General features: G+C 47.0%; 1 protein-coding gene across 2 annotated transcripts; it reads right to left on the minus strand.

Moving 5' to 3' along the window:
- Nucleotides 1-2,885: 2,885 nt before the first annotated feature.
- Nucleotides 2,886-43,667, minus strand: UBAP1L (ubiquitin associated protein 1 like). 2 transcript variants are annotated; one of them, XM_063930394.1, is made up of 6 exons: nt 43,434-43,667; nt 23,873-24,025; nt 20,204-20,935; nt 17,950-18,132; nt 10,313-10,414; nt 2,886-3,131 (listed from the first exon to the last, which is right to left on the minus strand). In XM_063930394.1, exons 2-6 carry the CDS (start codon nt 23,996-23,998, stop codon nt 2,997-2,999), a joined length of 1,278 nt encoding a protein of 425 aa, XP_063786464.1. In that variant the 5' UTR covers nt 23,999-24,025; nt 43,434-43,667; the 3' UTR covers nt 2,886-2,996. The 2 variants fall into 2 exon arrangements, with proteins under 2 accessions (XP_063786464.1, XP_063786463.1); XM_063930393.1 differs by having other exon boundaries at nt 23,846-24,025.
- Between the last annotated feature and the right edge of the window lie 20,309 nt (nt 43,668-63,976).

Below are 63,976 nucleotides of genomic sequence, written 5' to 3' on the forward strand. Positions count from 1 at the left end.
CTTTATCAGGAGATCGTCCAAGTACGGGATAATAAAAACTTCCTTCTTGTGAAGGAGTATCATCACTTCGGCCATTACCTAGGTAAAGACCTTCGGTGCCGTGGACAACTCCAACGGCCGCGTCTGGAACTGATAGTGACAGTCCTGTACCACATACCTGAGGTACTCCTGGTGAGGGGGGGGGGGAATGGGGACATGCAGGTACGCATCCTTGAAGGTACGCATCCTTGATGTCCAGGGAGACCCTGTAATCCCCCTCGTCCAGGCTCGTAATAAGCGCCCTGAGCGATTCCATCTTGAACTTGAATCTTCTGATATAAAAGTTCAAGTATTTTAATTTCAAGATGGGTCTCACCGAACCGTTGCGGTACCACAACCACTGTGGAATAGTAACCCCTTCCTTGCTGAAGGAGGGGCACCTTGACAATCACTTGTTGTGATTATAGTGTTGAATATCCACCAACACCGTCTCCCTGGCAGAGGGAGGTGCCGGTAAGGCAGATTTTAGGAAACGGCGGGGGGAAGAACGTCTCGAACTCCAGCCTGTACCCCTGAGATACTACTTGAAGGACCCAGGGATCTATGTGAGAGAGCCCACTGTCCGCTGAAATATCTGAGACGGGCCCCCACCGTACCCGGGTCCGCCTGAGCAGCCCCAGCACCATGCTGTGGACCTACCGGACGCAGGGAGGACTTCTGCTCTTGGGAACTAGCTGTGTGTTGCAGCTTTTTTCCTCTACCTTTGCCTCTCGGCAGAAAGGATGAGCCTCTAGCCCACTTGTTTTTCTGGGGCCGAAAGGACTGTACTTGATGATACGGTGCTTTCTTTTGTTGTGGGGTAGCTTGTGGCAAAAAAATTAATTTCCCAGCAGTAGCTGTGGAAACGAGGTCTGAAAAACTATCCCCAAACAGTTTTACCCCCTTATAGGGCAACTTCCATGTGCCGATTCGAGTCGGCATCGCCTGACCATTGCCAAGTCCATAACCCCCGTCTGGCGGCAATGGACCTAGCGCTTATTTTTGATGCCAGCCGGCAAATATCCCTCTGTGCATCACGCATGTATAAGACCACGTCTTTTATATGCTCTATTTTCAGCAAAATATTGTCCCTATCCATAGTTATTTTCCGACAGGGAATCTGACCACGCAGCGGGAGCACTGCCCATCCATGCCGAAGCAACGGCTGGTCGCAATATAATGCCCTAGTGTGTGACCATATCTTATAGGGTAACCTCCTGCTTTCTATCAGCAGGTTCCTTCAGGGCGGCCGTACCCGAAGACGGTAGTGCCACCTTTTCTGATAAGCGTGTAAGCGCTGTATCTACCCTATGGGGTGTTTCCCCGCGTGACCTATCCTCTGGCGGGAAAGGGTACGCTGCCAATAACCGTTGTAGAAATTATCAATTTCTTACCGGGGGAAGACCACTCTTCCTCACACACCTCATTTAATTTCTCAGATGCAGGAAAAACTACTAATAGTTTTCTCTCACCAAACACAATACCCTTTTATGTGGTACCTGGGGTATAATCATAAACGTGTAATACATTTTTCATTGTCTCAATCCTGTAATGGGTGGACCTATTTGGAGGGTACACCAGTCTCATCGATGTCGACACTGGAGTCAGTATCCGTGTCGACATCTGTGTCTGTTATCTGAGGTAGCGGGCGATTTTAGAGCCCCCCATGACATTTGAGACGCTGGAACAGGCACAAGCTGAGTAGCCGGCTGTTCCGTGTCGTCGGCCTTTTATGTAAGGAGTTGACACTTTCACGTAATCCTTCCATAAGTTCAACCACACCGGTGTCGACCCCGCAGGGGGTGACAACATATTTACAGGCATTCGCTCCGCCTCCACCTCATTATCCTCCACATACCTGTCGACACAGCCGTACCGACACACAGCACACACACAGGGAATGCTCTGATAGAGGACAGGACCCCACAAAGCCCTTTGGGGAGACAGAGGGAGAGTATGCCAGCACACACCAGGGCGCTATATATCACAGGGATAGCACCTATAAAAAAGTGTTTTCCCTTATAGCTGCCTATATGTTGTATACTGCGCCTAAATTGTGCCCCCCCCTCTCTTTTTAACCCTTTCTGTAGTGTATTAACTGCAGGGGAGAGCCAGGGAGCTTCCCTCCAACGGAGCTGTGAGGGAAAAATGGCGCCAGTGTGCTGAGGAGATAGGCTCCGCCCCTTTTTCGCGGACTTTTCTCCCGCATTTTTATGGAATCTGGCAGGGGTTAATATACATCCATATAGCCCTGGGGGTTATATGTGATGTATTTTTGCCAGCCAAGGTGTTTATATTGCTGCTCAGGGTGCCCCCCCAGCGCCCTGCACCCTCAGTGACCGGAGTGTGTGGTGTGCATGAGGAGCAATGGCGCACAGCTGCAGTGCTGTGCGCTACCTTGGTGAAGACTGATGTCTTCTGCCGCCGATTTTCCGGACCTCTTCTTGCTTCTGGCTCTGTAAGGGGGCCGGCGGCGCGGCTCTGGGACCGGACTCCGAGGCTGGGCCTGTGTTCGGTCCCTCTGGAGCTAATGGTGTCCAGTAGCCTAAGAAGCCCAAGCTGGCTGCAAGCAGGCAGGTTCGCTTCTTCTCCCCTTAGTCCCTCGATGCAGTGAGCCTGTTGCCAGCAGGTCTCACTGAAAATAAAAAACCTAAAACTAACTTTTTCTAAGAAGCTCAGGAGAGCTCCTAGATTGCACCCTGCTCGGTCGGGCACAAAAATCTAACTGAGGCTTGGAGGAGGGTCATAGGGGGAGGAGCCAGTGCACACCAGATAGTCCTAAAGCTTTCTTTAGATGTGCCCAGTCTCCTGCGGAGCCGCTATTCCCCATGGTCCTTACGGAGTTCCCAGCATCCACTAGGACGTCAGAGAAAAAAGCATAACCCCTATGCAGAGCTAGTGATTCAGAACAGATGCAGCTGGATTGAGCAGTCAGTGCGCTGTTGTCAGCTTGGTGCTGTGCTGCCAGTGGGATGTTCTCACTGAGCTCTCATCATGAGCTCCTCCAGAGAGCGATCCCGGTGATTGTCGTAAATCAGGAGCACTTCCTTGATGTCATCCTGTTGGAAGCCCATGTCATTGAACTGAAGTAATAGGCGGAGGTATTCTGCGGCCTGTATGAGACACAGAGTATGGACACTTGTGAAGTAACTACAGTCCATTCACACAGCCATCACTTTAACTCATTTTGTATCACTGCCTGCATGGCATAGCCCATATCCCACAACACTGCTTACACCCGCTGGCGTGTTCAATTGCAAAGCAATTTGTCCCTTTTTAGAGCCTAGTACATTGGAACGTATTGGGGCCCTACGCTGAACTGTAAAATGTAATGGGAATGTTTATGGGACCTTATCCCAAATACACGCTGTCACATAGCAAGGATGGCCATCAGCTGTTTCAACACAATATCCTGAGCATTACAATAGTGCCTTTCATTATAGCAAATTTCATGTGCTGTCATTATGGTCAAGTACTCACAAAGACACTGTTCAGCAAATTGTAATTTCATTAACACAAAATATTTACACTATACATATTGGTGTTGAGTGTGTGTATATATGTAAGAGCCTGCTCCTGTTCTAAGGGTCTCCACCGCAGGTGCTTGGTAATAGAACCTGATGCTGTTCTGCCTGTGGGCACTATTGGTTCTACTCACTACAGATCTAGGTAGAGGTGATTTGTGTGAGTGGATAGGGAAGAATATAGTGTGCCCTGTGGATGGGGAAATGAGACTAGCGCTTTGGTGTTATGGGAAGTGATCTCCAGAGGGCACGGCATATGTTCACCTGGTCCCACATATTGGGGAGAGAAACGCGTGGACATTATTGCTATACATTACCTATGCTTACTACATACGAGCAGCCAACTGATTCCTTTGAGATCAAGTGCACTAACCCTGTCATATCACTTTAATAATGTTCTTATTTAAACCCATCAATAGCATAAGTCCTTTGGACATACATGTTCCAGGTTACGGACTTCATGTGGCAAAACAGTGGGACTGCATGGGAAGTTGGGTAACAAACTAGAGGCCAGCTAATGATGGAATCCTCACAGCATTGAAGGAGGTCCTGGTATTAACCGTATTACATCTGTCAAGCAGAAAGTACAGGTACTGTACATACAGCAAACTGTGCGCTCCAGGAACCCCGCTGCTCAATATTCTTCCTTATTTCCATTTTAAGACATTAAAAACTTTCAGATTGAAGCTGTCGCTCATATTTGAGCATGGTCCAACTAACCCCCACCATCCCCTATCCCTGCACACTATTTTAAGGCACCCTGCTAAGAGTTTGGTCTGGAAGGATTTCACTTCAGAGAGATTATCCGCCTTATTGTGTAACTTATTAAATCAAGATGAGGAAAGAGGACCGAGTATTAACTCTTTCCATACAAGGGTACAAAATACCCATCTAAGGCTTTTATGAATGTATGTAACCTTCTAAAGAGAACAAGTGGAGGTGTTGCCCCTAGCAACCTATCAGATTCCAGCTATCATTTATCCAGTACATTCTTACAGTAATAGCTAGAATCTGCTTGGTTGCTATGGGCAACACTTCCAGCTGTCCTCTTTAGAAGGTTTGCTATAGCTTTCCCTTTGTTATCGGATTTGGAAATACAAGCGTTAATTATATTTGTCATGGCTTAAGGCCTTAAGAGTTTGAATAAACTATAAGTGGTGCATGTGTTCTATGAGGTGAGGATGAGTGGTTCTGGACCCCTTTAAGTTCCCTCTGCTGATCATTGTCTTCATTCCATAGATGACTATGAAGCAAGTTCCATGTTGGCTAAAGTCTTTGGGTTTTAGCTGTAATGATTTTCTGGATTCATGGTCTTTTATATAATTATCCCACTTATAACAACACCACTGGCCGAAGGATACGTAAATTATGACTAATCCGGTAATGCAGAGGTTCCCAAATTATCTTGAATCACGGGGCCCTAGAGTGTCAGCATTTTTTTTCACGGCACCTCTAGGCCAGCAGTTTCTCATTGAGAAGCTTAGAAAAAAGTATCAAAGGAAGCAAATTGTGCTTACCTATTACCCTTAGGGTCAGTTATGTGGTGGTGGACAGAGTTGTGCTTGTGTTTGCAGTGATTTGCACACATATTTTATGATAGGCAGCCACCAACACAGGTTTTGCCTATCACACTGACCATACAATAAACTGATTTGGTAATGGACTACCAACCTGTGGGACACCTGCAACTGCAAATCAGCACCCCAGGTTGCCAGGCTCACAGTTTGGGAACCACTGCTGTAATGCATTTTAATCGTATTCATTCAAATTCTACAATACCACAATTATCTCAACAACTTTGTTCACAAAGACACAATTAGGGGGAGATTTACTAAGCAGTGATAAAAGTGGAGAAGTGAGCCAGTGGAGAAGTTGCCCATGGCAACCAATCAGCATTGACATAACATTTATAATTTACATACTATCAAAGTATACAGAGCAGCTGATTGGTTGCAATGGGCAACTTCTCTACTTTTATCACTGCTTAGTACATGTCACCCTTAGTCACAGTACATTTTCTAAGATATTAAGCTTCATAGTGTATAATGTCAGAGTGTCAGTCATTAAGGCTAATAACAAATGAAATTGATTAGGCTACACATCACCATGGCAGGGCAAAGCATACAACTTTCATTTGGGACATGATCATCTTAAAATCCCCTCTAATAGCATGATACAGACTTTAAATACTTATTTTTGGGATACTACTTTTGATAAACTACTGCACTAAGAGGTTAATTCAGACCTGATCGTAGCCTGCACGGCTACGATCCACCACCCTGATATGCGGGGGGACGCCCAGCAGAGGGCTAGTCCACCCCGCATGTCTGGCTCTGCACTCCCCCCCCCCCCCCCCCCCCCCCCGCACAGGTACAAAAGCATTGCACGGCGGAGATGCTTTTGTACCTGAAGAGTAGCTCCCTACCAGTGCAGCTCCTGGACGCTGGCAGGGAGCTACCCGTTGCTCTCTGGGTCGCAGTGGCTGCGTGTGATGTCACGCAGCCGCAGCGGCCCGCTCCGGGAATGCCTGCGTTGCCCGGACCGCTCCCCTTAAAGCGGCAGAGGCGATCGCTGGGCTGAGATGCCGATCGCATCTCTGGCATGCGCCTGCGCAGTTCAGACCTGATTGCCCGCTGTGCGAAAATGCACAGCATCGATCAGGTCTAAATTAGCCTCTAAATGAGGCTGATTCAATTGTGTGTTTTTTTGCGGCGGCTACTAGATGGCGCCCGACGGCAGCAATTCAACTGTTCTGCCGTTCAGGCGCCCAGCAGCCGTGGAGGACCCATTTTTAAAATGTGTGCAAACTCAGCACTTTGGGCGTCAAAACGGGAGTTTAGACGGGTTTAGCCATTTCAGGTTGCTAAACCCTGTCTGTTTGGGTGCGATATGCATGTGCGCCCAAACAATTGAATAGTGACAATTGTTTGGGCATCTAAACAGTCCTGTGTAGACGGGATTTTTAGATGCTCAAAACAATTGAATTGGCCACAATATCTTGTAAACGTTTGTGCATTACACGAGGAAAACTATCACCAATGACACAAAAATAAGAACATGTAATAGCCAATTTAATAAGCAGAGTCTATTATAGTTTATTTAGCTTTTGTTGTTTTTTTATAATTAATCTTAAAAAGACAGAAAATACCAGGATTTAATTAGCAAATCTAGTTAAAATGTGTTATGCTGACCAACCAATTAGATTCTGCCAATTTTCAGTTTGTTTGTTTGTTTGGTTGATATGGGCACTAGCTTTCAGGAATGTCCCTTGTCACAGCACAGGCTGAAATGATGACACTCAAATTCCCTGATTGAGATATTATTTATAGGGGTTCATAACGGTTTCTTTGGGGTCTATTTACTAATCCTTGAATTGAGATAAAGTACCAGCCAATCAGCTCCTAACTACCATGTCACATGCTGGGTTTGAAAAATGACAGTTAGGAGCGGATTGGTTGGTACTTGATCCGTCTACTTTATCTCCATCTAAGGCTTAGTAAATAGACCTTTATCACTTGTGTATTATAATAATGTAATGGTGTCAGTGTCAGTCCCAGTTCAAGGGCTCGTTGCTTGGGGCTTCTGCTCGGAGACTGCATAGGGGCTTCCTTTGGGGGACACAAATTGGTATATGTCCAATGGGTGCTGACTGTGTAACAGGATTTATAGAAGACAGGTCACAGAGAGCAAGGTGCTATACTGTCCCCACTAGCTCCCTAGGAGCACATGAAGGCAGCTGGGCAGTGTATGGTGTACACGAGGGATTTTTCAACTCTACCCCCTAGGGCACTCTACAGTGAAAACAGTTGGCATTGGCATAAGGTCTCTCCTGTGTTCTACAAGAAGATGAGCCTGGCACAGACTTTATATTGTACGGTGTTCTTCTGGGGGGCCAATGTGTTTTATTTATTATATTTTTTGTGGGGTACAGTGTGATTGTTGTTGTTTTTTTCACGTAGCGGCCAATGTGTTTTTTTTCTTCCTGTGTAAAATGAAATAAACGGGTGTGGTATGGAAGGTAGATAGTAACTAGGTTGACAGTGTCTAGGTCGCCCACTATTGGTCGACAGTAATTAGGTCGACAGAGTCTTTAGGTCGACAGGTCAAAAGGTCGACATGAGTTTTTAATGTTTTTTTGGTGTCGTTTTCTTCGTAGAGTGACCGGGGACCCCAATTAGTGCACAGTGTCCCCTCGCATGGCTCGCTTCACTCAGATTACAGTTCCAATCGTAGTCCACGTGGATCGTTAAGTATGAAAAGGTTAAAAAAAAGAAACAAAATTGTGAAAAACTCCTGTTGACCTAGAACATGTCGACCTAGATACCCTGTCGACCAATAGTGGTCGACCTAGATAGTGTCGACCTAGAGACCGGATCCCAAATAAACGTACAGCCAGTGAGCATAACTCAAGCCCTGAGATGAAAGGAGATATAAACTGTGGGGAGATGCACATAGTGTCACATCCTCTCCTCTAATACTGAGGTACTCGCTGAGGCCCGCCTGCTACTCGGACCTTGTGATGGGACAGTCTGTGCTCTCAGGAATTGGTTGGAGCCTTTCTCACAGTCTCTGCCTGATCTCTGATTTGGCTTCATACAAACAGGAAACAAATAATTTTCCCAGACAGGCCAGCATGGAGATGTGTGTTATACAGGGCTGAGCCAGCACAGCGCAGGACACCACATGTACTGAAGAGGACCACAATCTCAAATCGCCTGGGAGGCTGGGGGGAGGAGGGGGTCAGGCCCTTTTTACAGTATATACAGCATTTACAACCTCTATTTTCACTCACACATCATTAAGCCAACAGGGACTTCCTAGCCTGGACATTGGGGAAAACATCCACATCATCTAGGAATACAGTCTTAACTCTCACATGACTGTGGGCAAATGCTAAATGTCATTGGGGAAATCTGTAATGACATACCCACATATTCTCAGATTCTAGTTATTATACATGATTGGACCTGGATCCACTAAATACAACAGCATGAGTAAGTGACATGAATTAGAACCATACTTGCTGACATTTTGTAAATCTGCCTAATGGCAGATGAGGAGGGCAGGTTACATGTCGGGATCGGCTGGTTATAGTGACACAATCAATGGCACCATGACCTGCCTTGTCTGCATCATCAAACCCCAACAGGAAGTACTCCCAGATATCTGAGAGTCTTGTCATATATAATTATAGAAAATTACATTCATAAATTAGTGTGATGCAAGTTAATAAGCATAGAAATCATGTCGTGGTGCGGTTTAGAAGTTTGGAATACTTCCTAATTATTATCACCACGTACACAATCCCAGGCATCTGTTCCCATCATTTGTAAAATCACAGCTCAGTTTAATTCAGCGTCTAATCTCAAGATCAGAAGATTTGCTTTTTAATGTTTCTCCAACCCAGTCACAACTATTGAAATCCAGTTTTCCCTTTCAGTGGAAAATAAATGATATTAAATATTAAAAAAAGGTAGGGGGAGGAATCCTGTGACAAATCTGCAACATTAACTCTCTTGGTCTCATACTGCCTGGAGATTGCCATCGCTGACTTTCACCCTATAGCACCCCTCTCTCTCTCTCTCTCTCTCTCTCTCTCTCTCTCTCTAAACAATCCTACTTCAGGTCTTGTTTCTTCCTCACCCTGGGAATAATGGAGTGCAGCTTTATTAGACTTCTGTGTCTATTAATGCTCCATTGTCCTCCTACACTCCAAAAGATACCAGAAGGTTATTTGGTTGCCGCTTATTAGGGAAATTAGGGCCCCATTTATTTTTTTTAGTATTGCAGTCACACTAACAAATATGTCGTTGGTATTTAACATTATTTAACCCTTTGGCGAGTCCTCAGCAGCATCCTCCACTCTGTTGCTGCCAGCCTATGGCTACCAGCATCAACCTGCTGTGTCATGCACATGCGCGATGAGTCTGCACATGAAACTTTCACCCGGCTGGAACTCAGCAATGTCTGGAAGGCTTCACTTCACTTGCCAAGTCTCCATTGCTGGCAATAGGGACCATATCGCACTCGCCATCTATATATGACATAAGAGGTCCAGTGACAAAGAGCTATAAGCTAAGCTTACTACAGTTTGATAAATACTGAAAGGAGGATAAAACCTCTGTAGCGAGTGCCGAAAGGGCTACGTCTCATTGTTAAATGGAGCCTAGTATGTTTATGTATCTCAGCTATAATAATAACTTCTTGATCCACAACCATGATGCTGTCTACCACATATTCTGCACCCATTATAGAAACGCCTATGACTAGAGTACAGTTTAGTGGAGCCCAGGTGCATATTGGTCACCGAGTAACTCTTAGTTACTGTTACATCCATAAATATACAGTATTGGGCATATTCAATTAGCTGCACGTAATTATCAGGGACAGGATTTTTTCTTGCAGCCTCAGGAACTGCATTATAACACATGGAGAAATCCATTCTTTCTGCAGTTTATATGAATCAATGGGTTAGTGCCTATTAACCCCTGGTTTATGGTGCAAGGAAAAGGCAGTTTAATTGAATACCTTTTCCCTGTACAGCACAACCAATTAGCTGCAGGATAAACTGCGGTGCTAATTGTATATGCCCCTATTTGTACTTATGAATATATAAAAGGGGGATTTAATATTATGTCTGTGTGTGTGAATCTGGGCATTCTACTGACAGGTCTGTTACACTGAATAAAAATAAGCCCCTCACATTGATTACACATTGTACTTTTTGCTACAGAATATTACATTTGTATATTTATCTGTCTTCTATTTACCTTTATCTCAGAGTTCTGGAACATTTCCATTGCCTCTTCCACCAGCACCTCCTCATATCCAACTTTACAAAGCCGATCTGTGGCTCCAAGGTAACCTAGGACCTATTGGAAAGCTGTGATGAGTAGGTGTTAAGCGATTGTCCCACTTCTGTATATTACGGCTGTTTGCAGAGATATCGACGACGATGGAAAACTGAACTGGTTGAAACCTGAGCATGTGGCTACAATATAATCACTCCATCTATGGACATGGAGATGATATATACAGTACTATAGGTTATCTGAAATATTACACTTTAAAAATACAAGTGGCTTTATGAAAAAATAGGATTTTGGTACTCACCGTTAAATCCTTTTCTCCTAGTCCGTAGAGGATGTCGGGGACTCCAAAAGGACCATGGGGTATAGACGGGATCCGCAGGAGCTTGGGCACACTAAAAAGACTTAAGACTGGGTGTGAACTGGCTCCTCCCTCTATGCCCCTCCTCCAGACCTCAGTTAAAGGAACTGTGCCCAGGAGAGACGGACATTACAAGGAAAGATTTTTGTCTTAACTAAGGGCTACCAAATTACCAGCCCACACCATAAACATACCGTACAACCGGAATAATGCCAAACCAGATAACAGTATGCATAAAACTCCAGCAACCAGCTGCAACAAACCACTACACAAGTCGTGTATAAACTAACTTAACCAGTAAGAAAATATATAATGCAAGTAATAGTCCGCACTGGGAAGGGCGCCCAGCATCCTCTACGGACTAGGAGAAAAGGATTTAACGGTGAGTACCAAAATCCTATTTTCTCTTACGTCCTAGAGGATGCTGGGGACTCCAAAAGGACCATGGGGATTATACCAAAGCTCCAGAACGGGCGGGAGAGTGCGGACGACTCTGCAGCACCGACTGAGCAAACACCAGGTCCTCATCGGCCAGGGTATCGAACTTATAGAATTTAGCAAAAGTGTTCAAACCCGACCAAGTAGCCGCTCGGCAAAGCTGTAGTGCCGAAACACCTCGGGCAGCCGCCCAAGATGAGCCCACCTTTCTGGTAGAATGGGCTTTAACCGACTTCGGCACCGGCAACCCCACCGAAGAATGAGCTTGCTGGATCGTACTACAAATCCAGCGTGCAATAGTCTGTTTTGACGCGGGATGACCAACCTTGTTGGCCGCATACAAAACAAACAACGCTTCAGTTTTCCTAGTAACAGCTGTCCTAGAAACGTAAACTTTTAACGCTCTTACAACATCCAGAGATTTTGGAATCGCCACTTCTTCCGTAGCTACCGGAACCACAATAGGTTGGTTAATGTGAAATGACGAAACCACCTTCGGTAGAAATTGTTGACGAGTCCTCAATTCCACCCTATCCGCATGAAAAATCAAGTACGGACTCTTATGAGATAAAGCTGCCAATTCCGATACTCGCCTGGCAGATGCCAGCGCCAAAAGCATAACTACCTTCCAAGTGAGAAATTTTAATTCAACCGTCCGCAAAGGTTCAAACCAGGAAGACATGAGGAACCGTAAGACGACATCAAGGTCCCATGGCGCTACAGGCGGTACAAACAGTGGATTGATATGCATTACACCCTTTACAAAAGTCTGAACCTCTGGGAGGGCAGCTAACTCTTTTTGAAAGAAAATAGACAAAGCCGAAATTTGCACTTTGATGGAACCCAATTTCAGGCCTGCATCTACACCCGCCTGTAAAAAGTGGAGAAAACGACCCAAGTGAAAATCCTCCGCAGGAGCCTTTTTAACCTCACACCAGGAAACATATTTCCTCCAGATACGGTGATAGTGTGTCACCGTAACCTCATTCCTAGCCTTAATGAGAGTTGGAATGACCTCCCTGGGAATACCCTTACGAGCTAAGATCTGGCGCTCAACCTCCATGCCGTCAAACGCAGCCGCGGTAAGTCCGGAAACACGCATGGACCCTGTAACAACAAATCCTCTCTTAGAGGAAGCGGCCAAGGATCTTCCACCAGTAAGTCCTGAAGATCCGGGTATCAGGCCCTTCTTGGCCAGTCTGGAACGACGAGAATCGCCTGAACCCTTGCTCGACGAATGATCCCCAGCACCTTTGGAATGAGAGGAAGAGAGGAAGAGGAGGGAACACGTACACCGACTGGAAGACCCACGGAGACACCAGGGCGTCCACCGCCGTGGCTTGTGGGTCCCTTGACCTGGAACAATACCTCGGGAGCTTCTTGTTGAGCCGAGACGCCATCATGTCTATCAACGGAATTCCCCAGCGTCTTGTCACTTCTGCAAATACCTCTTGGTGCAGAGCCCACTCTCCCGGATGGAGGTCGTGTCTGCTGAGGAAATCCGCTTCCCAGTTGTCCACCCCCGGTAGGAAAACTGCTGACAGTGCGCTGACGTGTTGTTCCGCCCAGCGAAGTATCTTTGTGGCCTCCGCCATTGCTGCTCTGCTCCTCGTTCCGCCTTGCCGATTTATATGGGCCACCGCTGTGATGTTGTCTGACTGTACCAGGACCGGTCGACCCTGAAGAAGACTTCTTGCATGGAGCAGGCCGTTGTAAATGGCTATTAACTCTAGAACATTTATGTGGAGACAGGCTTCCTGGAGCGACCATTTCCCTGGAAATTTCTTCCTTGGGTGACTGCGCCCCCGCCCCGGAGACTTGCATCTGTTGTCAGAAGTACCCAATCCTGGATACCGAATCGGCGTCCCCCCAGGAGGTGATGAGCTTGTAGCCACCACAGCAGAGAAATTCTGGCTCTGGGAGATAGACTTATCTTCCGGTGAATGTGTAGGTGAGACCCGGACCATTTGCTCAGCAAGTCCCACTGAAACACGCGGGCGTGAAATCTGCCGTATGGAATGGCTTTGTACGCCGCTACCATCTTCCCCAGAACCCGAGTACAATGATGGATCGACACACTCGTCGGCTTCAGAAGTTCTCTGACCATCGTCTGCAATTCCAGAGCCTTTTCTTCTGGAAGGAATACCTTCTGTAACTCCGTATCCAGAATCATGCCCAGAAAAGGAAGCCGAGTGGTCGGAATCAACTGGGATTTCGGCAAATTGAGGACCCATCCGTGTTGTCGCAGAATCGATAGAGACAACTCTACACTTGTCAGCAATCGTTCCTTGGACCTCGCCTTTATCAGGAGATCGTCCAAGTACGGGATAATTGAAACCCCTTGTTTGCGAAGAAGAACCATCATTTCCGCCATGACCTTGGTGAAAATCCTCGGAGCCGTGGAAAGCCCAAACGGCAACGTCTGAAATTGGTAATGAGAATCCTGTATCGCAAACCTGAGGAAAACCTGATGCGGAGGATATATCGGCACATGTAAGTAGGCATCCTTTATGTCGACTGACGCCATAAAATCCCCCCCCTCCAGGCTGGCAATCACCGCTCGAAGGGATTCCATCTTGAACCTGAAGACTTTCAAGTATGGATTGAGGGATTTTAGATTTAGAATTGGTCTGACCGAACCGTCCGGTTTCGGTACCACAAAGAGGCTCGACTAGAACCCCTCCCCCCACTGGGACGGAGGGACGGGAACAATGACCCTCTGTAGACAGACACAATTTTTGAATGGCCGCCCGGACCACCTCCCTGTCCGGAAGAACCACTGGTAATGCCGAAATGAAGAACCGGTGAGGGGGCATCTCCTGAAACTCCAGTTTGTATCCTTGAGACACTATTTCTAACACCCAAGGATCCAGGTCTGATTGAATCCAGACCTGGCTGAATACCTGAAGACGGCCCCCCACCGGTCCGGACACCCCCAGGGAAGCCCCAGCGTCATGCGGTGGACTTGGTAACAGCCGGGGAGGACTTCTGGTCCTGTGCACCTGAGGTTGCAGGAATTTTTCTTCCCCGTCCTATACCCTTTGAGGCGAGGAAGACGAACCCTTTCCACGCCTGTATTTATTGTGACAAAAGGACTGCATTTGCTGATGTGGTGCCCTCTTTTGTTGTGTGGGAACATGAGGAAGAAAAGAGGACTTACCCGTAGTCGCGGTCGAGACTAGGTCCGCCAGGCCATCCCCAAACAAGACCGTACCTTTAAAGGGTAGAGCTTCCATAGACCTCTTGGAGTCGGCATCAGCATTCCATTGATGGATCCACAAGGCCCTCCTGGCAGATATCGACATGGCATTGGTCCTTGATCCCAAGAGACAGACGTTGGATCCACAAGGCCCTCCTGGCAGATATCGACATGGCATTGGTCCTTGATTCCAAGAGACAGACGTCCCTTGCCGCGTCCTTCAGGTAATCTGCAGCGTCCTTAATATAACCAAGAGTTAGAAGGACATTATCTTTATCAAGAGTATCCATGTCACTAGCTAAATTCTCCGCCCATTTAGCAATAGCACTACTCACCCATACCGACGCCACAGCAGGTCTGAGCAATGCACCCGTATTAGCGAAAATGGACTTCAGACACGTCTCCAACTTGCGATCCGCCGGATCCTTGAGAGCTGCCGTGTCAGGAGACGGAAGCGCCATCTTCTTAGACAAACGGGATAGAGCTTTATCAACGGTTGGAAATGCCTCCCATTTTTCCCTGTCATCAGAGGGAAAATGATACGCCATAAAAATCCTCTTGGGAATCTGCCATTTCTTATCTGGCGATTCCCAAGCCTTTTCACAAAGAGTATTCATTTCATGAGAGGGGGGAAACTTTACCTCAGGTTTCTTCCCCTTGAATAAGCAAATCCTTGTTTCCTGCACCGCAGGTTCATCAGAAATGTGCAACACATCCTTTATAGCCACAATCATATTACTGAATACTCTTAAGCAAACGTGGATGTAACGCCGCCTCAGTGAAATCGACCTCGGAATCAGAGTCCGTGTCGGTATCCGTATCCCCCACCTGAGTAAAAGGCCTCTTATGGGACCCGGATGGGGTCTGTACCTGAGAAAAAGCCTCCTCCATAGATTTCTTCCACACCTGGGTCTGTGACTCAGACTTATCTAACCTCTTAGATAAAGAAGCTACATTGGAATTTATTGTAGTAAGGAGTGCTAGTAAATCAGGAGTCGGCTGCGTCGACAGTGCTAGCTCTAGCCCCACATCCCCACCTCCTATAACCTCCTCTGGTGAATAACATTCAGGTTCCGACATGTCGACACGCAGTACCGACACCCACAACACCCAGAACCGTCCCAGCAAGGTGACAGGCCCACAAGGTACCCAGCGCTGCCTTATAGTTCACAACTGGTACCCCACAGCGGCTCCCCACTGGAGATGCCCCTTATACTTGCAGAAAACGTGGAGGTCCCAGCAGCGTCTCTCCCTCGGTGCTGTGTAGGGAGAAAATGGCGCGCGAGTGAGCCGCGGACCAAAGCTCGGCCCCCTTCCCGGCGGCCTCGGCCCGCCAATTTTCAACATACAAAAAATGCCCGGCGGGGGTCTGTAATAAAGTGCCTCGGCACCTACGATCTTTTGCCGGCTCAGTAACCTCAGTAACATGCGCCCCCCCCCAGCGCCCTGCACCCAGTGACAAGCGTTGGTGATGTGTGTGTGGGAGCATGGAGCACAGCGTTACCGCTGTGCTTTACCTTCCGTAACTGAAGTCTTCTGCCGTCCTGAAGTCTTCTGTTCTTCTCATACTCACCCGGCTTCTGACTTCTGGCTTCTGTGAGGGGGTGATGGCGTGGCTCCGGGAACAAGCAGCTAGGCGCATCAAGTGATCGAACCCTCTGGAGCTAATGGTGTCCAGTAGCCGAGAAGCAGAGCCTTGAAACTCACAGAAGTAGGTCTGCTTCTCTCCCCTCACTCCCACGCTGCAGGGAGCCTGTAGCCAGCAGGGCTCCCTGAAAATAAAAAACCTAACAAAAAGTATTTTCCTATAGAAACTCAGGAGAGCTCCCTTAGTGTGCATCCAGTCACTCCTGGGCACAAAGTCTAACTGAGGTCTGGAGGAGGGGCATAGAGGGAGGAGCCAGTTCACACCCAGTCTTAAGTCTTTTTTGTGTGCCCAAGCTCCTGCGGATCCCGTCTATACCCCATGGTCCTTTTGGAGTCCCCAGCATCCTCTAGGACGTAAGAGAAATAGCTATTAGTTTTTTGGAAGTTGAATAATAGCTAAAAAGAAAGTTACTTCTTCGAAGACATCACAAAAAGCACAAATTAGTTTTTGTATACTTATTTAATGACGTAAACACCTATGAATGCTATAATAATCATGAAATCTAATTGGAAAAGGTTTCCATAATTGCACGTCCCTCAGTATTTGGGGAAGGGAACATTACGTAGCTCAAAGCTACCAATATACATCTCTGACATTGGCACAGAACTCTTGCCGGGATGGTCGTGCAGCCCTAATCTAGTGTTCTTGGTGTCCTCTAATGTTCTTGGTGTGCTGATAGCTGAGCTCCCAGCGGTATCATTTATAAGCCAAACATTTTATTATAGTAGCATTAAACCATCACTCATCTAACAGTTGGGTTGACTAGTAAAGAGCAGGACTGTAGTAAACAGCTGATAGCCAAAGGGTTAATGCAAAACTAGAAACGAGGAAATATTTGAAAGCACATCTTAGGCCTGGAAAGGTGGCCAGGATAACTTACTGGCGCCAGGAGTATAAATCGGATACAGACAGAACAGACTGGGGATGATTAAACAAAATAAAAAGATCCTTAAAGAGACAGTAGCAGAAAATACAGTATATATATATATATATATATATATATAGTAAACATCTTTTTTTTAATGTTCTTAGACTGTCTAATAGGGGTATTCAGCTGGTGTCGGTTTTTCCAACAGTCGGAAAAACTGCACTTTTCGAAAGTTTTTAGGCCGAATATACATTCGACCTATTCAGTGAAAGCGAGGTTTTTTCGACTGTCAAAAAAAAAAAAAAACACGGCACTGTCTTAAAACACGTGAATTGGCGAGTTACTCACCGATCCACGTTTTTGTCGAAAATGCGGCTGTTTTCTACAGTTTATCGCTGATGCAGATTCGTCTTGTTATCAAGTCGAACCAGCATTATCAGAATGCTGTCCGGAAACGTCTTGCATTGAATAGCAGGGTCCGGATTTTTCGTCTAGCCGAATACCAAATACCCAATTTAATACCCCCCTAAACTGCCTTATTTAATGCTTCCTTGTTGCTAATGTTCTCCCCACCAATGACAAAAACAACACTCCTATTTAAAAACACTTTTCCTGTACTACTACTACTAATAATAATGAATAATTATTATTACTAGGCATAGCATAGATTCCAAACAAGGCCCCACCTGTGTGGAGTTTGTGTGTGCTCTCCATGTTTACATGGGTTTCTTCTGAGTATTGATGTATATTAATGTGGATGCCTGCAGGAAACTCTTGTCCACCTCTACCAAGTGAATCTTCCACAGGCCAATAGTACTTCCTTGCCTCACTTATTACTATAGCTCTTGCCAGACAACCTTTGAAATTCAGTTGTCGCACAATGTCAAAAATATTAATGGAAGCCAGTGCACTGTCAGTTCCAGAGAGAAGCAGATCATTTGGATGACTAGGCAGTAAAAAGAAGGGGTCAGACATCTATTTTAGGATTTATTTAGGATATGAGTTAACACTTAACATGCTTTTTTTCTCAGAGGAAATTAATTTGCAAAGTCCAGGGCAAGCTCAGGCAGGAATGGTGAATTACCTGTTCTAGGCTTTGTCCTCCCATTTTCTGCAGTGCAATCATCGCCCTGCGTAGCGGGTATCCCATTGATGTCACAGCTTCAATGACATCACGCTCCTCTTGGCTCAGAGCTAACAAGACGTCTCCAGAGCAGTCCGGATGGGTCTGCCGCGTAGGTGGGAGACAGGAGTATGGGCTCAGAGACTGTAGGAATGGAAGCTGAAAGTTACTTATAATACAAAATGGTATGTGCCAAGGTTCTGGGAGAGACTTGTTTACAAATATTTCTTAACAGAGCCCTTCAGCATATTAGGGTCATTCCCTGCAAGTGGATAATGCAGAAAGTGTGGATAAATTGGTTTTATTGGCTGTTATGGAAAATGGGTGTAGTAGGGTATGCCGGCGGCCGGACTCCCGGCGACCAGCATACCGGCTCCGGAATCCCGACCGCCGGCATACCGACAGCTGGGCAAGTGCAAATAAGCCCCTTGTGCGCTCGCCGCACTACGCGCACCACGCTATCTATTCTCCCCCCAAGAGGGAGAAAAGATGTCGGTATGCCGGCGGCCGGATTCCAGCGTCTGTAAGCTGGTCGTCGGGAGCCCGGCCATCGGCAAACAGAAGACCACCCATGGAGGGTGCAGTAGGGTATGCCGGCGGCTGGGCTCCCGGCGACCAGCATACCAGTGCTGGAATCCCGACCGCCGGCATACCGACAGCTGCGTGAGCGCGAATGGGCCCCTTGCGGGCTCGCTGCACTCGCCACGCTACGCGCACCACGCTATCTATTCTCCCCCCAAGAGGGAGAAAAGATGTCGGTATGCTGGCGGCCGGGATTCCAGCGCCGGTATGCTAGTCGTCGGGAGCCCGGCCGCCGGCAAACAGAAGACCACCCATGGAGGGTGTAGTAGGGTATGCCGGCGGCCGGGCTCCCGGCGACCAGCATACCGGTGCCGGAATCCCGACCGCCGGCATACTGACAGCTGGGCGAGCACAAATGAGCCCCTTGCGGGCTCGTATGCGTCGGGAGCCCGGCCGCCAGCAAACAGAAGATCACCCATGGAAAATACTGCCACTTTCCAGTAATCAAGAAAATAGGTTTGGGCAGATGGAAGTGAAGAGAGAAAGGGGTTTGGAATAAAATTGATAAAATGGTTAATTTACAGTTGAAATAGAAGTTCTTAATATGGGCAATGTCTATGCTATATTTCCATCCTGCACATAGGTAAGCAGAGATGGGCATGTTATATCAGGATGACTGGGAGAAGGCCACTGTAGAGTTAAGAGAGATACAGGTGCAGTTGATCCTGCATTGCATGCAACTAAATGCGTGGATTCACCTATATGCAGCGTTATGTGCATCACTGCGGCTGGACCACCCCACCCCATTATGTACGCTTGGATATGCATCATCATTATCAGTACACAATTGCACTAGCCCCATCTATAGATTGTAAGCTTGCGAGCAGGGCCTTCCTACCTCTGTCTGTCTGTTATTACCCAGTTTTGTTCTATTACTGTTGTTCTAATTGTAAAGCGCAACGGAATATGCTGCGCTATATAAGAAACTGTTAATAAATAATAAATAATCCTTGGTATAAAAGACTCGTCTGAGAGCATATATGTATAACACACAAATCTGCGTCAGCCGTAATTCCATTGACATGCCTTCACTGAACACTGCCTATGTAAGAATGCCCCATTACAGCACATTAATTCCCATTCAGACGCATGGGGAAATACGTTACATGCAGGGCTGCGGAAAGCTGAAAGAGACTGGTTACTGGGGGCGTGGCCATGTCTCCTCCGAAAAAAATAAAGTAAAACAGTGCACGGCGCTGCACTGCAAAGTGAAAAATGTCCCCCTCAGCAGCTGACCCTGGACCAGGCTGGTCACCCCCATCAAACCTGGGCCCATGTAATAATTACCCGCATCCCCCCCTCCTGGTGCCCCTGGTCGCAAGTACGCATGTTCCGCAACATGTGCATTCAACTCTGCACCGGGATGAGAATTTCATAGGCAAGGACTGAACAGATTCCAGATTTGCATATCTATCTCAAAGCAATGAAGAAGTATCTGACCATGTTGTTACATAAAAACAGATCTTCAGTGCACATAGGGTTTCCAGGAAACACATAAAAGATTATGTATGCAACATGCAGCACCTCTCACTCACACATGATTCACTATGCACAGCCTAATAAACCTGTGTGCACTGAATCAGTTATTCATATGCATAAATCAGTAGTTTGTCACCCCAGAAATGTCTGTTACCGGGTTGGTGGGCTTGTGGCAGCGAATCGGTGGAATGGAGCCAGCGCTGTATGGTCTCTTGGAGCAGCAACAATTGGAAGATGGAGGTGGTGTTGGGCTAAAAGTTTGCCTGCAGTAGTTATTCCTTTGGTGCTGGGTTTGGTGGGTGCCCCTGGCTTCAGAACTCCCCTTGTGGTGGTGCACAAGTGTGGCAATTCTTTTATTTGCTGCATCCAGTTCGCTCCGAGAGCTTTGTGAAGGTGTCAATGACTTTCTCTTTTTCATATGTGATGGAGGAGACTTCACATGAGAGCAGCGGCATCTGGATGGTGGACTGGGCACAAGGGGAGATGTACGTGGTCTGTGAGTCCACTGTGGTTGAGGACTCTTGCACAAACGTACCCTGGCTTCTCTCTGACGAGCCTCCATCTCACTTCCTTCTGATGAAGAATACTCATCATCCTCAGAGTATCCATCTTCCTCAAAGAATCTGTCATTTTTATCCATGTTGTCTGTTGTCCCCAAGCTACTTTGTGGCCGAACGGGGTTGGCATCTGATGTGCTAAGGCTTCTACATCTATGTAAGGATATGGAAGGCCTCTGGGGACTACTGCGCCTGGTCTGGGAACCCGCCTTCCTGTCATGAATCATCCAGTATGTAGGTGCTGTAGGCTTGACATCTGAGGTGAAGGTATTTAGACCATACAATCCTTCCACCCAGTCCAGGACCTTCCTCTCCACAGAAAAATCATGCTGCAGAGACAGAGAGAACATTACTTTAGTCATGAATGAAGAAGGCTGTTCCCATACATTGGCAAAGAATTGTTCAAAAGTCAGAAAAGGTTATCAAGTATTCCATCACTGTTATGACCATGTTGACCCTGGAGATATAGGCATCAAACCATTAGTCACCGGGGTAAATTTACTGAAGTGCAGATTTAAAAAAGTGGAGGTGTTGCCTATAGCAACCAATTAAATTATTTTCTAGAATGTGCAAGATAAATAATAGCCAGAACTGATGGGTTGCTGTAGGCAATACCTCCAATTTTGTAAGCCAGCACTACAACTTACACTCCTGGGCCTATTTAGAGTCAGTCTGAAATGGACACTTAAAATTGAATCAAAAATCCATTTGCATCCTTGCTACTGATATAGGGGTTAATTTACTAAGATGGGAGTTCTATTTAAGATGGGATGTTGCCCATATCAACCAATTAGATTCCAGGGGCCAAATGTAATAGTGAGAGAGTTTCAAAAAGTGAGAGATTTGGTAAGGTTTTGCGGGGTTTTTTTTTTAAAGCGGCAATCATTTACACAGCAAGATCAACCTGATTTTGCAGTGTAAATGATTGCCACTTTAAAAAAAAAAAAAAAAAAACCCCTGAAAAATCTTACCGAATCTCTCACTTTCTGAAACTCTCACTCTATTACATTTGGCACCTGGTATTATGTTCTAGAACAGAGGTTCTCAAACTCGGTCCTCAGGACCCCACACAGTGCATGTTTTGCAGGTAACCCAGCAGGTGCACAGGTGTATTAATTACTCACTGACACATTGCAAAAGGTCCACAGGTGGAGCTAATTATTTCACTTATGATTCTGTGAGGAGACCTGCAAAACATGCACTGTGTGGGGTCCTGAGGACCGAGTTTGAGAACCTATGTTCTAGAACAGGGCTGGCCAAACCGGTCCTCGAGATCTACCAACGGTTCATGTTTTCCAGGCCTCCTGGAGATCTGTAGAATTGTCAATTAGGAATGAATGCAGCACATCTTAATTAGTAATGACTACACCTGTGCACCAGCTAGGTAGTCTGGAAAATGTGAACTGTTGGTAGATCTTGAGGACTGGTTTGGCCAGCCCTGTTCTAGAAGGTCCTAGTTAAATGAGAAGTAGAATTTGATTGGTTGCTATGAGCAACATCCCATCTTAAATAGAACTCCCATCTTAGTAAATTTACCCCATAGAGTCAGTTGCATATGCAATTACCAAGCTACGATTACTTCCCTTTGGTTGCGGCTCCGTCACCTTGTCATACCTGGCTGACGTCCTTTTACACCTTTTAAAAGCCTAAAGTGCTTTCCTTATGGTCACTAACAGCCTTCTTTACTGTTGTGATTTCATAGTTGCCAATTTTTGGCGGGTCTAGGACAGTGACGTGTGATCAGGGCAATCAGAGCTTCGCCTGTCATACTCCAGTGTACTCCAGAGTTTTAACTATAACAATGGTGGTCATTCCGAGTTGATCGCTCGTTATTTTTTTTTCGCAACGGAGCGATTAGTCGCTAATGCACATGCGCAATGTCCGCAGTGCGACTGCGCCAAGTAAATTTGCTATTAAGTTAGGTATTTTACTCACGGCATTACAAGGTTTTTTCTTCGTTCTGGTGATCGGAGTGTGATTGACAAGAAGTGGGTGTTTCTGGGCGGAAACTGGCCGTTTTATGGGAGTGTGCGGAAAAACGCTGCCGTTTCTGGGAAAAACGCGGGAGTGGCTGGAGAAACGGGGGAGTGTCTGGGCGAACGCTGGGTGTGTTTGTGACGTCAAACCAGGAACGAAACTGACTGAACTGATCGCAGTGGCAGAGTAAGTGTGGAGCTACTCAGAAACTGCTAAGAAGTGTCTATTCGCAAATCTGCTAATCTTTTGTTCGCAAATCTACTATGCTAAGAATCACTCCCAGTAGGCGGCGGCTTAGCGTATGCAAAGCTGCTAAAAGCAGCTTGCGAGCGAACAACTCGGAATGAGGGCCAATGATCAGAATAATGCAAAGACGACATTTATAACTTCTAAATATCTTTGTATTATTCTAATCATGTTTATAGTCAAATCTCACCACCAAATCACGTGTGCGTAAATCTGGCTCTGATACTAGTCGGTGCCTCCCCAGCCATTGACCTCACTGTCCAGGGCGATTAGAAAAGCTGTGCGACCTCACCACGAGTCCTGGGTAGCGCCATTTCTAATTGAATCTCACATTTTGTTGGTACATGCATTGCAGCGATTTATGTGAGCTTTGTGACACAAGCTTATTATTTAGGATTTAAGGGCCCCATACACTAGGCCGATTATGTCCAATTCGGGCATTCGGCCCGATATATTGGGTGAAATCGGGCATTTTCGGGTTGATTTTCCCCCGATCCTATGAGCATCGGATCGGATCCCTCTAGATCCGACATATCACGAGTGCTGCACTCGTGATATGTCGGATCCCGCAGTAAATAGATAGGATAGTAGAAGATACATCATATGCAAAAAAAACTGCATAAGATATATCTAATACTATCTTACCAACTGGGAGGCTGCCGGGAGGTTGGACGAAATCTTATACGACATGACGGACCATCATGTCGTATAAGTGTATGGGGCCCTTTAGATATTTAGGTTGCTTGCTTTGTCTTAACATTTTACACAGAAGATTATCAGGAGTATCTAGGCTGAGCAAGTTGCATTAGGAAAGGTAACACTGCCCTTGCTCACAAAGCAACAAGGTCATCAAAGACACAAGTGGGCTGAGCTATAAGCTCTTTTTTTTTCCGAAGCTCCATTGCAAAGAAGTATAACAGTGGTCCCAGGGCAATTTACCTCTTTCACCCCTTATAAGACTGGATTGATTCATTCAGCGATGTATTAAAGCACAATTTCCACTTGTAAAAATATACCTGGAGGTATGTGTCTCCTTGACTCACCGCAGGACATGTTAGTAATTCGCTGCAGTCTGGAACAATGGAGGGGCAGGGGGTCCGGTCTCCAGGAGGGGGAAGAGGAATGAATCCGTCATTGAATTTGAATGGGATGTCATCCAGGAAACTCATATCAAAGGGGTCACTGATAGATGATGTCTAGACAATAACATGAAACTCAAAAACAGCTACAAGCTTAGGAAGGGGAAAATAGTAAACAAAACAATATTTGCATAGCATATGTCTAGACCAGGGCTGGCCAAACCGGTCCTCGAGATCTACCAACAGTTCATGTTTTCCAGGCCTCCTGGAGATCTGTAGAATTGTCAGTTAGGAATGAATGCAGCACATCTTAATTTGTAATTACTACACCTGTGCACCAGCTAGGAGGTCTGGAAAATGTGAACTGTTGGTAGATCTCGAGGACTGGTTTGGCCAGCCCTGGTCTAGACCATATAGTAGAGAGATGTGGTGACAATATCAATAAAATCTATACTTAACTTTGTTTTAACTATACAGAGAGCTGTAAAAATGAAAGTTTCCCTAGTTAGAGCACACCGGAGCGAGTATAAGGCTCGGTCGTGAAGAGAATTTTGGACAATAGTTTCAGAGGATGCAATACCATTTATTGTATATATATATATATATATATATATATAAAAAATATCTTTTACGTACATATTTTGTCACCAGTTGGCGATGTGGAGATACAAATTACTAAAGAGTGATCGGATTATTGAATTTGTCCTCTATTGTGGTCAACAACGGAACACACTGTAGCATTTCAGGTGTAATAGCCAGTACAATATGCGTGATGCTGACTTTCACGTCTGAAGGGGTACTGAGCTTTTCTTCGCTTACTCAATAGCCCATAATGTTATCCAAGGCTAATGCTATGTGTTACTTACCAGTCCCATCTTCTTTGTGCATTTACCATGAGATCGTAATTGGATCTCCAGCACTGAGGCAGGTGAGGAGATACTGTAATGCAACACAGCAGCACTAGGCTGATGCAGTACGGGACTTACCCAAATCGCTGGAGGGAGTTTCCTCTCCCACATCCCAGCTGCCAAGATGTAAATACATCTCTGCATTACTGCTTTGCCTCAATAAGCAGCAAAGTAAATCTATTCCCCATTTATATCTTAAATCAATTAGGTGGTATAACACACAGAAGATTAGATGCAAAGAAAACCATAATCTCTCTAGGCAAGATCCTTATAGAACTTTTTTTTTTTAGTTAACTATAGACTAAAACCCATACGGGGCCACCGTAAAAAGTTCCAAACTTGGAGACAACAAGATTAGTTTAAACATTCTTAACATACCTATTTTGTGAAAATAAATTTGTATACTTAGAACACAATCTAACTGGATCCATTTTCAATAACAGATCCCATAGATTTCTTTCTTATGTATATGTAATCTGCAGTTTCCTAGTCTGATCACATGGCAGGCTGGTATCACTACAGATCAGTGGCCAATGTTAAATAAGTCTTTCTAATTATGGGAGCTATAACAGAATACCCTATACAGAATGGAAGTCTATAGTTTAATCCTGTTAGCAGTGTCCACATCTCTGTCTTTCAAAGGTTTGTCAATACTCATTGTTGAGGGACTTTCTCCATAACCTAGTTCTAAAAATCTTACAATTTCCTCTACTTTCTGGCAACATGAGAATTATTATGTACAATCTATTGCAGATAGGTTAGAGTAGCTAGCTTTGAAATAAATCTGGTAATATTATAATGTAGGAGATTAGGTATTTCTATTATTAGAGTGTAATCCCCATCATTGTGACTTTTTATGCATTGTTGTGTGTACTATTATAGATACAGGTAATTAGTGTATCTATATCAATGACGCTTTGAAGCTTGTCTTATAATTATTAGTGATGAGCGGATTCGGTTTTACTCGGTTTTACTCGGTTCTCAAAACGGCATCTTATTGGCTCACGGATGTCACGTGTTTTGGATAGCCAATAAGATGCCGTTTTGAGAACCGAGTAAAACCGAACCTCGCTCATCACTAATAATTATACCACAGTACTTGCCCAAATTCCTAATAGAATATGGGTTTATAAAATGTTGCCAAAATATAAACCCTTAAAAAAAATTAAACATTTGACAGACATATTGGTAGTAACGTAGAGCATAATTGATCCTACGGTTGCTAATAAGGTATTTAAACAAATACAATCCTATATTTCGTCATTTGTAACTAAAAGTTTAAGCACTTGTAAATAGCTTGGTGGTACAGGTTGAGTATCCGGTAGAGATGAGCGGGTTCGGTTTCTTTGAATCCGAACCCGCACGAACTTCACTTTTTTTTCCACGGGTCCGAGCGACTCGGATCTTCCCGCCTTGCTCGGTTAACCCGAGCGCGCCCGAACGTCATCATGACGCTGTCGGATTCTCGCGAGGCTCGGATTCTATCGCGAGACTCGGATTCTATATAAGGAGCCGCGCGTCGCCGCCATTTTCACTCGTGCATTGAGATTGATAGGGAGAGGACGTGTCTGGCGTCCTCTCCATTAGAATAGAGATAGATAGATTAGATAGAGAGAGATTGTGCAGAGTCGCAGACAGAGTTAGTTTACCACAGTCAGTGACCAGTGCAGTTGCTAGTTAACTTTTATTTAATATAATATATCCGTTCACTTCTCTCTGCTATATCCGTTCTCTGCCTGAAAAAAAAAACGATACACAGCACAGTCAGTCACACAGTGTGACTCAGTCTGTGTGCACTCAGCTCAGCCCAGTGTGCTGCACAGTCATCAATGTATAAATTAAAAGCTTATAATTAATTGTGGGGGAGACTGGGGAGCACTGCAGGTTGTTAGCAGGAGCCAGGAGTACAATTATATTAATTAACAGTGCACACTTTTGCTGCAGGAGTGGTGACCAGTGCCTGACCACCAGTATAGTATTGTTGTATACTACTAATATCTCTTTAAATATCAACCAGTCTATATTAGCAGCAGACACAGTACAGTGCGGTAGTTCACGGCTGTGGCTACCTCTGTGTCGGCACACGGCAGGCAGTCCGTCCGACCAGAATTGTATTATTTATTATTATATACCTACCACCTAACCGTGGTTTTTTTTTCATTCTTTATACCGTCATAGTGTCATCCTAATTGTTACGAGTATACTACTATCTCTTTATCAACCAGTGTACAGTGCGGTAGTTCACGGCTGTGGCTACCTCTGTGTCGGCACACGGCAGGCAGTCCGTCCGACCAGAATTGTATTATTTATTATTATATACCTACCACCTAACCGTGGTTTTTTTTTCATTCTTTATACCGTCATAGTGTCATCCTAATTGTTACGAGTATACTACTATCTCTTTATCAACCAGTGTACAGTGCGGTAGTTCACGGCTGTGGCTACCTCTGTGTCGGCACACGGCAGGCAGTCCGTCCGACCAGAATTGTATTATTTATTATTATATACCTACCACCTAACCGTGGTTTTTTTTTCATTCTTTATACCGTCATAGTGTCATCCTAATTGTTACGAGTATACTACTATCTCTTTATCAACCAGTGTACAGTGCGGTAGTTCACGGCTGTGGCTACCTCTGTGTCGGCACACGGCAGGCAGTCCGTCCGACCAGAATTGTATTATTTATTATTATATACCTACCACCTAACCGTGGTTTTTTTTTCATTCTTTATACCGTCATAGTGTCATCCTAATTGTTACGAGTATACTACTATCTCTTTATCAACCAGTGTACAGTGCGGTAGTTCACGGCTGTGGCTACCTCTGTGTCGGCACACGGCAGGCAGTCCGTCCGACCAGAATTGTATTATTTATTATTATATACCTACCACCTAACCGTGGTTTTTTTTTCATTCTTTATACCGTCATAGTGTCATCCTAATTGTTACGAGTATACTACTATCTCTTTATCAACCAGTGTACAGTGCGGTAGTTCACGGCTGTGGCTACCTCTGTGTCGGCACACGGCAGGCAGTCCGTCCGACCAGAATTGTATTATTTATTATTATATACCTACCACCTAACCGTGGTTTTTTTTTCATTCTTTATACCGTCATAGTGTCATCCTAATTGTTACGAGTATACTACTATCTCTTTATCAACCAGTGTACAGTGCGGTAGTTCACGGCTGTGGCTACCTCTGTGTCGGCAGTCGGCAGGCAGTCCGTCCATCCATAATTGTATTATTATTATAATATATACCACCTAACCGTGGTTTTTTTTTCATTCTTTATACCGTCATAGTGTCATACTAGTTGTTACGAGTATACTACTATCTCTTTATCAACCAGTGTACAGTGCGGTAGTTCACGGCTGTGGCTACCTCTGTGTCGGCAGTCGGCAGGCAGTCCGTCCATCCATAATTGTATTATTATTATAATATATACCACCTAACTGTGGTTTTTTTTTCATTCTTTATACCGTCGTCATAGTGTCATACTAGTTGTTACGAGTATACTACTATCTCTTTATCAACCAGTGTACAGTGCGGTAGTTCACGGCTGTGGCTACCTCTGTGTCGGCAGTCGGCAGGCAGTCCGTCCATCCATAATTGTATTATTATTATAATATATACCACCTAACCGTGGTTTTTTTTTCATTCTTTATACCGTCGTCATAGTGTCATACTAGTTGTTACGAGTATACTACTATCTCTTTATCAACCAGTGTACAGTGCGGTAGTTCACGGCTGTGGCTACCTCTGTGTCGGCAGTCGGCAGGCAGTCCGTCCATCCATAATTGTATTATTATTATAATATATACCACCTAACCGTGGTTTTTTTTTCATTCTTTATACCGTCGTCATAGTGTCATACTAGTTGTTACGAGTATACTACTATCTCTTTATCAACCAGTGTACAGTGCGGTAGTTCACGGCTGTGGCTACCTCTGTGTCGGCAGTCGGCAGGCAGTCCGTCCATCCATAATTGTATTATTATTATAATATATACCACCTAACCGTGGTTTTTTTTTCATTCTTTATACCGTCGTCATAGTGTCATACTAGTTGTTACGAGTATACTACTATCTCTTTATCAACCAGTGTACAGTGCGGTAGTTCACGGCTGTGGCTACCTCTGTGTCGGCAGTCGGCAGGCAGTCCGTCCATCCATAATTGTATTATTATTATAATATATACCACCTAACCGTGGTTTTTTTTTTCATTCTTTATACCGTCGTCATAGTGTCATACTAGTTGTTACGAGTATACTACTATCTCTTTATCAACCAGTGTACAGTGCGGTAGTTCACGGCTGTGGCTACCTCTGTGTCGGCAGTCGGCAGGCAGTCCGTCCATCCATAATTGTATTATTATTATAATATATACCACCTAACCGTGGTTTTTTTATACCACCTAACCGTGGCAGTCCGTCCATAATTGTATACTAGTATCCAATCCATCCATCTCCATTGTTTACCTGAGGTGCCTTTTAGTTCTGCCTATAAAATATGGAGAACAAAAAAGTTGAGGTTCCAAAATTAGGGAAAGATCAAGATCCACTTCCACCTCGTGCTGAAGCTGCTGCCACTAGTCATGGCCGAGACGATGAAATGCCAGCAACGTCGTCTGCCAAGGCCGATGCCCAATGTCATAGTACAGAGCATGTCAAATCCAAAACACCAAATATCAGAAAAAAAAGGACTCCAAAACCTAAAATAAAATTGTCGGAGGAGAAGCGTAAACTTGCCAATATGCCATTTACCACACGGAGTGGCAAGGAACGGCTGAGGCCCTGGCCTATGTTCATGGCTAGTGGTTCAGCTTCACATGAGGATGGAAGCACTCAGCCTCTCGCTAGAAAACTGAAAAGACTCAAGCTGGCAAAAGCACCGCAAAGAACTGTGCGTTCTTTGAAATCCCAAATCCACAAGGAGAGTCCAATTGTGTCGTTTGCGATGCCTGACCTTCCCAACACTGGACGTGAAGAGCATGCGCCTTCCACTATTTGCATGCCCCCTGCAAGTGCTGGAAGGAGCACCCGCAGTCCAGTTCCTGATAGTCAGATTGAAGATGTCAGTGTTGAAGTACACCAGGATGAGGAGGATATGGGTGTTGCTGGCGCTGGGGAGGAAATTGACCAGGAGGATTCTGATGGTGAGGTGGTTTGTTTAAGTCAGGCACCCGGGGAGACACCTGTTGTCCGTGGGAGGAATATGGCCGTTGACATGCCAGGTGAAAATACCAAAAAAATCAGCTCTTCGGTGTGGAGGTATTTCACCAGAAATGCGGACAACAGGTGTCAAGCCGTGTGTTCCCTTTGTCAAGCTGTAATAAGTAGGGGTAAGGACGTTAACCACCTCGGAACATCCTCCCTTATACGTCACCTGCAGCGCATTCATAATAAGTCAGTGACAAGTTCAAAAACTTTGGGTGACAGCGGAAGCAGTCCACTGACCAGTAAATCCCTTCCTCTTGTAACCAAGCTCACGCAAACCACCCCACCAACTCCCTCAGTGTCAATTTCCTCCTTCCCCAGGAATGCCAATAGTCCTGCAGGCCATGTCACTGGCAAGTCTGACGAGTCCTTTCCTGCCTGGGATTCCTCCGATGCATCCTTGCGTGTAACGCCTACTGCTGCTGGCGCTGCTGTTGTTGCCGCTGGGAGTCGATGGTCATCCCAGAGGGGAAGTCGTAAGCCCACTTGTACTACTTCCAGTAAGCAATTGACTGTTCAACAGTCCTTTGCGAGGAAGATGAAATATCACAGCAGTCATCCTACTGCAAAGCGGATAACTGAGTCCTTGACAACTATGTTGGTGTTAGACGTGCGTCCGGTATCCGCCGTTAGTTCACAGGGAACTAGACAATTTATTGAGGCAGTGTGCCCCCGTTACCAAATACCATCTAGGTTCCACTTCTCTAGGCAGGCGATACCGAGAATGTACACGGACGTCAGAAAAAGACTCACCAGTGTCCTAAAAAATGCAGTTGTACCCAATGTCCACTTAACCACGGACATGTGGACAAGTGGAGCAGGGCAGGGTCAGGACTATATGACTGTGACAGCCCACTGGGTAGATGTATGGACTCCCGCCGCAAGAACAGCAGCGGCGGCACCAGTAGCAGCATCTCGCAAACGCCAACTCTTTCCTAGGCAGGCTACGCTTTGTATCACCGCTTTCCAGAATACGCACACAGCTGAAAACCTCTTACGGCAACTGAGGAAGATCATCGCGGAATGGCTTACCCCAATTGGACTCTCCTGTGGATTTGTGGCATCGGACAACGCCAGCAATATTGTGTGTGCATTAAATATGGGCAAATTCCAGCACGTCCCATGTTTTGCACATACCTTGAATTTGGTGGTGCAGAATTTTTTAAAAAACGACAGGGGCGTGCAAGAGATGCTGTCGGTGGCCAGAAAAATTGCGGGACACTTTCGGCGTACAGGCACCACGTACAGAAGACTGGAGCACCACCAAAAACTACTGAACCTGCCCTGCCATCATCTGAAGCAAGAAGTGGTAACGAGGTGGAATTCAACCCTCTATATGCTTCAGAGGTTGGAGGAGCAGCAAAAGGCCATTCAAGCCTATACAATTGAGCACGATATAGGAGATGGAATGCACCTGTCTCAAGTGCAGTGGAGAATGATTTCAACGTTGTGCAAGGTTCTGATGCCCTTTGAACTTGCCACACGTGAAGTCAGTTCAGACACTGCCAGCCTGAGTCAGGTCATTCCCCTCATCAGGCTTTTGCAGAAGAAGCTGGAGGCATTGAAGAAGGAGCTAACACGGAGCGATTCCGCTAGGCATGTGGGACTTGTGGATGCAGCCCTTAATTCGCTTAACAAGGATTCACGGGTGGTCAATCTGTTGAAATCAGAGCACTACATTTTGGCCACCGTGCTCGATCCTAGATTTAAAGCCTACCTTGGATCTCTCTTTCCGGCAGACACAGGTCTGCTGGGGTTGAAAGACCTGCTGGTGACAAAATTGTCAAGTCAAGCGGAACGCGACCTGTCAACATCTCCTCCTTCACATTCTCCCGCAACTGGGGGTGCGAGGAAAAGGCTCAGAATTCCGAGCCCACCCGCTGGCGGTGATGCAGGGCAGTCTGGAGCGACTGCTGATGCTGACATCTGGTCCGGACTGAAGGACCTGACAACGATTACGGACATGTCGTCTACTGTCACTGCATATGATTCTCTCAACATTGATAGAATGGTGGAGGATTATATGAGTGACCGCATCCAAGTAGGCACGTCACACAGTCCGTACTTATACTGGCAGGAAAAAGAGGCAATTTGGAGGCCCTTGCACAAACTGGCTTTATTCTACCTAAGTTGCCCTCCCACAAGTGTGTACTCCGAAAGAGTGTTTAGTGCCGCCGCTCACCTTGTCAGCAATCGGCGTACGAGGTTACATCCAGAAAATGTGGAGAAGATGATGTTCATTAAAATGAATTATAATCAATTCCTCCGCGGAGACATTGACCAGCAGCAATTGCCTCCACAAAGTACACAGGGAGCTGAGATGGTGGATTCCAGTGGGGACGAATTGATAATCTGTGAGGAGGGGGATGTACACGGTGATATATCGGAGGGTGAAGATGAGGTGGACATCTTGCCTCTGTAGAGCCAGTTTGTGCAAGGAGAGATTAATTGCTTCTTTTTTGGGGGGGGTCCAAACCAACCCGTCATATCAGTCACAGTCGTGTGGCAGACCCTGTCACTGAAATGATGGGTTGGTTAAAGTGTGCATGTCCTGTTTTGTTTATACAACATAAGGGTGGGTGGGAGGGCCCAAGGATAATTCCATCTTGCACCTCTTTTTTCTTTTCTTTTTCTTTGCATCATGTGCTGATTGGGGAGGGTTTTTTGGAAGGGACATCCTGCGTGACACTGCAGTGCCACTCCTAGATGGGCCCGGTGTTTGTGTCGGCCACTAGGGTCGCTAATCTTACTCACACAGCTACCTCATTGCGCCTCTTTTTTTCTTTGCGTCATGTGCTGTTTGGGGAGGGTTTTTTGGAAGGGACATCCTGCGTGACACTGCAGTGCCACTCCTAGATGTGCCCGGTGTTTGTGTCGGCCACTAGGGTCGCTAATCTTACTCACACAGTCAGCTACCTCATTGCGCCTCTTTTTTTCTTTGCGTCATGTGCTGTTTGGGGAGGGTTTTTTGGAAGGGCCATCCTGCGTGACACTGCAGTGCCACTCCTAGATGGGCCCGGTGTTTGTGTCGGCCACTAGGGTCGCTTATCTTACTCACACAGCGACCTCGGTGCAAATTTTAGGACTAAAAATAATATTGTGAGGTGTGATGTGTTCAGAATAGGCTGAAAATGAGTGTAAATTATGTTTTTTGAGGTTAATAATACTTTGGGATCAAAATTACCCCCAAATTCTATGATTTAAGCTGTTTTTTAGGGTTTTTTTAAAAAAACACCCGAATCCAAAACACACCCGAATCCGACAAAAAAAATTCGGTGAGGTTTTGCCAAAACGCGGTCGAACCCAAAACACGGCCGCGGAACCGAACCCAAAACCAAAACACAAAACCCGAAAAATTTCCGGCGCTCATCTCTAGTATCCGGGGCTGTATCCCATAACCAAGTATTCCGAAATACAGAATTTAAGTGAGATAGTGAAACCTTTGTTTTTTGATGCCTCAATGTACACAAACTTTGTTTAATACACAAAGTTATTAAAAATATTGTATTAAATTACCTTCAGGCTGTGTGTATAAGGTGTATATGAAACAAATTAATTGTGTGTATGTACACACACTTTATTTAATACACAAAGTAATTAAAAATATTGGCTAAAATTACCTTCAGGCTGTGTGTATAAGGTGTGTATGAAACATAAATGCATTCTATGCTTAGACTTGGGTCCCATCGCCATGATATTCTATTATGTAATTCAGTTATTACAAAATACGGAAAAATCCGATATCCAAAATACTTCTGGTCCCAAGCATTTTGGATAAGGGATACTCAACCTGTATATGTAAAAATAAAAAAAATGCAAATTAGTATGTTGGGTAAACATTTTGGAGGCTCCTTCCTACATCTTGTTATATAACAGTGTTCTATATTATACAAGTCACCTATTTATAGGCTTACCATACTATCCTTTTAAAGTACACCTAACCAGGAGAAATGCAGGCTTGAAGTCAGCCAACCAAAGAACCTGTGTAATAAAGGAAGTGTCCTGGTTTAAAGGGACAGTATGGTAAGTCTACCTATTTAGAGAAAGAGAACAGAGAGCTGGAGTGTCATAGCACTGCTAGACTTTTCCACTATTTAATATATAAGTTAAGACACCCAGAAAACACTTGTACTGCACTAGGTGTCTGCATATCTTACTTCCCTTTTGTGCTTTCCTCACATTAATTATAGGTTTAAAAACATTAGCTCTAGTTGCAGAGGCGTCACCGGGTGTGGTGACACCCGGTGTGCGCCCCTGATCTCCTGCCGCGATCGCGGCAAAAAGGGGCGTGGCTTCACGGGGGATCCCGGAAACGTCACTCTGGGGGCGTGCCCAGCATCTCCGGAGATGCTGGGCTTCCCCCAGAGCCAGTCTCCGTCCGCTGTCGGCTCCTCTTCTGTGACAGGAGCCGTGTGCTGTAGGAGACTTTCTCACTGCAGCACCTGGTTCCTGTCAGTGCGGGGGAGCTGACATTTGGTGTCACCCTCCTCCAGGCGTCACACCCGGGTGCGGGCCGCACCCCCCCGCACCCGCCTTGTGACGCCACTGTCTAGTTGCAAGTTGAATAGATAACGGTTATTACCCTAAAGGGGGTTACACACTAAAGAGATGTGTGCTGAGCGATATATCACAGACCACTCAGCACACATCTCTCCCCCCACTCAGCACAGCGCGATGAGTGTTGAGCAAGGAGGGCGCTCACTTCACATGGGTGTGGATCATTAGATCGACAGTGTCTAGGTCGACAATGTTTAGGTCGACCACTAATTGGTCGACAGTCACTAGGTCGACAGGGTTGGAAGGTCAACAGGGTTTCTAGGTCTACATGTGCTAGGTCGAGAGGTCAAAAGGTCGACATGAGGTTTTTGTGTCGTTTTCTGCGTACAGTGACCGGGAAGCTGAATTAGTGCACCGTGTTCGCTCGCCATGCTTCGATTACCGTTCCAATCGTACTCCACGCGGAACGTTAAGTATGAAAAAGTTCAAAAAAAAAATATAAAAGTGAAAAACTCATGTTATCCTTTTGACCTAGCATATGTCGACCTTCCAACCCTGTCGACCTAGACAGTGTCGATCTTCAGACCGGATCCCCTTCACACAGCGCTGAAGTGAGCGATCTGCTAGATTGAGCCTGCATGCAGGCTCAATCTAGCACCGACGATAGCGATGCGCGGGGCTGCGCATCGCTATTGCTGTGAGGCATACACACGACAGATCCGTGCTTAAATTCTAAGCAATCTAGTCAGATTGCTTAGATTTTAAGCATGGATCTCTCCGTGTGTACCCCCCTTAACAGTAAGACGTGAAGATCTATAAAAATTAGCAAAAATTAGTCAAGCAACTATGTGATGTGACGTAAAACAAAAAAGGCAAAGAGCACATTTGTATGTACAGATTTTGAACATACCTCTTTCTGGCTGTGTCTTGGCTGGGAGCTGCAGACTGGGTGTCTCAGGTGAATGAACTGAATAACAAGGGCTATGACTGCAGGTATCTGTCCCTCTGCTGACATAATAAGCAGCCTAAAAGCTTAATAAGGCCACGTGTAATACGTAGAGAAAAACAGCATAGGATCACACAACACATGTTGCGTAATCCTCCGTTTGCCATGTAATCCTATTAAAACGTGATGGAAAGCATGGCCACAAAATGTGACCAAATGGGTAACTGCAACGCCAGCAGGTACAGACAGCAACAAATGAGGGATTAATAACCGGACATGATCACTACTTGTTTCTGTTAGAAATGCTGTCGCTGCCTAGTGATCATGCTTAGTTGCGTCATCTGATATGTGTAAAACAATGGCCCTCATTCCGAGTTGTTCGCTCGCAAGCTGCTTTTAGCAGCTTTGCACACGCTAAGCCGCCGCCTACTGGGAGTGAATCTTAGCATCTTAAAATTGCGAACGAAAGATTCGCAATATTGCGATAAGACATCTCTGTGCAGTTTCTGAGTAACTCGAGACTTACTCGGCATCTGCGATCAGTTCAGTGCTTGTCGTTCCTGGATTGACGTCACAAACACACCCAGCGTTCGCCCAGACACTCCTCCATTTCTCCGGCCACTCCCGCGTTTTTCCCAGAAACGGTAGCGTTTTTTCACACACTCCCATAAAACGGTCATTTTCTGCCCAAAAACACCCACTTCCTGTCAATCACATTACGATCACCAGAACGATGAAAAAGCCGTGAGTAAAATTCCTAACTGCATAGCAAATTTACTTGGCGCAGTCGCAGTGCGAACATTGCGCATGCGCACTAAGCGGAAAAACGCTGCGATGCGAAGAAATTTACTGAGCGAACAACTCGGAATGACCCCCAATGTATACAAAGGATAAATTGTAACTTCTTTCAGTAAGTCTTCTTGTGCACTGCTCATACCACGTTACTGTTTACATGTATAAATATCAGTGTAATACTAAAAAGAGGGAGCATGTGTCCTGTAGCTTACATGGCGAATCTACGTTCATTTGAATACTCCCCGGGTACATACGGTCATTTCTAAATTAACAAGACTAAGGCAATCCTCACTTTATCAGCTGCTCCTAGTCTCCTTCTCTTCTACAACGACTCTGGTCCTCTGTCCTATGGCAAATACAGACTACAGATGTGTCCTCTTACATCCTTCCTGCAGTCACACTAAACAGCTCTTGAAGTCACACCATGCCGTGGCGGGACTCTGTAGCGCCAAGAGTCTTTATTTGCATTTTTCCTGCGAAAATGCAGCTTGGTCTTAAAATAATGCAATAGGACGCACAAGGAGCTTCTGCTGATTAAAATAAAGCCTATGCAGCATGTCTATATTCTGTGTGTAATTGCGGCCATACAGTATCAGCATCCAAACCCCCACATTACAGTGTTTTCCAAGAAAACACTGTAGCATAGCATTTTGCAAATACCGTTGCAGTCACACATAATATATAGACATACATATAACTTTAATCAGCAGAAGATGCTTGTGCGTCCAATTGCATTACTTGTCACTAAGATGCATTTTTCGAAAAGAAAAAAAAAACGCAAAAAAAGATGCTTGGTTCTACCAAATCATACAACACGCACTCGGTTATGTGTAACGTGACTTGCAGCCATGGAGCAAAGATGTATGAAGGCACATCTGTAGTTCTAGGACTAATGGGCCCTACACACTAGGCGACTGGCCACAGAGCTGCCTGACGGCCGATACGGCCAGCGGGCGACCCGGTGGCGGGGGGAGTGAAGTTTCTTCACTACCCCCGTCACCCAGCTCCATAGCCCTGCATGCTAATATGGACGAGATTGTCCATATTGGCCTGCAGGTATGAACGAGCCGGCACCAACGATGAATGAGCGTGGGGCCGCGCATTGTTCATCATTGGTGCCTACACACTGAAAGATATGAACGGTATCTCGTTCATTACCGTTCATATCTTTCAGTGAGATCTTTAAGTGTGTAGGGCCCTTACGAATGTAGGTTAGGTAGGTTATTACTGCAGTGCAAGTACTATAACTTGTCTCCAGGATGGTCATTGTGATATGTACATAGCAAGTGTCTGTGACTGTGAGATACACGTCATGTCCAATAATACTTAGTGCCGCCTGAAAACAAAAAGTTTGGGTTTAAACTATTTTGTAATACAATGGGTCTAGCTGATTTGGTGGCAAGATATTGCCAAAATGGTTAACTTTTCTTATCTCGTAAAGAAGGAAATAAAAACAGAATGAGAGTAGTGGGGAGTGTAAGGCAGTGTACATACATTAAGTCACAGTGAACTTTCCAACAGTGTACAACAATAACGAGTTTTATGGTAAGAACTTACCCTTGTTAAAACTCTTTCTGCGAGGTACACTGGGCTCCACAAGTCTGGACAATGGGGTGTAGAGTAGGATCTTGATCCGAGGCACCAACAGGCTCAAAGCTTTGACTGTTCCCAGAATGCACAGCGCCGCCTCCTATATCACCCCGCTTCCCAGCACAGGAGCTCAGTTTAGTTAACCAGCCCAATGCAGTAGCAGGAAAAGAGATGACAACGGTTAGTAGCCACATACACCACACTCTCACGACAAGAGAAGTGTCAGCGGCTAATGCCATATCAACCCAATGAAGCCAAGTGCGTCAGGGTGGGCGCCTTGTGGAGCCCAGTGTACCTCGCAGAAAGAGTTTTAACAAGGGTAAGTTCTTACCATAAAACTCGTTTTATGCTGCGGGGTTTATGCTCCACAAGTCTGGACAATGGGGATGTCCTAAAGCAGTTCCTTATGGGAGGGGACGCACTGTAGTGGGCACAAGAACCCGGCGTCCAAAGGAAGCATCCTGGGAAGCGGCAGTATCGAAGGCATAGAACCTTATGAACGTGTTCCCGGAGGACCACGTAGCCGCCTTGCACAACTGATCAAGGGTCGCACCACGTTGGGCCGCCCAAGAAGGTCCAACAGACCGAGTAGAATGGGCTGTAATATGAACAGGAGCTGACAGACCAGCCTTCACATAAGCATGCGCAATCACCATTCTAATCCACCTGGCCAGGGTCTGCTTTGTGAAATCCGAACAAAACAAAGAGAGAATCAGACTTTCGAATAGAAGCAGTTCTCTTCAAATAGATACGGAGAGCCCGTACCACATCCAAAGACCGCTCTTTGGGAGACAAATCAGGAGAGACAAAAGCTGGAACCACAATCTCCTGATTAAGGTGGAATGAAGAAACCACCTTAGGTAAATATCCGGGACGAGTCCTAAGAACCGCCCGGTCACGGTGAAAAATCAGATATGGGAAACTACAAGACAAGGCACCCAAATCCGACACTCTTCTAGCAGAGGCAATAGCCAGCAAGAACACCACCTTAAGGGAAAGCTACTTAAGGTCAGCTGAACCAAGAGGTTCAAATGGAGGCTCCTGCAACGCCTCCAAAACCACCGACAAGTCCCAAGGAGCCACAGGCGGGACATAGGGAGGTTAGAAACGCAACACACCCTGAGTAAAAGTATGAACATCAGGTAAAGTCGCAATTTTTCTCTGAAACCACACCGACAAGGCAGAAATATGAACCTTGAGGGAGGACAGACGCAGGCCTAAATCTAGGCCCTGCTGTAGAAAAGCCAAAAGTTTGGCTGTACTAAACTTGGAAGCGTCATAATGGTTAGATGCGCACAAAACAAAGTCGGAATGCCAGACCCGATGGCAAATCCGAGCAGAGGCCGGTTTCCGGGCCCGCAACATAGTTTTAATGAACTCTTCAGAAAAATCCTTAGCTCTTAAGACGGAAGCTTAAAGAGCCACGCCGTCAAAGACAGCTGGGCCAGGTCCTGGTAGACACAGGGGCACTGAACGAGGAGGTCTCTGCGTTGTGGAAGTAGAAGTGGACGCTCTGACGATAGGCCTTGCAGGTCTGAGAACCAGTGCCGTCTGGGCCACGCCGGAGCTATGAGAAGCAAATTTCCTTTTTCTTGCTTGAACTTCCGAATTACCCGGGGCAGGAGTGACACCAGAGGGAACACGTACGGCAGCCGAAACCTCCACGGCACTGCCAGCGCATCCATGAATGCTGCTTGAGGATCCCTTGTCCTTGCGCCGAAGACCGGAACCCTGTGATTGTGTCGAGACGCCATCAGATCCACATCTGGAAGACCCCACCATTCCACGAGGAGTTGAAACACTTCTGGATGGAGGCCCCACTCGCCGGCATGCACGTCCTGACGACTGAGAAAGTCCGCTTCCCAATTCAGGACTCCCGGAATGAATATTGCCGGTAGATGGTGTTCTGCCCAATGTAGAATCCGTGAGGCTTCCTTCATTGTCAAACGGCTTCGAGTGCCGCCTTGATGATTTATGTAAGCCACTGTGGTGGCGTTGTCCGACTGTACTTGAACAGGACGGTTCTGAATCAAATGCTGGGCTAGGTTCAACGCATTGAAGACCGCCCGCAATTCCAGAATGTTGATCGAGAGGAGAGATTCCTCCTTGGCCCACCGACCCTGCAAGGAGTGCTGCTCCAGCACCGCGCCCCAACCTCGTCAACAGGACCCAGTTGGATATCCAGAAGGGACGGCCTCTGCACAATTGTCGGTCCTGGAGCCATCAGAGCAGCGACAGATGGACCTCCAGAGTCAAAGAGTTCATTTGAGACCTGATCCGGTGAGGCAGGCCGTCCCACTTGGCTAGAATCAGCTTCTGGAGGGGGCGAGAATGGAATTGAGCATACTCCACCATGTCGAATGCTGATACCATGAGGCCCAGCACCTGCATTGCCGAATGTATCGACACTTGCGGACGAGAAAGGAAGCAACGAATCCTGTCCTGAAGTTTCAGGACTTTCTCCTGAGACAAGAACAACCTCTGGTTGTGAGTGTCCAACAGCACTCCCAGATGCACCATGCTCTGAGCAGGGACCAGGGAGGATTTCTTCCAGTTGATGAGCCACCCGTGGGCTTGTAGAAACCGGACCGTCATATCCAGATGACGCAGGAGAAGATCTGGGGAATTTGCCATGATTAACAAGTCGTCCAGATACGGCAGTGTCCTGACCCCTTGACGGCAGAGTACCACCGTCATCACCGCCATAACTTTGGTGAAGACTCGCGGAGCCGTTGTTAAACCAAAAGGTAATGCCCGAAACTGGTAATGGAGGTTGCCAATAGCGAACCTCAGGTATTGTTGATGTGACACTGCTATAGGAATATGCAGGTAAGCATCCTGTATGTCCAGGGAGACCATGTAGTCCCCAGGTTCCAAGGCCAGAACTATAGAGCGAAGGGTTTCCATACGGAACTTGGAAACCTTCACAAACTTGTTCAGTGCCTTGAGGTTGAGAATGGGCCGGGAGGACCCATTCGGTTTCGGCACTAGAAACAGCGGAGAATAGTATCCCCGGCCCCTCTGAGCAAGAGGCACCTGTACTACGACTCCTGTATCCAGGAGGGTCTGTACCACCGAATGCAGAGTGTTTGCCTTTGTCTGGTCCGACGGGACGTCTGTCTGGCAAAATCGATGAGGGGGTCGGTTTTTGAAGGCTATGGCGTAACCTCGAGTGACGACTTCCCGTACCCAGGCATCTGAAGTGGTCTTCAACTATTCCTGGGTATACCCTAGAAGCCGGCCCCCCACCCTGGGATCCCCCAGAGGGAGGCCCGCCCCGTCATGCGGCAGGTTTATCGGTCTTGGCTGCTGGCTGACGGGCAGCCCAGGCTCTTTTGGGCTTTGGCTTACCAGGTTTGGAAGTGCGGGCCTGCTTATGGTACGCTTGACCTTTTGCTTTACCTGAAGGACGAAAGGGGCGAAAGGACGTGCCTTTGGCCTTCAACACAGAAGGAGCTGTATTAGGCAGACAGGCAGTTTTGGCAGTAGCCAAGTCAGCCACTATCTTATTTAGGTCCTCCCCAAACAGAATATCCACCTTGAAAGGGAGTACCTCCAGGGTTTTTCTAGAGTCCAGATTCACAGACCAGGATCTCAGCCACAATATCCTGCGAGCCAGGACTGACGTAGTAGAGGCCTTGGCTGCTAGGATACAGGCATCAGAAGCCGCCTCTTTAATATAGCGAGAAGCTGTGACAATATATGACAAGCATTGACTAGCATGGTCAGAGGAGATTTCAGCTTCTAACTCCAAGGCTCATGCTTCAATAGCCTCTGCCGCCCATGTAGCTGCAATAGTGGGCCTTTGTGCAGCACCCGTGAGGGTGTAAATCGCTTATAGACAACCCTCGACACGTTTATCCGTAGGCTCTTTTAGAGACGTGACTGTAGTGACAGGTAGAGCTGAGGAAACCACCATCCTAGCCACATGTGAATCTACTGGAGGAGGCGTTTCCCAATTCTTAGATAGCTCTGGCGTGAGGGGACAGCGAGCCAGCATCTTCTTTTGAGGCACAAACTTCGTACCCGGGCTTTGCCAGGGTTCCTGACGTATATCCACTAGGTGGTCAGAGTGAGGAAAAACTTGTTTAATCACCTTCTGACGCTTGAACCTATCTGGTTTCTTAGGAGGAACGGATGGCTCGGGATCATCGGTAATCTGCAGAATTAACTTAATAGCCTCCAAAAGATCAGGAACATCCACATGTGAACTACCCTCCCCATCAGCCGTATCTGAGTCAGAACCTGTGGGGTCAGTGTATGTGCTGTCTTCATCAGACTCGGTGTCAGTGACAGCAGTGGATTGGGAGGAGACGAGCGCTCGCTTAGAGGACCTCTTGGACTTAGGCGAGCGATGGTCAGACTTTTTAGTAGTCAGGGACTGGTTCAACTTCTTTAATTGAGCAGGTAAATGTTCCGCCCACGGCGGGTTAGCTGCAGGGACCACATACGGTTGTACCGGCATTGGGGGTCCCATAGGGGGTGTTAGTTTATGAACTAGTGTATGCAGAAGCGTGGAAAAAGCGGCCCACGGAGGGTCAGTATGTGCCTCCATTGCCACAGTCCCACTGGGGGGGCAAGGAGCCCCGGAACCAGAGCCCACAGCTGCTATATTCTCCCCATATGTGCCTGTGGCTTCAGCAACACCAGCAGTGTGTTCCGCCCTAGAACCATTACCCTCAGAAGCAGACATGATATAACTTGCAGTATGAGGTAACACAGTACAATTATTAGCAGCACTATATCCCTAAACCCAAACCCCTGCGCAGTGTAGTCAGCACTAGCAGAGATAGAGAGATATGGTGACTAAATCACAGAAAAAAATACGTAAATACAGTATATCTTTGTTAAAATCCTATATTAAATAACACCTGACGCACCAAGCCCCCTCAGGTTATAGAATATAGGGATAGCAAGTTGAGTCAAAGACACGAGATGGACACCACTCAGCTATCAATGCACACACAAATAGTCACAGTTTGTACAATGCAGAGGTTTTTACAGACAATAATACTGCACTGGACTAGCTTACACAGCTATATAGTCAATAGATATAACACTACAGTAAGAAACTGGATGTATATCACAGGGTAATTGTACTATAAACCCCTGACTAAATGCACTCTTTCTTACTAACACTGACTAAAAAGGCAGGTAGAATACTTAAGTGTCATGTAAAGGCACAGCGCTGACAACCAGGCGGCTTTACATAGGAGGATTTGCCCAAGCAGTCCCAGGAACAGTGAGCTGAGGAGTAATGGCGCCGACACTGACAGGGAGTGAGGAAAGACAGAGATGCAGCTCCAGGGCAGGAACATTTGCTGGAAATGGCGCCCTGGGGCTGGGGGAGGGGCTTCAGGTCTAAGCCTTATCCCCCTTGCTGGCAAAACCACCGGGTACTGTGGGCGATATTAAAATCGGTTTTAAGAGAAAACCTGACCTGCGCCCATGCCCTGGTGATCTAGTGGGATCGCCTGTATCCACAGTGTCCACCGCCAGCGCGCGCGACCCGCCTCCCACTGACCGCGCCGGATCGCGATAAAGACTAAGTCCCGCGAGCGGGACCCACTTACCACCTCGCGAAGCGCGGCCACGGGATCCTGGAGAGCCCCAGCCGTGTGTGTCTAACATGAAGAAAACCAGAGCCTCCGCTGTAGGTACCCGGCAACCAGGGCTCGGGAGTGTACAGCGCCGCTGGGGAGAGCTGGAGCAGTGAATGTCACAAGACATTTACCACCGCTGCTGCCCTTGAAGTCTTCACTTTTTACCTCATAAAAAGCTTTTCTCAGGGCTGCTTGGAGCAGCCCCTCTGTTAAGTGCCTGCTTACTGCAGCACCAACTGACAAACTGAGCTCCTGTGCTGGGAGGCGGGGTGATATAGGAGGCGGCGCTGTGCATTCTGGGAACAGTCAAAGCTTTGAGCCTGTCGGTGCCTCGGATAAAGATCCTACTCTACACCCCATTGTCCAGACTTGTGGAGCCCAGTGTACCCTGCAGCAGAAATACACATAAAACAGAATGGGGATTAACCCCCAGTGTCCCCCAGCACACCAGACCATATTGGTAACATGACTTGAAAAGCTATATACATTACATAATAGAAACTCAGAGGTCTTAGTTAAATATTTTTGCAAATATATGGCAAGCCACCAGGCCCCGACATGGCTCCTGATTACTGGTGGTCCCTAATACCCCATCTAAGTCTGGGGCGTAGAACCCCACAAGCTGGCACAGGCAGCCATGCCAGGATAGCACATGTGAGAGGGTAAAGTGTTAATACGTGTTAATAAATGGAAAGCAAAATCTATATACAAAAAGTGATACACTAGTGAAGGTGTAATTAAAAGACCTAGGGGTATATGCAATTGCGGTCGAATTCGCGGCAATTTTTGCCGTTTTTTAATTCGACTCAATTCGACAGGTGAATCCCGGAAGGTGGCTTCTGGAATTCACCATATTCAATGAAAAACGGATTCGCCAGAGTCGCGGGCGAAAATCGGCCGATTTGGCGGATTTTGCAGCGATTTTAAAAAACGGTAAAAAAACGTGAAAAACCCAAAAAAAAAATGGCGTGGGGTCCCCCCTCCAAAGCATAACCAGCCTCGGGCTCATCGAGCTGGTCCTGGTTCTAAAAATGCAGGGGAAAAATTGGCGAGGGATCCCCCGTATTTTTAAAACCAGCACCGGGCTCTGCGCCTGGTGCTGGTGCCAAAAATACGGGGGACAAAAAGAGTAGGGGTCCCCCGTATTTTTAACACCAGCATCGGGCTCCACTAGCTGGACAGATAATGCCACAGCCGGGGGTCACTTTTATGCCGTGCCCTGCGGCCGTGGCATTAAATATCCAACTAGTCACCCCTGGCCGGGGTACCCTGGGGGAGTGGGGACCCCTTCAATCAAGGGGTCCCCCCCCCCCAGCCACCCAAGGGCCAGGGGTGAAGCCCGAGGCTGTCCCCCCCCATCCAATGGGCTGCGGATGGGGGGGCTGATAGCCTTTTGTGATAATAAAAAGATATTGTTTTTTCCAGCAGTACTACAAGTCCCAGCAAGCCTCCCCCGCAAGCTGGTACTTGGAGAACCACAAGTACCAGCATGCGGGAGAAAAACGGGTCCGCTGGTACCTGTAGTACTACTGGGAAAAAAATACCCAAATAAAAACAGGACACACACACCTTGATAGTAAAACTTTATTACACACTACCGACACACACATACTTACCTATGTTGACACGCCGACTGCCACGGTCTCCGACGATCCGAGGGTACCTGTGAAAAAATTATACTCACCTTCCAGCGTCCAGAGATAAATCCACGTCCAGAGAGTAAAATCCACGTACTTGTTTAAAAAAAAAAAAAAAACGCAAAAACCCGCTCCATACCGGACTAGAAAGGGGTCCAATGCTTTCACATCAGACCCCTTTCTCCCGAATGCCGGGACATCACGTGACTCCTGTCACTGACGTCCCTTCAGCCAATCAGGAAGCGCTACTTCCGTGGCGCTCACCTGATTGGCTGTGCGCTGTCTGTACTGTGACAGCGCATCGCAAAGCCGCTCCATTACTTTCAATGGTGGGAACTTTGCGGGTAGCGGTGGGGTCACCCGCCGACCGGCGGGTGACCTCACCGCTAGCCGCTAAGTTCCCACCATTGAATATAATGGAGGGAGCTGTGCGATGCGCTGTCACAGTACAGACAGCGCTCAGCCAATCAGGTGAGCGCAACGAAGTTGCGCTTCCTGATTGGCTTAGAGACCTTTCTGTGACAGCTGTCACTGACAGGTCTCATTCGTGGAAAGGTGTCCCATGTGTCAGCATGGGACCCCTTTCAGTCCGTTATGGAGCGGGTATTTGCGTTTTTTTATTTTTAACAAGTACGTGGATTTATCTCTGGACCATGGCTGAGGTGAGTATATTGATCTTTTTTTTCAGGTATCCGTGGATTCTACATGGAGAAGAGGACCGATGTCGGCGTGTGAACATAGGTAAGTATGTGTGTGTCGGTAGTGTGTAATAAAGTTTTACTGTCGACGGTGTGTGTGTCCTGTTTTTATTTGGGTATTTTTTTCCCAGTAGTACTACAGGTACCAGCGGGCCCATTTTTCTCCCGCATGCTGGTACTTGTGGTTCTCCAAGTACCAGCTTGCGGGGGAGGCTTGCTGGGACTTGTAGTACTACTGGAAAAAACAATATCTTTTTATTATCACAAAAGGCTATCAGCCCCCCCATCCGCAGCCCATTGGATGGGGGGGGGGACAGCCTCGGGCTTCACCCCTGGCCCTTGGGTGGCTGGGGGGGGGGGGACCCCTTGATTGAAGGGGTCCCCACTCCCCCAGGGTACCCCGGCCAGGGGTGACTAGTTGGATATTTGATGCCACGGCCGCAGGGCACGGCATAAAAGTGACCCCCGGCTGTGGCATTATCTGTCCAGCTAGTGGAGCCCGATGCTGGTGTTAAAAATACGGGGGACCCCTACTCTTTTTGTCCCCCGTATTTTTGGCACCAGCACCAGGCGCAGAGCCCGGTGCTGGTTTTAAAAATACGGGGGAACCCCTGTCAATTTTTCCCCCGCATTTTTAGAACCAGGACCAGCTCGAAGAGCCCGAGGCTGGTTATGCTTTGGAGGGGGGACCCCACGCCATTTTTTTTTTATGATTTCACCGTTCCAGCATAAAAAAAAAATAAAAAAAAAATAATATTTTAAAAAATATATAAATAATATTTGTGCCTCCAAAAAAAAAAAAAAAAAAAAAGTACCTAATCCCTTCTAATATAAATAGATCTGCTATTCCCCCCCAAAAAAACACAAAAAAAAACATGTTTAAATTTTTTTTATTTGTTTTCACCCTCCAAAGTGTGGCGGATTGAAAATGACGAATTTGCTGTCTAAAAGCACTGCTGTCGAATTTCCAAACTTGAATTGAATATGCTTTGGTCGAATTGCAGCACTTATATCATTGCAGAAAAGTCGAATTTGCAAAAAGTCGAATTTTGAAAGTCCGTTTTTTGGTCGGAAAGCACTGAATTGCATAGGCGATTTTTTTTTTGGGACAAAAATGACCCGAAATTCGACAATTTCGGGAATTCGACCACAATTGCATATACCCCCTAAAGTGTTAAAGGGGGTGCAAAATAAATATTATAGTGTTCTACCCCACAGCAGCCCGGCCTTTAACAATATACACATGCTTCTACATTGGAATTGTTACTCCTTCCCCCTCTAGTGTTTCATTCAATATTTACAGCCAGAGTTTGAGGAACAATATATTACCTTAGAGTTAAATAGCGCCTACATAGTACACAACACTCTACAGAGAGAATATTTAATCGTGTACATCAGTCATCTTATGTGCAGCTTAAAATCTATATTACCTACCAGATGAATGCATACACATTGGTCCATTTGGCCAGGAACCAATTATCCTACAATTATAGTGTTGGTGTCAGGGAGAAAAACTAGATAAACAGAAGGAGAACATACAAGCGCCACACAGATGATGTCCTAGCTGTGTACTGCATTTTATCTTACTTTAAACTGAATAACTGCAAATAAATATAGGATATACTGTATATATTGTATATAACATCGTAAGAGTGGATAACACGCAAATGTCTCTGTCCTTTTTGGTCAAACGGCAATGATCATATCGTGGGGAAGCATACGATACATTACATTAGTAGCTGAGGTTAAATAAATAAACTGCATTATTGCACTTCAGAAATAGAAAAATGTTTAAGTAGTTAGGACTAATAGATAACAACAGTTCTCCTTTCTCTGCTGAAACTAAAGGCCCCCATACATTAGAAATCAATTGGGGCAATTTAACATTTTGCAGACAATTGTGCAAATAAATCTGCAAGGTATGGGGTTCACAGATCGCGGATTCATACCAAAAATCGAAAGGGATTGTTAAATCAGTTTATCCAACATGCTGGATTTCACAGATTAGTTGGGCCTGTAAAATGTTAGTGTTTGGCAACAATAAACAGATATGCAGAAGTTTATAGTAAATAGATGAGCCTTTCAAGATTGGCAGTTCTGTATTTGCTGAAACCGATCTGCAAATCACTGAAAAATATCTGGGCGCAGATTGCTAAATTGGGGAATCTTTAATCTCAGAATTTGCAATTTTTTTGTGATTGCTTATGTATGCCTTATAGCTCCTACAAACTGGCCGATTGCCGGACGAGGTGCCCGACGGCCGATAGGGGTGACGGGGCAAAAATAGGATTTTTAAATACCTACCGGTAAATCCTTTTCTTGTAGTCCATAAGGGATACTGGGGATAGATTAGTACGATGGGTATAGACAGGTCCAAAGGAGCCAATGCACTTTAAATTTCTTCAACTGGGTGTGCTGGCTCCTTCCCTCTATGCCTCCTCCTGCAGGTCAGTTATAGGTAAAGCAGTGCCCCGAAGGAGAATGACATACTTGAGAGAAGGAACATAACAATAATAAGTGTGGTGAGATTTACACACCAGCACACCAAAATACAACGTCTGGCAACATTAACAGCAACAGCTGAACAGGAACACATAACAGAGAACCTGCAGAAAGTCACCGCACAGAGGCGGGCGCCCAACATCCCTTATGGACTACGAGAAAAGGATTTACCAGAAGGGAATTTAAAATCCTATTTTCTCTAGCATCCATAAGGGATATTTGGGGACAGATTAGTACGATGGGGATGTCCCAAAGCTTCCAGAACGAGCGGAACCTGCGGAGACATCTGCAGCACCGCCTACCCAAACTGGGTATCCTCTTTGGCCAGGGTATCAAACTTGTAGAACTTCACAAAGGTGGCCTTCAGAGACTGTGGAACAGGTAAGGCTGCCGACGCATAGGCCTGTTGAATAGTAAGCTTAATCCAATGAGCAATGGACTGCTTTGAAGCAGGGCGACCCTTTTTCTGCGCATCATACAGCACGAACAAGGAATCAGTCTTTCTGACCCGAGCCGTCCTCTTGACAGAGATTTTCAAGGCTCGCACGGCATCCAATTCCTCCGGAGGAGCAGAAGCGTCAGAGGTGGACAGAATCACAATAGGTTGATTCAAGTGAAACGCGGAGACTACCTTCGGCAGGAACTGCAGGCTAGTTCTGAGCTCCGCTCTGTTCTCGTAAAAGACCAAGTAGGGACTTTTACATGACAAGGCCCCCAATTCAGAGACACGCCTAGCAGAAGCCAGTGCCAGTAACATCACCGTTTTCCACGTGAGGTACTTATCTTCTACCGTCGTCAGAGGTTCGAACCAGGCGGACTGTAGAAAAAGTAACACTACATCCAGATCCCAAGGTGCCGTAGGTCTGAACTTCCGGCAAGAGAGCAAACTACTTCTGGTAGAAGATGGAAAGAGTGGAAATCTGGACCTTAATGGATCCCGCACGTAAGCCTTTATCCACTCCAGCCTGCAGGAACCGTAGAAACCTTCCCAGGTGGAATTCTGCAGAGGGATATGTGCGTTTCTCACACCAAGAGACATATGTCTGCCAGATATGATGATAGTGTTTTGACGTCACAGATTTTCTGGCTTGTACCATAGTGGCAATGACCTTTTTGGAAAGCCCTTTGCGAGCTAGGATGTTCCGCTCAACCTCCATGCAGTCAAGCGAAGCCGCCTTAAGTCCGGGTAGATGAACGGTCCTTGTTGAAGTTCACTTCTTAGTGGTCCTCTACGGACATGTCCAGAAGAGCTGCGTACCACGCTCTTCAGGGCCAATCCGGGGCAATCAAGATTGCTTCCACTCTTTGATGTCTGATCCGCTTGAGCACCCTTGAGATCAGCGGAATCAGAGGAAACAGGTAGACCTGGTAAAGCCCAGGCGATATCAGCGCATCCACTGCGCTCGTCTGAGGGTCCCTGGTTCGTGAGCAATAGCAGCGAAGCTTCCTGTTGAGACGAGAGGCCATCAAGTCGATCTGTGGGCAATCCCACCTGTCAATCTGTTGAAACACCTTAGGGTATGGTCCCCACTCCCTCAGGTGGAGGGTGCCGCGACTTAGGAAGTGCGCTTCCCAGTTTTCCACTCCCGGAATGAAGATTGCAGACAGTGCTCTTGCATTTCGTTCTGCCCAGAGGAGTATTCTGGAGACTTCTCACATGCAGGCCCTGCTTTTTGTCCCTCCTTGTCGATTGATGTATGCCACCGCCGTGGTGTTGTCCGACTGTACCTGGATCGCCTGATCCCAGAGTAGAGGGGATGCCTGAATCAGATCAGAGCATTGTAGATAGCCCAAAGTTCCACAATGTTGATCGGAAGTAGGGACTCTTGGGCAGACCACCTGCTCTGGAACTGTGCCCCTTGGGTGACAGCTTCACATCCTCTCAGACACCCATCTGTCGTGAGGAGGATCCAATCCTGAATCCCAAAGTGTGGACCTTCCAGCAGATTGGAAGACTGTAGCCACCACAGGAGAGAAATCCTGGCCTGGGGTGATAGCCGAATCATCCGGTGCATCAGAAGATGGAAACCGGACCACTTGTTCAGGATGTCCAATTGGAATGATCTGGCATGAAACCTTCCGAATTGAATCGCCTCGTACGAGGCCACCGTCTTTCCCAACAATTTCATGCAAAGATGAATGGAGACTCGAGCAGGTTGGAGCACCATGCGAACCATTTCTTGAAGTGTTCTTACTTTTTCATCTGGGAGGAACACTTTCTGTGCTACAGTATCCAGTATCAGCCCCAGAAACAGGATCCATCTTGAATTTGAAAACATTCAGGTAAGGATTCAAGGACTTCAGATTCAGAATGGGTCTCACAGACCAGACTGGTTTTGGTACTACGAACAGACTGGAGTAGTAACCCTGTCCTTGTTGTACTAGCGGCACTGGAACAATGACCTGGGACTGGACCAACTTGTTTATCGCCAGCAGTAGCGTACCACGCATATTTTCCAAAGCTGGTAAGCTTGATTTGAAAAATCCATGGGGTGGAGCACCGTCGAACTCCAGTTTGTAACCCTGAGAGATAAGGTCCCTTAGCCAAGCATCTTGGCAGAAACCATCCCAGATGTGGCTGTAGTGACATAACTGAGCTTTTACCATGAGATCCCCTCGGGGTGGGTGGGCACCGTCATGCCGAAGTCTTTGCAGAAACAGAACTGGTGTTCTGGTCCGGAGATCCAGCAACGGCTGGTTTCTTAGGTTTACCTCTGGAGCCTCCAGCTGCGTTGGAGGCTCCTCTGGCCCTAGATCGAAATCTGGAGGACCGAAAGGACTGAGTAGACGTCCCGGGTAGGTACATCTAGCAGGTGGAGGCCCCGAAGGGAGAAAAGGAGATTTATGGTAAGAACTTACCTTTGTTAAATCTCTTTCTGCGAGGTACACTGGATTCCACAGGGAATAACATCGGGGTTTAGAGTTGGATCTTGATCCAAGTCACCAACAGGCTAAAGCTTTGACTGTTCCCAGGATGCCTTGCACCGCCTCCTCTATATCCCCGCCTCCAGGCACTGGAGCTCAGTTTTGTTAACCAGTCCAATGTAGTTGCAGGTAAGAGACGATAACAGTTAGTAGCCACAGCCAACATTCTCATGACAGGAGAAGGTACCAGCGGCTAATGCCATAAAAACCCAAATAAGCTAAGTGCGTCAGGGTGGGCACCCTGTGGAATCCAGTGCATCTCGCAGAAAGAGATTTAACAAAGGTAAGTTCTTACCATAATTCTCCTTTTCTGCAGCGGGGTACACTGGTATTCCACAGGGAATAACATCGGGGATGTCCTGAAGCAGCTCCTCATGGGAAGGGACGCACTGTAGCGGGCACAAGAACCCGGCATCCAAAGGAAGCATCCTGGGAGGCGGAAGTATCAAAGACATAGAACCTAATGAACATGTTCACTGAGGACGACGTAGCCACCTTGCACAATTGTTCTAGGGACACGCCACGACGGGCCGCCCAAGAAAGTCCAACAGACAGAGTAGATTGGGCCTTGATAGTAGCAGGAGCTGGAAGGCCAGCCTGTAAATAAGCTTGTGCAACCACCATTCTAATCCATCTGGCCAAGGTCTGCTTATTCGCAGGCAGCCACGTTTATGAAAACCAAAAAGAACAAAGAGAGAATCAGATCTAAGGTAGGCGGTTCTGTTCACATAGATATGGAGAGCCCATACCACATCCAAAGACCGCTCTTTGGAGGACAAATCAGGAGAGATAAAGGCCGGAACCACAACCTCTTGGTTATGGTGGAAAGACGACACCACCTTAGGCAGATAACCAGGACGAGTTCTAAGAACCGCACGGCCATGGTGAAAAATCAGAAATGGAGACCTACAGAATAAGGCACCCAAGTCTGAAACCCGTCTAGCAGAGGCAATAGCTAGCAGAAACAAGACCTTAACCGACAAATCCCAAGGAGCCACAGGAGGAACATAAGGAGGTTGAATCTGTAAAACACTCTGAGTGAAGGTATGAACATCAGGCAGAGTCACAATTTTTCTCTGAAACCAAACAGACAAGGCTGAAACATGAACCTTGAGGAAGGCCAAACGAAGGCCTGAGTCCAGGCCCTGTTGCAGAAACGGCAAAAGTGTGGCGGTACTGAACTTGTATGCATCAAAATTCTTAGCCGCACACCAGGTGAAGTAAGAATTCCAGACTCTATAATAAATTCGTGCCGAAGCCGGTTTACAGGCTTTCAACATCGTTTGAATGACCGCCTCAGAAAAACCTTTGGCCCTCAGAACTGAAGCTTCAAGAGCCATGCCGTCAAAGCCAGTCAGGCCAAATCCTGGTGTACACAGGGGCCCTGAACGATGTCTGGGTGTTGCGGAAGCAGAAAAGGATGCTCTATCGAGAGACCCTGTAGGACTGAGAACCAATGCCGTCTGGGCCACGCTGGAGCGATCAGAAGTAGGATTCCTCCTTCTTGCTTTAACTTCCTTATTACCCTGGGCAGAAGTGACACCGGAAGGGAACACGTATGGCAGCCGAAAGTTCCATGGAATTGCCAGAGCGTCCACGAACGCTGCTTGAGGATCCCTTGTTCCTGCTCCGAAGACCGGAACCTTGTGATTGTGCCGAGACGCCATAAGTCTACATCTGGAAGGCCCCACTTGTCCACTAGAAGCTGAAATACTATGGATGAAGGATCCACTCTCCGGCGTGTACGTCCTGACGACTGAGGAAGCCCGCTTCCCAGTTGAGGACCCCCGGAATGAACACTGCCGATATGGCTGGCAGATAGCGTTCCGCCCATTGAAGAATCTTTGACACTTCCATCATTGCAATGCGGTTTCGAGTGCCGCCTTGATGATTTATGTACGCCACTGTGGTGGCGTTGTCCGACTGTACTTGAACAGGACGGTTCTGAATTAAATGCTGGGTGCTGGGCTAGGTTCAAGGCATTGAAGACCGCCCGCAAATAGTGAAAAACTCCAGAATATTGATCGAGAGGAGGGACTCCTCCTTGGTCCACCGCCCCTGAAGGGAGTGTTGCTCCAGCACCGCTCCCCAACCTCTTAGACTGGCATCTGTTGTCAACAGGACCCAGTCGGATATCCAGAACGGACGGCCCCTGCACAGTTGTTGGTCCAGGAGCCACCAGTGCAGCAACAGACGGACCTCCGGAATCAATGAGAACATTTGAGACCTGATCCGGTGAGGCAGGCCGTCCCATTTGGCTAGAATCAGCCTCTGGAGAGGGCGAGAATGAAACTGAGCGTACTCCACCATGTCGAATGCTGACACCAAGAGGCCCAGCACCTGCATCGCCGAATGTATCGACACTTGCGGACGAGATAGGAAGCAACGAATCCTGTCCTGAAGTTTCAGGACTTTCTCCTGAGACAGGAACAACCGCTGGTTGTGAGTGTCCAATAGTGCTCCCAGATGCACCATGCTCTGAGCAGGGATCAGGGATGACTTCTTCCAGTTGATGAGCCACCCGTGGGCTTGCAGAAACCGGACCGTCACATCTAGATGACGCAGGAGAAGTTCTGGGGAATTTGCCAGGATTAACAAGTCGTCCAAATACGGCAGTATCCTGACCCCTTGACGGCGGAGTACCACCGTCATCACCGCCATGACTTTTGTAAAGACTCGCGGAGCCGTACCAAAAGGTAACGCCTGAAACTGGTAATGGCAGTTGCCAATCGCAAATCTCAGGTATTGCTGATGAGACACTGCTATAGGAACATGCAGGTAAGAACTATAGAGCGAAGGGTTTCCATCCGGAACTTGGAAACCTACACAAACCTGTTCAATGCCTTGAGGTTGAGAATGGGCCGGGAGGACCCATTCGGTTTCGGGACTAGAAACAGCGGAGAATAGTACCGCCGGCCCCTCTGCGCAAGAGGCACCTGTACTACGACTCCTGTATCCAGGAGGGTCTGTACCACCGAATGCAGAGTGTTTGCCTTTGTCTTGTCCAACGGGACATCTGTCTGGCAAAATCGATGAGGGGGTCGGTTTTTGATGGCTATGGCGTAACCTCAAGTGACGACTTCCCGTACCCAGGCATCTGAAGTGGTCTTCAACCATTCCTGGGTATACCCTAGAAGCCGGCTCCCCACCCTGGCATCCCCCAGAGGGAGGCCCGCCCTGTCATGCGGCAGGCTTATCTGTCTTGGAAGCTGGCTGACGGGCCTCCCAGGCTCTTTTGGGCTTAAGCTTACCAGGTTTGGAAGTGCGGGCCTGCTTGTTGTACGCCTGACCTTTTGCTTAACCTGAAGGACGAAAGGAAGTACCTTTAGCCTTCGACACAGAAGGAGCAGTACTTGGCAGACAGGCAGTTTTGGCAGTAGCCAAGTCAGCCACAATCTTATGTAAATCCTCCCCAAACAGAATATCTCTCTTAAAAGGGAGTACCTCCAGGGTTTTTCTGATCCACAGACCAGGATCTCAGCCACAATATCCGGCGAGCCAGGACTGATGTAGTAGAGGCCTTGGCTGCCAGGATACCGGCATCAGAAGCCGCCTCTTTAATATAACGAGAAGCTGTGGCAATATAAGACAAGCATTGTCTAGCATGGTCAGAGGAGATTTCAGCATCTAACTCCAAGGCCCATGCTTCAATGGCCTCTGCAGCCCAAGTAGCTGCAATAGTGGGCCTTTGTGCAGCACCCATGAGGGTGTAAATCGCTTTCAGACAACCCTCCACACGTTTATCCGTAGGCTCTTTTAGAGACGTGACGGTGGTGACCGGTAGAGCTGAGGAAACCACCATCCTAGCCACATGTGAGTCCACTGGAGGAGGCGTTTCCCAATTCTTAGACAGCTCCGGCACGAGGGGATAGCAAGCCAGCATCTTCTTTTGAGGCACAAACTTCGTACCCGGGTTTTCCCAGGGTTCCTGACGTATATCCACTAGGTCAGGCCTGGCCAACCTGTGGCTCTCCAGCTGTTGTAAAACTACAAGTCCCATCATGCCTTGCCACAGTTTTGCTATTAGGGAATGCTAAAACGGTGGCAGGGCATGCTGGGATGTGTAGTTTCACAACATCTGGAGAGCCACAGGTTGGCCAGGCCTGCACTAGGTGGTCAGAGTGAGGTAAAACTTGTTTAATCACCTTCTGACGCTTGAACCTATCTGGTTTCTTAGGAGGAACGGATGGCTCAAGATCATCCGTAATCTGTAAAATTAACTTAATAGCCTTCAAGAGATCAGGAACATCCACATGTGAACCACCCTCCCCATCAGCCGTATCCGAGTCAGAACCTGTGGGGTCAGTGTAAGTGCTGTCTTCATCCGACGAGGTTTCAGTGACAGCAGTGGATTGTGAGGAGACAAGCGCTAGCTTAGAGGACCCCTTGGACGTAGGCGAGCGCCGGTCAGACTTTTTAGTAGTCAGGGTCTAGGTCAACTTCTTTATTTGAGCAGATAAATCGTCCGCCCACGGTGGGTTAGCTGCAGGGACCACAAACGGTTGTACTGGCATTGGGGGTCCCATAGGGGGTGTTCGTTTATGAACTAGCGTATGCAGAAGCGTGGAAAAAGCGGCCCACTGCGGGTCATTATTTGCCCCCGTTGCCACCGTCCCACTGGGGGGCAAGGAGCCCCCAGAACCAGAGCTGCTATATTTTCCTCATAGGTATCTGCGGCTTCAGCAACACCGGCAGTGTGTTCAGCCCCAGAACCGTTACCCTCAGAAGCAGACATGATATAACTTGCAGTATCAGGTAACACAGTACAATTTGTCAGCAGCACGATACCTCTAGCCCAAACCCCTGCGCTGTGTAGTCAGCACCAGCAGAGATACAGGAGAGATATGGTGACTAAATCACAGAGAAAAATACGTAAAACAGTATGGGGTATATTCAATTAGCAGTGATAACGGACTTTTCACGTGAAAAGTCCGGTTTTCGGGTGAAAAAACGGACTTTTCACGTGAAACGCAATTACAGCCTATTCAATTTTCCGTGAAAACTTATCGGTGATCATTTTTTCACTAATTTCACTTCACCTTCTCTGAAGCAGGTGAAAAGTTGGGAAAAGTCACTATTTTAAGGTAAAAATGTTTGGATATGGTACAGAACTCCTGGGACACCCCCCTTAATGACTAATTAGGCACGTTGAAGTTTTTAATTATTTTTAATTGGCCAATAATGACATGTCATTTTTGGGGTGAAAAAGTAAAAAGTCATGGAAATTGGGGTTCAAGGTATGGGACAGGTATATTGGGGTGCTTTATGAGTGGGACAGGTGTTTTTTAGGCTTGCAGATGGGAGTAATAGGTCTGTTTCCACTTTTTTTTTAAAGTACCCTAAAATGACCCAAATATATACTTATACCCATTTTCATGTACCCAAAATTTAATGAGAGCATTTATTTTGCTAAAAAAAATTGCTTTCTATAATTTTTTTGCATTTTTAAAAAAATGCATATAACAGCCATTTCACACAATTTAAGTCCCCAAAAACGCTCTAATGTGATCTCTAACACACTTCTCTTCTGTTTCCCTATGTTAGTTTAGCATTTTTTGGGGTACAGGCTGATTTCCCCATTTTCACCTGCACTTTTCACTGCAAGAATTTTCACGTGAAACCCGGTCGGAATTGAATAGGTCAAAAAACGGAGCGTTTTCGCGGCAATTTTCGGCCGATAGCCGCGAAAAATTTTCGGGCGCAAAATTGCCGCGAATTTGCGGATAATTGAATATCCCCCTATATCTTTGTGAAAATCCTATATTAGATAAAACCTGACACACCAAGCCCCCTCAGGTTATAGAATATAGGGATAGCAGGTTGAGTGAAAGACACGAAATAGACACCACTCAGCTATCAAATGCACACACAAATAGTCACAGTTTGCACAATGCAGAGGTTATTACTAACAATAATACTGCACTGGACTAGCTTACACAGCTATATAACAATATATATAACAGTACACAGTAAGAACTGGATGTATATCACAGGGTAATTGTATTAGGAAACCCTGACTAAGTGCACTCTTTCTTAACTAACACTGACTAAAAAAGGCAGGTAGAATACTTAAGTGTCTTGTAAAGTCAGAGCACTGACAACCAGGCGGCTTTACATAGGAGGATTTGCCCAAGCATTCCCAGGAACAGTGAGCGGAGGGATAATGGCACCGCAGACACTGCCAGGGAGTGAGGGAGAGACAGATATGCAGCTCCAGGGCGGGAACATTTGCAGAAAATGGCGCCCTGGGGCTGGGGCTTCAGGTCCAAGCTCTATCCCCCTGCTGGCAAAACCACCGGGTACTGCGGGCTCTAATAAAATGGTTTATAGAGAAAACCTGACCTGTCCCATGCCCTGGTGATCTAGTGGGATCGCCTGTACCGCCACAGTGTCCACCGCCAGCGCGCGCGGCCCGCCTCCCACTGACCGTGCCGGATCGCGATAAAGACAGGGTCCCGCAAGCGGGACCCACTTACCACCTCCCGAAGCGTGGCCACGCGATCCCGGAGAGCCCCCGTTGTGTGTGCCTGAGAAGAAGAAAACCGGAACCTCCAGCTGTAGTTACCTGGCAACCAGGGCTCGGGAGTGTACAGCGCCGCTGGGGAGAGCCGGAGCTGCAGCCGTGAATGTCCACTGACATGTAACACTGCTGCTGCCCTTGAAGTCTTCACTTTTTTCCTCAGAAAAAAAGCTCTTCTTAGGGCTGCCTGGAGCAGCCCTTCTGTTAAGTGCCTGCTACTGCAGCACCAACTACAAAACTGAGATCGTGTGCAGGGAGGCGGGGTGATTTAGGAGGCGGCGCTATGCATTCTGGGAACAGTCAAAGCTTTGAGCTTGTTGGTGCCTCGGATCAAGATCCTACTCTACACCCCATTGTCCATTCCTTGTGGAGCCCAGTGTACCCCGCAGTAGAAATTGGTAATGACAATCCTGCACAGCAAATCTCAGGTAAGCCTGATGTGGAGGATATATGGGGACATGTAAGTATGCATCTTTTATGTCGACCGACACCATAAAATCTCCCTCCTCCAGACTGGAAATCACTGCTTGTAGGAATTCCATCTTGAACTTGAATTTTTTGAGAAAGAAATTGAGGGATTTTAGGTTTAGAATCGGTCTGACTGAGCCATCCGGCTACGGGACCACAAACAGGCTCGAATAAAAGCCTTCCCTCTGTTGAGACGGGGATACCGTGACAATCACTTGATTTTGACACACCTTTAGTATCGCAGCGCTTACTACCTCCCTTTCTGGAAGAGAAGCTGGCAAGGCCGATTTGAAAAATCGGTGAGGGGGCACGTCTTGAAACTCTAACTTGTACCCTTGGGTTACTATTTCCAATATCCAAGGATCCAGGTCCGAGTGTACCCAGAAATGACTGAAGAGTCGGAGACGTGCCCCCACCGGTGCGGACTCCCGCAGAGGAGCCCCAGCGTCATGCAGTGGATTTGGTAGAAGCCAGAGAGAACTTCTGCTCTTAAGAACTTGCCACAGCCTGTGACCTTTTTCCCCTTCCTCTTCCTCTCGCAGCAAGGAAGGAGGACCCACGTCCTTATTTGAATTTATTGGGCCGAAAGGACTGCATCTGATAGTGAGACGTTTTCTTCTGTTGTGCCGGAACATAAGGTAAAAATGACGACTTACCCGAGGTAGCCGTAGACACCAGGTCAGTGAGGCCGTCGCCAAACAAGACCCTACCGTTAAACGGTAGAGACTCCATCGCCTTCTTAGAGTCAGCGTCAGCATTCCATTGATGAATCCACAATGCTATTCTTGCTGAGACTGCCATGGCATTGGCCCTTGATCCCAAAAGGCCAATATCCCTCACAGCTTCTTTTAAATATGCTGCAGAGTCCCTGATGTGACCCAGAGTCAAAAGCACACTATCCCTGTCTAGGGTATCTACCTCAGATGATAAGTTATCTGCCCACCTTTCAATAGCGCTACTCACTCATGCCGCAGCAACTGCAGGCCTGAGCAGCGCCCCCGTAGTGACATAAATGGATTTTAGTGTATTTTCCTGCTTACGATCCGCAGGATCTTTTAGGGCTGCCGTGTCAGGGGACGGGAGCGCCACCTTTTTGGAAAGACGCGACACAGCTTTGTCTACCGTGGGAATTAACTCCCACCTTTCCCTATCCCCAGCAGGGAACGGATACGCCACTGGAATTCTTTTGGGAACATGAATCCTTTTGTCAGGATTTTCCCAAGCTTTTTCAAAAAGTGCGTTCAGCTCATGAAAGGGATGAAACGTTACCTCAGTTTTCTTTCCTTTATACATACAGACCCTAGTATCAGGAACAGCAGGGTCCTCAGTGATATGTAATACTTCTTTTATCACCACAATCATGTACTGAATACTCTTAGCTAGTTTCAGATGTAATCTGGCATCACTATAGTCGACACTGGAATCAGAGTCTGTGTCAGTATCTGTATCAGTTATCTGGGTAAATGCACGTTTCTGTGACCCCGAAGGGGTCTGGGCCTGTGACAAAGCATCTTCCATGGATTTCCTCCATGTCTGCTTCTTAGACTCAGATTTATCAAATCTCTTAGCCAACTTAATCACATTTGCGTTTAAAACACTCAACATCTTCACCCAATCATCCATCCGCGGTGCCGACACTGCCACTCACAGAATTGTCTGTCCCCACTCCAGCCTCCTCCTGGGAAGAGCATTCAGCCTCCGACATGTCGACACACACACACGTATCGACAGCCACAACCACACTGGGGCTATAGGAGAGATCCACAATAAATCCTGCCAGAGAGACGAGACACAGAGAGAGTTCTGCCAGCTCACACCCAGCGCCTATCCCGGTACTGAAGCCAGCACAAGACTGCCCAGACCTGCCAGCGCTTTTTACATAAATAATAAATCACTAGTGCCCCCCCCCCCCACCCCCGTTTTGCACCCTGTTACTTGCACAGCAGTGTGGAGGTCAGGGCCAGCGTCTCTGCAGCCTTCTGTGAAGAGAAAAATGGCGCTGGTCAGAGCTGTGCGGGCTGTGCCCGGCCCACTACATGGCACGCTTCAGTCCCGCTCAAAAAATCTTTATACTGGCGGTGGTCCCTTATCTAGTGCCTGGGCACTGTTACGTCTTATGCCAGTGGTGTTTGTGGTCCCCCATGCTGCCCAGGGCACCCCCCTGCACCCTGCAGTGCCGTGATCTGTGTGGGAGCATGGCGCGCAGCACGGCTGCTGCGCAGTACCTCAAATGCCTTTTTCTGCCGTCACTGAAGTCTTCTGATCTTCTCATACTCACCCGGCTTCTGTCTTCTGGCTCTGTGAGGGGGGTGACGGCGCGGCTCCGGGAACAAGCAGCTAGGCGTACCAAGTGATTGAACCCTCTGGAGCTAATGGTGTCCAGTAGCCTAAGAAGCAGAGCCCTTGAACTTAGAAGAAGTAGGCTGCTTCTCTCCCCTCAGTCCCACGATGCAGGGAGCCCGTTGCCAGCAGGTCTCCCTGAAAATAACAAACCTAATAAAAGTCTTTTTCTGAGAAACTCTGGAGAGCTCCTCAGTGTGCATCCAGTCTCACTGGGCACAGAATCTAACTGGAGTCTGGAGGAGGGGCATAGAGGGAGGAGCCAGTTCACACCCATTCAAAGTCTTATAGTGTGCCCATGTCTCCTGCGGATCCCGTCTATACCCCATGGTTCTTGAAGCATCCCCAGCATCCTCTAGGATGTATGAGAAATTAGAAGGTAGCTCCGCTTCAACTTCTTGAACCCAGGCTTCAATAGCCTTTGCAGCCCAAGAAGCCGCTATAGTGGGTCTATACACAGCACCTGCAAGGGTGTAAATAGACTTCACGCTTATCCGTCGATTCCTTCTGAGAGGTGACGGTAGTAACAGGCAGAGTAGATGACACCACCAGACGCGCAACATGCGAGTCCACCGGCGGCGGTGTTTCCCAATTTTTACTCAACTCTGCAGCGAGGGGATAACGATATAGCATCTTCTTAGACAGGGAGAATCTCTTTCCTGGAGACTCCTAGGATTCCTGACGTATGTCAACTAAATGGTCAGAATGGGGCAAAACTAATTTAGTGACCTTCGGACGTTTGAACTTATTGGGTTTCTTAGACGTAACTGGAGGTTCAGATTCATCATCAATCTGAAGAATCAGTTTGATAGCCTCCAAAAGGTCAGGAACATCCACCTGTGAAATAGATTCCCCATCAGAAGCATCTGCCCTCAGTGTCTGAGGGGTCGGTGTATACGCCATCCTCATCGGATGAAGTATCCGAAACCTGCGTGGATTGTGAGGAAGTAATAGCCCGCTTAGATGACCCTTTGGTCCTAGGAGGGTGAGGGTTAGGTTTTTGTTTAACCAAAGACTGATTTAATTGCTGTAACTGAGTTGACAGAGTTTCTGCCCATGGCGGATTAACTGCAGGGACAATATGTGGCTGCAAAGGCACAGGAGGTCCCACAGGGGACGTAAGTCTTGTTACTAGCGTAGTCAGCAGATTACAAAAAGCAGCCCAAGGTGGGTCTTGGTGTGCCACCGGTGCTGCAGGCTGACTGAGGGGTACTGGACCCTCAGCTGGATTATTTTCCTCAGGTGCATCCGCGGCGTCAGCACTGCATGATGCAGGATCTGCCACGGATCTCCCACCCTGTGTAGCAGACATTATTTGGAAACGTAGCCTTAGGGCGTAACAGTACAATATAGCCAAAGTACCAGATAAAAAACCCCTGTGGAGTGTGACTGCAGATGCAGAACACAGAGGATTTAAGTGGTATATGGTGACTGAAACTGAAATACACAGAGAAAAATACCAAGTTATTATATCCTGTGAAAAAAATAAATAAAATAAAAAATTATATATATATATATATATATATATATATATATATATATATATATATATATATATATATATATATATATATATATATATATATATATATATATATATATAGACCCTGACGCACTTGGCCCCCCTCAGGGTACAGAATATAGGGATAGCAATATGTGTGAGATACACGGAATAGGAACCACACAGCAGCTATTGGCACACAGAGTCACATGTACAATGCAGAAATTATTAAAAACAACAATAATTGCACTGGACTAGCAATACTAGGTAAAGCTATATATGTATACAGATATAACTGCACAGTAAATACTGGATGTATAGCACAGGATACTTGCACTAAACATCCCTGTAGTTATGCACTTGTACTTAACTAACACTTTCTAAACGACATGTAGAATACCTAAGTGTCCTGTAAATGCACAGCGCTGATGAGGCAGGCGGCTTTACAGAGGACAATGCCCAGCAGACCCAGTATCAGTGCAGCACTGTGTAATGGTGCCCAAACACTGACGGGAAGTGAGGGGGAGAAAGAGATGCAGCTCCAGGGTATGAACATCTGCTGTAGATGGAGCCTGGGGCTGGGGGAGGAGCGACAGGTCAGAGCCTTATCCCCTCTGCTGGACTTCACCACCGGGTACTGTGGGGCCTATACTAAATGTATTTTAGTAGACCTTGCCCTGGTGGATATAGTTGGGTCCCTGCACGGCCATAGTGTCCACGCCAGCGGCGCGGTCCGTCGCCGGATCGCGATTTCTGCGGGTCCCGCCTGGGGGACCCTCTTACCTCCTCCGATGCGGCCACAAGATCGAAGAGAGCAGCGGCGTTGTGTGCCTGAAGGGACTGGAGCGCCTCCGCTGTAAGTACCCAGCAACCAGGGCGCGGGAGTATACAGCTCTTTTCAGGGCTGCTTAGAGCAGCCCATCCTGTTAGCTGCCTGCACTGCAGGCACCAACTTACAAACTGAGCTCCAGTGCCTGGAGGCGGGGATATAGAGGCGGCGGTGCAAGGCATCCTGGGAACAGTCAAAGCTTTAGCATGTTGGTGCCTCGGATCAAGATCCAACTCTACACCCCAATGTTATTCCCTGTGGAATACCAGTGTACCCCGCTGCAGAAATATGGAATTCCCAGCAGTAGCTTTGGAAATCCATGCATCCAATTCACCTCCAAAGAGCCATTCACCTGTGAAGGGAAGAGATTCCACATTACGTTTGGAGTCGGCATCAGCAATCCACTGATGCAACCATATGGCTCTGCGCGCAGACCCAGTCATAGCCGTGGTCCTAGCATTAACATTGCCAATCTTTTTAAGGGAGTCATAGAGGGCTCTTGCCATTTCCTGAATGTGATTCAGGAAGGCAACAGTATTAACGAAGGTCATATCACCCGAGAGACCTTCCTTAATTTGACTAGCCCAGGAATGAATTGCATGTGTCATCCAGCAACCTGCATGACCAGCCTTTGAGCTACACCTGCAGCAATGTAAATAGATTTCAGAGTGGTCTCAATTTTCCTATCAGCCGGGTCCTTTACCGTAAAGGAGCCCGGAGCAGGGAGTACCACCTTTTTAGAAAGGCGAAAGACTGAGACGTCTACTGCTGGAGACTCTTCCCAGAATTTCCTGCCTTCAGGGGCAAAGGGGAAGGTATGCAAAAACCGTTTTGACACCTGATATTTTTTATCTGGATTCTTCCAAGCAATTTTAAATAAGTCATCCAAGTCCTTATAATCATGAAATGTGACTGTCAAGTTGGTCTTGTGGGAGGAAAAAGGACTGTTGAGTGTTAGCATCCTCCAGGGGGAGCTTTAACATATCCCGAATAGCCAATATGAGGGGTTCAATACCCTGGGTAGGGGTTGAATCCCCACTTATCTTTTGAAAGAAATTGAAGAAAAAGCTCTGGAGCTTGCAGAGTGTGCATC

The sequence above is a fragment of the Pseudophryne corroboree genome, chromosome 6 (genome assembly GCF_028390025.1).
Source record: "Pseudophryne corroboree isolate aPseCor3 chromosome 6, aPseCor3.hap2, whole genome shotgun sequence".
Classification (NCBI taxonomy): domain Eukaryota; kingdom Metazoa; phylum Chordata; class Amphibia; order Anura; family Myobatrachidae; genus Pseudophryne; species Pseudophryne corroboree.

Coding starts and splice junctions, on each gene's coding strand:
- UBAP1L (XM_063930393.1), bottom strand. CDS start 23,998: ATGAGTTTCCTGGATGACATCCCATTCAAATTCAATGACGGATTCATT. Junction 20,936..23,845: donor AAGGAGACACATACCTCCAG/GTATATTTTTAC, acceptor CTGTCTCTGCAG/CATGATTTTTCTGTGGAGAG. Junction 10,415..17,949: donor GAGGACAAAGCCTAGAACAG/GTAATTCACCAT, acceptor GCTTTCCAATAG/GTCCTAGGTTACCTTGGAGC.